Genomic DNA, 72,089 nt, shown 5'->3' with positions numbered 1-72,089 from the left:
ACTTTCTTGCAACACAAAACGTCTTTGGAAAAGAGGTTCCTGCGTGATAGCAACACGTCGCACAATTTCTGCAATTCTCCTTTTTCAATTCATGAGCTGAAGGCAGCCCTAAACCTATATAAGCCTTCAGTTCCAGGTACAGACAAAACCACATACACCATGGTACAACACCTACACTCAGAAAAACTTGAAACACGCCAACATTTAAACAATAAAATATGGTCTTCGGGGCACATTCCACACTCCTGGAGGGACGCCATAGTAGTAGCTTTCCTGAAAGAAGGCAAGCACGTTTCCTTTCCTGCCAGTAACAGGCCCTTTGCTTTGACAAGCTGCCTCTTCAAGCTCCTCGAGAAGATGATAAATAGGAGGCTCGTGGACTCTCTTGAGTACAATTGTCTTCTCGGGAGCTGCCAGGGAGGATTCAGGGCAGGGCGATCCACTAACGACCAAATCGTCGCGCTCGCGTCTTACATAAAGGATGCGTTTATTCATAAACAATTTAGCGCAATGGTGTTTTTTTACTGTGAGAAGGCCTATGACACCGCCTGGCGCTACGGGATCCTCGGTGACCTAAGTCATTTGGTTTCAACCAACATTACGAACACTCTTGCGAGTTATTTGTCCGAAAGAAATTTCATGTGAGAGTTTGTAGCGCGCTCTCAAGGCTTCATATGAGTGCAAGAAAACGGCATTCCGCAAGGTGGAGTTCTACGCTGCACTGTGTTCATAGCTAAGATAAACTCCCATGGGAAGGCATTGCCACCTACAATTTCTTATACAATGCATGTAGACGACGTCCAGGTATCTCATAAATCATGCAATATGTCCATCGGTTTGCGCCAAGTACAACTCGGTGTCAAAAAACTTGCCAGCTGGACAAGAACGGTTTTAAACTTAACCCAGAAAAAGCACTGTGCTGTCTTTTTCAGGAAGTGTGGGATCCATCCGGACTGAGACATTAGCCTTAATGGCGTTTCGATACTCCTGAGGAAGGAACGCAAGTTTTTAGGTGTGGTGTTAGATTAAAAACTTACGTTAATCCCTCACAATAAACAATTGAAACATAAATGTCTAAGGCTCTCAACATTCTGAAAACCTTGTCACCCCAGTCCTATGGAACGAACAAGCAGTTCCTATTACGTTTTTTTACAAGCCTAGAGGGGTATCAATTGGACTATGGAAGCATCGTTTATGGGTCTGCAACGTAAACGGCAATGAAAATGCTCGACCCAGTCCTGCATCTGCGTCTTCACGTAGCATGTGGCTCTTTTAGCACTAGCCCAATCGAGAGCCTGAACGCCGAGTGTGATAAAGGGTACCTATAGCACTAGAGGTACCTATATCACCATGGATATAGGTACCATGGATATAGGAAAAATCATGGCCCTGACTAACCAGACTTTTAATTCCACCACTAATAGTACATCCTCACAACAACTGATTTTAAGTCGTCCTTCCATCTCTCTGCCCTTTTCACTTAGCATAAGAGAGAAAGCCTCTGAGCACGTGATCCCCTTTTTAAGCATTCCCAAGCCACTCATTACTGATTTATACCACCATAGAATCTTCGCCCTGTGTTCTGTGACCTGTCTTTTACGCAGCGTGATAAGAACAGAGCAAGGGCACCAAGAATTGCGATTCTGCGGAATTTCATGTATCTGCAGGATAAATACAAAGCTGGAGAGTTTTTATGGAGGCTTCCTAAAAGTTCACTGCGGTGTCTAGTGCTGCTCATGGAGCCAATTTTGAATTAGGTAGAACCATGAATGCAAAGACAAGTAGTTTTTTTGGCAGAAGCATGTGGCATTTTTCTGGTTGTAATTCACATAGTTGAGCATCATATTCCTAAATGCGTCATCTATGCACATTCGCTGAGCTTCGTCCGTGCATTGTCATGCGGAAAGTCACCGAAAAACCATGTCAGTAATCTTGTCTTCAAATCAGTTATGCTAGTTTATTTTTCAAACCTTGGGGTGACAGTGTATTGGGTTCCAGGCCACTTTGGCATTGGCGGAAATAAACTGGCGGATGAAATGGCCGCCAATGCTGCACTCCGAAACACAGTAAACATAACAACACTACCTTAGACAGACCTCAAGCCACACATAATACAGCCACGGCGAAAACCTTCGCAAGCAGACTGGAGCGAGCACACATACAAAAAACTACATGGAATAAACCACACTTGGGACAATACACTACTGACTAACACAACAAGCACATTGAAGTTACCTTAGTTAGGTTACGGAAGGGCCATACACATATAACAGACTTGCACCTTCTCTTGGGATCTCCAAGACCCCTGTGTAGCAGGTGTGGGGAGGGCCTACCCGTGATACACATCCTCATTCAATGCAAGGCATTGACATTACATGACGCGAACACTTCAGAGAACTCTACAGACAACTTATTTGATTATATCCCTCATACTTTTTTAGGAGATGATGCCATGTTTTCTGTTCAGCGCACCTTTAAGTTTCTCTCAAAAGCTCAGTTCTTACAGCTTATCCCATACCACCAATAGTTTTACCCCTAGTCCTATACACCAGCCACCTTATTTATCTTTTAACAACTCTTGGTCTTCATCCTCTTCCTGTAAACCAGTCCTGCTAATGGCCTTTAATTAATATTTTCGTGTTCCCACTAATTTTAGTTGTCACCTGTCCATCAAAACACTTGCGTGGCGCTCTTTCCCCTAGCTGGTCTTGCGCCATTAACATTCAAACATCATCATCATCATCATCATCATCATCATCAAATTTTGAGCCTGTTGACAAAATTACCAGCTAAACCAAGTATGTAGTGACGGCACAAGTCAAACATCACGCAGTTTGAACATATTTCACTTCATGCTGATGTCTGATCTAAGCCACTTACAAGGTATCTATTATCTGAAAGGGGTGTGTGATCACAAAATAATCCTCTTGTCTGTTATTTCTAGCAGCCGAGCTGATGTAACTCGTCGTAATGTGTGGCGCCTAAAGCGTAACGCGTTAAAATGAGTTAAAACATTTCACCATCTCCCCGAAGTGATGCAAAGCATGGGGGTTCCGTATAGGTTCCACACCAGAGCAGAGCCAACACAGGCGGTGTCTCCGAGCAGACTGAACGCCGCGCAGCGCGCGCACTTGCTTTTATACAGCTGGAAGAAAGAAGAATAGAGGAGAGACGCGCATGCGCACTGGGGCTGTGAATGGCGCAACAACAAGGGAGCAACATAGCCCCGACAATGAGATGGCTCCTCGAGCGACAGTGTCGCCGGTGTCTTTTTGGGCCGGAACGATACGAGCACGCTTCTGCTTTAAGGGCTCCTGGAGTGACGGTGTTGTGGTGTCTTCCTGAGCCGGCTCGAGACGAGCCAAGCGGCGAGGAGGAGAGCGCGTTATCAGAGCTGGCTAGGGCTTCTGGAGCGACAGTGTTGCCGGTGTCTTGCTGAGCCAGCACGAGACGAGCCTAGCGTGAGGAGGAGCGGCGAGGAGGAGAGCGGCTTTGTCACAGCTGGTTAGAGCTCCTGGAGCGACAGTCTTGCCAGTGCCTTCCTGAGCCGGCACAAAACGAGCCGAGCGGCGAGGAGGAGAGCGGCGTTAAAGCAGCTGGCGTGAAGAGGTGGATATAGAGGAGAGGGACGGACGCCGGACGCCGAGGGACGACGCAGCATCGACTAAGAGATGCTTTGCATCTAAAATGCGTTAAAAAATGCGTTAAAAAGCCACACGTGCTATGCCTTCAGGAAAACCACCACTGGCCAAAATCCAGCAGAGCCTGAAAATGCCGTGCGGTTGTGAGAGTAAGTCGGGTGGCCTGGTTTAAGCAAAAAAAGCAAAAAAGTTTAGCAAAAAAAAAGAAAACCCGGAGAAAGTCTTGAGGAGCTTCTTGCTTTGCCTAGCAGCAAACCCAGCCATAAATGGGAACACACCTCCGCGGAACGTAGAAACGACTCTAAGAATGGCGGGCGTGAGTCGTGCACGCACGCTCTATGCCTGCGCCCACTGTGTCGTAAAACGATTTACCACTGCTTTAAGGCAGGTTTAAAACGTTTTTCGTAAGGTTTTAAAGCAAAGCTTTTTACCTCTACCCCCCAAGGGTTCTTTCGCGACCGTTGGTGTCACCAGAAAACGCCAGCGAACAAATAAAAAAATTTACTGCGACCGCCGGGAATCGAACCTGGAACAAATAGACTAACAAAGCGAGAGCCCGTTGTCTTACCGATTTAGCTACGAGCCCACGCGAAGACGGGAAAGACAGGTGGTGTACTCACCAAGCACATCTACGGGTTTACCCCCTGCGTTCTCGCTGAATGCCACGTGAAAGCGTCACGCGACCACTCACGCCGGTCTAGTCGCCCTGTGCGCACCTTGCTCATGTGCTAAGAGTTACAAAAATTAACGGAAGCTCACGCCAATGCATGGCATCTCACTTCTAGTGCGCCAATGTGCTAAAGCCTGTGGCCTCCAGTGTTCCCGTAAAAAATCACAGCTCCTTGTCGTCCGCCCTCACGCCAAATCAAGGAATACATTCAAATACTCCTTGATGAGTGAGAGGGTAGTCACCGATTTCCAGCAAGCCTACTGGAATTACCAGTCAGGTTGGGTGTCCTGACCTGCACTGCGCGTGCTAAAAATCCGCTCCCCAAACGGTTCCATTCAGCTCATCGGGACACCCTCTCACGCTTCAATGGAGGGCAACAAATACGCCCACCCAACAAGTCTGTGCTTTTACCTCCCGTGCTATGGAGCTGCACGAGGACAGTCACCCGCTTGTCACGTTCAGGGAGATAACCCAGCATTGTCGCCTTCTGAGACAGACCGTACCTTCGCCTTACTCTGACCTTTCCAGAGAACAACAAACTACCCTACGGCTCATACAATCCGGGCTCCTTCCCACAGCCTACGCGTCTTCACTTAATGTATCCGAATCGCTACGACGCTAAATGTAAACTTTGCTCAGAAGTATGAACACTCCGCCCCGTAATCGGGGTGTGCGACTTTAGCCCTGAGCACCCTCCTCTCTTTCCGTCAACTACCCAACAACAGGAATGGGAGATGCTGCTGTCCAGGCCCTCTCTACCTACCCAGCTTCAGCGGGTGGACGAAACACAGGCCGCGCGGACCGCATATGGGCCCCACAGAAGAAGGAATCACTCCCCAGGGCTGCACTCTGGGCCGTTCAGAAATCTGAACAGAAGTATTTCTTCACACTGCTCCTCCTTCTCTGCCGCGAATCTCGTCGCCTCCGTCCGCGGCGCAGAGACGGAGAAGTAAGATCGTCTAACACCGGGTTGGAGCTTACTTTAATTTTATAAAACAAATGTCCACTCTTGTGGTACACCAATACAACTCAACCAAACACGGTACATGCATCATGCCTTCGTTTAACTTTACCAAGAATATCTCTTGGAAGTAATAAATGATGTCGTTAGTGCATTTCACTTCTCTCTGGTTTTACTATTTGTAGAGCGATGTGAGTGAATTAAAGTGACGTCGCATGGGTAATCGTTATGGGTGATATTTACAGCTTTGCTTTTTAACCACATTCACGGAGTCGATTGGTGCGATTTACAGAAGCTATCACTTTATGACAGCTGGGGCGCCACGGGGCGCGTGAGGAACAGGACTTCATTATTGCGTATCAGTATAAACACAGCTACAACAATACAAACCGACGGCGCAACGTGCGTATAAACAATCTTGAACTTGTACAAAGCTGCTGACGTAGAACAAAATCCGGCAGCTTCCCTATTGTTCAAGTCCTGCGCAACTTAGCGCAAACTTTCGCCAGTTTTTTTTTCAACCAGATAAGCCTGTTTTTACAAAAGAATTAGCATCTTCCAGCTCGAAAATACAAAATTGAACATGAAGGAGCATACTAAAGCTGCTGTGTAGTCACAAACCAAAAATTCTTAGTGGGTAAACAAACCATAAAAAAAGACATGCACCAAGTATAACCTTCAACACAGAGTAGTGGCCCCATGGCTAATAAACCAGAAAACAGAATAAAACCCTAGCAAACCACAAAAAGCGCCTGTTTTTTTCTCCAAAATCTAGAACACAGCCTTCTATGCTCATGGTACAGTCTGACGCTGTTAACTCTCTTTGGGATACAATTAAGAACGCCAACTGAGAATTTTTGTGACAACACTTCTGCCCATGCTCAAATGTAACTCTCAGAAATTCTAGAAAGCAAGAAACCCATGTACCGTTTCGCCAATAGCCTTAGAAGGTCCCCACAATACATTTGCCAGCTACGTAGAAGTGGCTGATACCTTAGACACCGTTTTTGTGGCGTTTTTACAATCGCGCACGCACTCAACGCAGCCTGTAGTCCAGAACCTGCCTAACGGGTGACGCACGTCATCAACCGTTACTTCCACCAACACAGTGCTTTATATAATTACAGCATAAAAGTGTTATCAGCAACTGGTAGTGACAAAATAAAATGACAAATTTCCGAAAATACGAAGCTTCAAAAATGTTCCACGCTAGCATCCCTCTCCTCCCTGTTACTTGCATTGGGTGGCACACCGTGTGATTGGAAACTGGGTAAATTCAAGCAATTATGGAAGAATACCAACAAACCATCCTCGTAAAACTAATGACCTTTATGCTAATAAGCGTCCAATCAAAAAGTAACCACCATATCGCATTTCCCCACATTATCAATCAACTGCAACCAACAACTTCATTTACACACCAAAACATGTTTTCCAGAAAGGTGTGTCCTGTGACAGGCAATTGGCCACCGGATGCATGATTCGCATTCACATGCAGACAGACGCCTTTTCGTCAACTTTGAAAAAGCCTTTGGCGAAGCTCGCTGTCACCGCCTAATGACCAAATTTTTATTCCTTAACTACACCAGTCTGTCTTATCCTGAATTAGTGACTTAGTCTATAATAGAAATCAGCTCCACCCTGTAAATAGTGCCCGATTTAAAAATTGTTAGGTTCTTTCGGGTGTACATGGGCGGCTAGTATCCTTAACATACATCAAGGACCTTCAGATATGCATCAATAAATAAATTTGATAATTTGCAGACAACTGCGTTATTTAGGCTGACATCACCAGCCCAGATAAATAACTTTCATTATAGAGAGTTCTCAGAGCCGTCGAACACTGGCCCGTGATGTGGCAAATGTCTTTAAATGGGCGTAAAAGTAAATTACTTTCCTTTCGGAGACGTACGAGCCAATTTTGATAACGATGATCTATGTTTGTTGTTCTTTCCTTCAAACCAATATTTGCTACAAATACCTCGGCGTACACATTAGAAGCGACGTATCTTGGCTAGTGCATAACATGCATGCGAGTTGTGCACCTAATAAATGTCTTAGAGTGTTGCAGCATACGTTGAAGTTTGCTCGTATCACCTAGAACATACAGGCCTTTACCACGTTCACCAGCGACTTTCAAGAGGGCGGGGAAGCAGTGGTCAACCCCACGCCAGTATTACCTAATAGAAAATCTTAAAACCATTAAAAACCACGCTGCCAAATTTGGTTTCTGAGATTGCTCATCATTCAGCAGTGTGAGAGAAATACAAAAACGTGCCGCCATCCCTCCCCTCAGCCACCGTCAGAGAGCCTCTAAATTTGCCCTGTTACAAAAACTTATTACACATCTCCACCGAAGAAACTAGTTCAGATCATGCATTCAGATCATGCATACCCCACACCTTCACCAAAATGTTACGTGGCGGCAGCAGAGACGACATGAACGATGAGACAGTCGAACGATGTATTTACAGCTTATTTACATGGCGGCAAAGCCTGAGCCCGCGCAGGCAGCGCGCACCCACAGACATTCGTCGTCGTAGGATGGGATCACAAACCACGCTGCCTTGACCTCTTCGTCGTCTTTTCGTAACAATATATTCTTCTGATCGTAGAAGTAACTACAAGAATGTTCTATACTATTGCCATTAAACTACGCTTTGCTCAGTCGTTCTTTATTCCAACTGCTAGAGACTGGAACCTTTTTACAGGTCAGCACTTTTAATTCTGCAGGAACAGAAACATTCACAAAAAGCCCCCTCTGGACTCGTTATCGCGCATTAGGCGCTACTAGATGTTCGTGGCAGCGGATTTTGTAAAAAGTTGGCCCCGTATCTGCTCCTACCGTTGCAAATGTTGTCATTAAGACGATATTGTTTAAAACATTTGCCAAGGAAACGCCGCCTTTTGCTTTCCCGCTCACCTCTCATGCTGTTGCTGTACCGTTGCGCTCATCCCAAGGTAAACACACCACGGGTTTGCTCAAGGCGAATTGAATTTATCCCGTTCCACTGCTACAGGTCGGGTTCCTCTATGCCAGCCCTGCAGTACAGAGGTGATGCGCGTGAATCGAGGCGGCCGACTTGAAGGTTTATAGAACCGCGTGACCATGCTCCACGTGCGTTCCGAGCAGAACGTATAACCTAGCTAGTGGAACAACCGATTTAGCCCTGGCCAATCGCCCCATGTATCTGCGTGCCAAAATTTTGAGGACATCATCGTCATCATCTTTCGTTGCTGTTGCGCGTGATTTTCCATATGCTGCCTGGAAGTGGCGCGGGCAACAGCAGGCTGTGGTTTTCTGCAGTAGATGTAGAATATCATTTGCTATCGAAAAGCAAGCACCCAGAAATTTTTTAATAAAGGAATACTGTAAATACCCCTTGTGGAGAAATTTCATGTCTTATATTTGTGTATTGTCTTGTTCTTGTTCAACATAGTTGATCAGTATGAACCTATAACACTATTGCGCAATATCTACTTTGCTTTGGCCAGGAGGCCGCATCGAAATAATGTAGGTGGCACGTGAGACAAGGACTGAAATTGTGAAGAAGGCCAAAGAGTCTGTACACAAAGCAGCCGCGTCGGCGGATTGCCTCGAAAGCTCGTCATCCCTATTTCATATTTGCCGCGCTTTCGAGAAGCTTTCTCAAAGAAAGTGCTATGAGTTGTGCCGCGCCTCCGCCAGATGGCGCCACGGGTCCCGCGACCGAGAGAAGACGCAGTGAAACATCCCCCTCGCGAGGGGCACGATCAAATGCAAAGCATTTTCGGGGGCGCACGACTTTAAGTAGTTTGCGTTACGTTAATGTTGTTGCACTTGTGGCAACTGCTGACGAGAGAGCGCTCGTCAGCAGCAATTTGAATGAGTCAACGATATAAGGAGCGTACGTAGCGTCCCATTCTGTGTCGGCTTTGTGGCGCAGTGGGTAGAGCACTATGTACATTGCGTTCCGCCCGCAGGGTCGAGGGATCGAAACCGGGCGCCGGATAGTATTTTTTTTATATATTAGGGAGGGGTGCGGAGCGGACTACGGACATCAACGCGCGTGACATCGTGAGTTACTGAAATGCTCTGCATTAAAAAGTCATTAAAGCACTTTCTGAGCCTGAATGACTCGTTGTTTTTAACGGCGAAGCTGTTTTGGAAATCGTAGTTGTTGGTGTGCGCAGTAAAAGATCCGAATAAAATGATGAAGGCACGCACGTGAGCACAGACCTCGGTTCTACCTCTCGGCAGCTAACAAAACCAAGAAAATGGCGAGCGCTCGTGTGTGCATGCCCCGCTACGACGGCCCAGCGTCGCCGGAGCATTTTTCTCAAGCCAAGCATACCCACCTAGGGACATTGGATAAGGTTTGATGAGCACGGGCAGTTAAAAACCAAGAAAATCTCAAGCGCTGGTGTCTGCTTACTTTAATGGTCCAGCTGCCCCTGCGCGCCTTCGCAAACCAAGAATCCGACTTAGGGGGATTGGTCGTGATTGGCCAAATAAACTGCAGCGTTCGTCATAATTGTAGCAACGCTTACTCGGAACGACGAAGCCTCCAGCGTTCACCGTAATAGTGACAACACTTGCTCGAAACGCGAAAGGCACTTCATAGCATACGGCCCTCCAACACGATGTCCAATGGTTTTCACTTCAAAATAAACCGAGGAAGCTCACACTGTAGCAACAATGATAGAGTAAAGGTAGTTGCGGCAGCGAAGAACAAGCAATTCGACCAGTTGTGCATTTGAACGTTTGTGATTGTCGTCGTGAGATTGCGTACATCTTCTGTACGTTCATGTCTTACCCGTTGGTGTGAGCTTCCTTCAGTCTTTTCAACTGCGGCGCTTTTTAGTAAATCGTAATGTTTTGTCTCCGCAGTTAATAAACCCTATAAATCACCGAGGGCATACACATAGCATAGGCCTCGCGGCGACTGCTTACCACTTACCCAAACCAAACAAAATGTCGACCTCTCGTATGCCTGCCTTGTGACGACCGCCAATTGTCCTCCGCGAGTGTTTGTCTAGCCATGGTTAACAACTTACAGAGATTGACCAAGATTGTGGTGAGCTCCTTGCATTAGAAAATCCAAGAAAATTCTGTGCGCTCGTGTGTGCCGGCCTCCAAGCGACCGCCCAGCGTCCGCGACGGTCATTGCCAAGCTCAGGATACCAATAAAGAAGATTTCAAACACTGGCGAAAACAAAAGCTCCAGCGTTCGCCATAATCGTGAACAACTCACTCCAAACGAGGGAGACTCAAACGTTTACCTTAATCCTGGCCCCATTTGCTCAGGACTACAAAGCCACGTCATCGCGTACGTCCCTCCCAAATGAGGACTATCACTTAAAAAAAATGAAGGAAGCTCACACTTATAGCAACAATGAAGGCGTGAAGGTCGTTGCCGCAGCGAAGGAGAAGCAAAGCGGCTGCAATCATGCACTTAAACTATCGTGATGGCGCTGAAGTTTGCGTACAGCTTGGCTACCCTCATGTCTTATGCGTTACTGTGAGCTTCCTTCATTTTTTTCGTCAAACCGTATTTTATTCTATGTAAAGAATAAAATGGCCTCTGTATCTGCTCGTCGCTTGTGCTTGATAATGATTTGGTGCCCAAGCTTTTGTTTTCCCCAACCGTGCTAACTATGTGGTCTGTCCCCTGTAACATTCTAGAAGTATTTACCCACTTCTTGTCTGAATTATTGCCGACATTTGTTTATCTGTTTTCAATGCTTTTTTGCACATCGCCCCTTGTATTTCCCCAACAGTTGTTTCCTCGGCTGTCTTGTAGTATCCCTTCCCAGCAGCTCCTAAGGAAAATAAAATAATAATAAAGAAAGATACAAAACTTTGCAAAATGTTCTAAAGTTTGCGTGTTTTTGAGCACGTCAAGTATGCTGTCGTACCAGATCCACGGAATCAGCTTTGAGGCGGATTATGAGGGTGCTTTGAGATTGAATTTTCGGTGTGCACATAAGCATTAATAAAGCCTCAAGACTTTTATGGAGAGAGTTTAGTCTCTCCTCCACACCACATTGCAAATGTTAATATTCTTCTTTCACCTTGTAATATTTAAAACAAAATTGTGCAGCGTTTGGCTCTATACTTCATACCGCAAGCTGCTTGCAGTATTTTAGTCTACATAGCTGCCAGTGAAGCGCCCACGGAGGGCGCCGAAGTCACCATGAAGGAGGTTTTGAAACGACCTTTCAGTCTCCCCTCTCCGCAGGTGGAACGGCAACGCACCGCCACTTATTCTGGCTTTCCTTTGCAGTGAATGACGGGCCCTCAGTTGGTGCTCTACTGACAGCAATGTAGCCTCCACAGTGCTTCACGCAGCTTCCGGTATAAACTATAGGTAGTACGCGGCAACTAAAAATCTCTAGGAATGCGTGACACTATAGGGCTGGTGTCAGAGCGTATGTGTTTGGATATCTGGTTCTGCATCGGTGGCACACGTTCCAGGCTCCACGACGCGTGGTGTTCTGCCGCAAGTCGTTGAGACTCCTCAGGTTGTCAATTTTTTCCCACAGACTTCTCCAGCGTTCACTAGAATGTCAGACTAAGTCCAGATGTCCTGAGAAATGGCCAGGTAGGAAGTCTCCGGTAGGGTGAAAAAAATGTGCTGCAGCTCACAATTAAACTTGTTTTGGGTCAAGACACCTAAACGTATCGCTTCTCTCCTCATTTGCCAGCTGCTCTTCCTAGGAGGCTCACCACGATTGTACCACTGCGCATGCACGGCGCAACACAGCATCTCGCAAATGGAGCAACGTCACGGTAAATGCTCGGGTCAAGGAGCTTGTATTTACCTTGTAGCTTCGACGGTGTTTGCTAAATCGCGATATTTTCTTGTCCTCAGGTAATCGTACGGTGGTGGGAAAGATTCGGCCAACTAGAGGATGCTATTAGACACTGGGATGTACACGCATTGCCCTTTGTGGGTATGCTACAGCCAATGGTCATGAGCTTCTAATGGGTATGCAGCCAACGAGGAATATGCAGCCGACGAGAACAAAGCTCCGGGCTCGAGAAAAACGGAGTACTATCTTTAAAAGATCGCTGCGCCTTGTCCATAGCCCCGGCTACTCCTCTCAGCGACAACATAATCCAGTGTTAACAATCCCCTTCTGAATTGCCCCCGCAATGTGTCCCCAGCCCAAGAGATCCCAATGAAGAGTTGTCAAGATGTGTCCGCCCGCCCTTCCGTCCGACGTAGATCCAGGACCTTCGGCGCTTTGGCCAGTGCGTTAGTTTTGGGGCGATTGGCCCTTCCTCCGCCGTTACCGGACGACGGGTGTAAATTGCGAGGTAGGTGATGGGTGTGGAGTTAGGGCTGAATATTCCTGCGACAGCGTACGCGTCGTGATGTCTGTAGTCTGCTGCGTCTACTTAAAGGCTTAATGGGTTATGTCTCAGTCAAGGCCTGTGCTCTCTGTTCTCTGCCTGTTTTGTTGTGCACTGGATGCATATTGTGTGGGAGAGGGCGGATGCAGAGGTGGGCATGAATGCTTCGAGGAATGGGGACTTTGCAATAAGTGATTAGCGGAGCTCGCAGATGTAATCTATGCATACGTGGTAGACCAGTGGGTGTTTGCGATAGCCGCTTATGTTGATTGAGTTGATGGGCCTCGACTATTTTTTCTGTACTTTTGTAAATGCCCACCCGCTCCAATCTGGCAGTGCGAGTGCTGTGGGGTAACTGTGATGCCGTCTTGTATATCCGACGAATGAGACAATTTTTGCCAACGCTGCCTATGGCAGATAATACGTAATGCGGCTTATTACAAATGCCTGTGTGAGATGGATTCCCTTTGATTCTTTAGGGCCTTTGTTGCGAGCTGCAATCCTGCATAATGTTCCCATGGTTTGAGTTACGTGCGATTTCAATTGCGTTATAAAGCAGGTGTTCCCGCGATAGCGCTGGAGAGTAGGACTCAGAAGTTTAAAGCTACGCATCTCCAACGCTTCTACGTTCCCAACGTGGACTGTTGTACTGGGAGGCGTTTTTTAACCACATTTTGCTGGAAGACAAGTAGTTGTGATTTATGTGGGGAGCAATTTTATCCGACCTTGCGCGCTTGGTCAGCGCGATTCGGGCACCCGTTCTGTATGGCGTCTTCAATTAGGATGTCACTGCCCCCTGACTACAGGGTAAAATCGTTGGTGTAGATGAAGTGTCTTAAATTGGCAACCTGTGCAGGTTGCAGAGGGGTGTTTAGCAGAGCAAGTTTGAAAAGAAGTGGTGACAGAACTGAGCCTTGTAGGGTGCCTATAGAGGGAAGAGGTATGCCGTCCGAGGTTATGTCACCAATCTGGGATATTGATGATAATGGTTGGTTTTTTTATGGCGCAAGGCCGAATAAGGGCAAAGAGCGCCGGAGGAAAGTTTATTTAATGAAGTGAAGTGGTTACCACAAAAAGGTAGGTAAAAAAAACATGTCAACCGAACATAATAAAATCAGTTACAGATAATGGTGATGGCTGGTGTATAGGGCCAGATTTGATTATGCGTGATAGGTAATGAGGTTTAGAAACTTAACGTCTGACAAATACTCAAACACACGTTTAACAGAAACAATGGCTTCGTCACCTAGAAACAGCGATGGCTGTAGTGAGATATGTTGTCTGTAGAGTTCTTTGAAGTGTTTGTGTCGTGTTGTGTAAAGTGCCTTGCATGTGATTAGTATGTGCAAGACAGATAAGGCCTCTCCGCACCTGCTGCACAGAGGTCTTGGAGATGCAGGTGGAGTGCGTTGCATGAGTGTGCCCTATCCGTAATGTGGCCAAGGCGACTTCAGTGTATCTATTGCGTGTGTCGGTGGTGTATGGTCCCAAGTGAGGTTTTATTACATGTAACTTGTTGTCTGTTTGTTCACTCCAGTGTGTTTGCCATGTTTTGCGAAGTTGTTGTCTGATGTGTGGTTTCACGTCGGTGTAGGGTAATGTGGTTATGTCTACTGTATTCGAGAGTGTAGCAGCAGCAGCCATTCGGTCCGCTGCTTCGTTCCCGGCTATACCACAATGGCCAGGGACCCAGCAAAGAACCAGTTCAAATTTGCGTACATACACAGACATAATACCCTTGACTATTAAATTTATAACGCGATTTTTTGAAGACTTTGTTGACGACAACGCCCGCACAACACTGAGAGAATCTGTATATATAATGAATTGCAGGATGTGGCTTTGAAGGATATGATTAACAACCAGAAGTACACCATAAGCCTCTGCCGTAAAGATACTTGTATTACTGTTAAGAGTTCTCGTGACACTAAGGCCGGGCCCATGCGCCGCGCAGGACACCGAGGTGGAAGTTTTAGAGGCGTCCGTATAAAATTCAGAACATTGGTACTTCTGCTGCAAATACAAGTGCTGCAGAACTGCACACGTGGGAGCTCGGTTTTTATCTACCTGTGCGAAAGATGTGTCGCATGATACAGGACGGAGATGCCATGGTGGTATTAAATCTGTTTGAGAACTTTGTATGGTGTCTAAAAAGGAGACAGAAAGCTCTGACGCTTCCTCTCTAACTCTGCAAGAGAAGGGCGCAGAGAACGATGGTCGGTTTAGGAGTAGTGCAGTCATAGACGTATCATAAAAAGCTGATTTAAAAGGATGGTGTGGCATAGATGAAATTTTAAAAGCAAACAGGAGATCTGTGTATGCTCGCTGACGTTGTAGGTTCCAATTATTACACTACACATAGAGGCTTTCGACCGGGCTAGTCCGGAAAGCGCCACATGCCAGCTGGAGCCCCAGATGAAGCACTGGGTCCAACATTTTGAGGGATGTCTTACTTGCTGACCCATAAACAACACTTCCATAGTCTAATCGTGAACCTATCAGGCTAGTAAAAACACGTAAAAGGAGTTGCTTGTCAGCACCATATGAACAGTGGGAGAGAACCTTGAGTATATTCATAGCCTTTAAGCATTTATGTTTAAGTTGTTTTATATGTGGAATGAACGAGAGCTTTTCGTCAAGGACTACACCTAAAAACTTGTGTTCATTTCTGACTGGAATTCAGACACAATTGAGTTTGATGTCTGGATCCCGCCGAATGCCACGCCTTTTCGAAAACAGAACACAAGTACACTTCACTGGATTAAATTTAAAACCGTTGCTATCTGCCCAGCCAGCTAGCTTGTTAACACCAAGCTGGACTTGGGGCTCGCAGATAGACAGGTTACAAGACTTAAAGGATAATTGCACGTCGTCTACATAGATTGAGCAGGAAATGGTTGGTGGCAGAGCCTTCCGAAGAGAGTTCATTTTTACAATAAACCAAGTTGAACTCAAAACTCCACCTTGCGGAACACCGTTTTCCTGCGCATGAACTCTAGAGAGTGCAGTTCCAACACGCACGCGAAACGTTCTTTCAGAGAGGTAACTGGCAAGCGTGTTCCACATGTTACCCGACATACCAAAAAACTTCAAATCGCTGAGGATGCCGTACCGCCAAGCAGTGTCGTACGCCTTTTCAAGATGAAAGAATAGTGTCATACAGTACTGCTTATGAATGAAAGCATCTTTAATATATGACTCTAACGCAACCAGTTGATCGTTCGTACATCGCCCCACCCTAAAGCCCGCCAGGCAGCTCTCGAGAAGACCGTTGTACTCTAAGAAGTACACGAGTTTCCTGTTTACCATCTTCTCGGAGAGCTTACACAGGCAGCTTGTCAGGGCAATGGGGCGATAACTGGCGGGAGAGGAAGGGTCCTTCCCTTCCTTTAGGAAAGCCACTACTATGGCCTCCCTCCAAGAGCGTGGGAAGTGCCCCGAAAGAAATATTTTATTGTAGAGGTGAAGAAGTGTTTCAAGCGTGTCTGCATGTAAGTGTTGATCATTGTGTATGAAATCCTGTCTGCACCTGGAGCTGAAGGTTTACAAGTGCCAAGTGCGACCTTCAGCTCATGAAGTGAAAAGGGGGTGTTATAGGTTGAGTTCGACTTATTAGTGTCTCGCAAGGACTTCTTCTCACATGATGCTTTGTGTTTAATGAAAGTGTTGGTGTAGTCTGCTGAACTGGACACGTGTTCGAAGTGTTGTGCAAGCGTGTTAGCCTGGTTTTCCACTGTGTCCCCTGTTGTACTAACCAGGGGCAGGCTGTGTGTCTGTTGTCGTTTTAGTTTTCGTATTCGTGTCCAGACTTTGTGTGTGTCAGTGTATGAGTTGATGGAAGTGAGAAAGGTGCGCCAACTCTCCCTTTTTGCCTCACGACACACTCGCTTCCCAAAAGCCTTTGCCCGTTTAAAAGAAATTAGGTTATCTGACGGGGGGTACCGGCGAAGGACACCCCACACGTTGTTCTGGTCCTCTCGCGCCCGCCTGCAGTCCTCGCCCCACCAGGGCCTCCTTGGGTTGCGGGACGCACTGGAGGCCTGGGGCATGGACTTTTCGGCGGCGTCGACTATGTGCGCCGTGACGAGTTGGGCTGCTTCCTCAACGTGTAGGTGTTTTATGGTTGTGATTTATAGTTTAGATGTTTCTGTGAATGTACTCCAGTTTGCTTTTGATTCATTAAACCTGTTATAGGAAGATGGACTGCATGGGCCTTTACCTATGTATGTTAGGGATGTGGGGAAGTGGTCACTACCATATGGGTCCGTGCCCACGCCCCACTCAAGACATGGAAAGAGAACTGCAGAACCAATCGCCAAGTCAAGATGAGAGTATGTATTGTGTCCTAAGTTATGGTATGTAGGCTGTTTTTTGTTGAAGAGGCATGCTCCGGAGGATGTAATGAACTTCTCTATCAGGCAACCTCGGGCATCCGTTCTGGAGGAGCCCCAAAGAAAATTGTGCGCATTAAGGTCGCCTGTTAGTATGTATGGTTCGGGCAGCTGGTCGACCAGCGCCTCGAAATCAGAGCTTGAAAGTGCATGATCAGGAGGAATATATATTGAGCATACCGTTATCAAACTATTAAATAATATTGTTCGAACTGCTACAGCCTCAAGGACAGTGTTCAGAGTGACAGGGTGGCAAGCTGAGGATTTCCGGGCAATTAGGGCCACACCGCCAGAAGAGTGTGTGCAGCCATCCCTGTCCTTTCTGAAGACCATGTAACTATTCAAGAAATTTGTGTGCTTGGAATTCAAATGTGTTTCCTGAACACACATTACACTTGGCTGATTAGCATGCAGAATTTCGTATACATCGTCAACATTTTTAAGAAGGCCTCTACAGTTTCATTGAATAATGTTTTATCTTCCCATTATTTAGTGTGAGAGCTACTGGAGTGTGCGTGTTTGTATATGTGTCGTCTTTCGAGGCTGTGACTCTCGCCTTTTTTTTGGCTTGTCGGGAGGCTTTGGCGTCGGGACGCGTTCCTTGCGCTGCGTTGCAGGCAGGAACGGCCCGACATCCATCTCGTCGTCGGATGTCCGAGGGGTGCCCGACGGACCGGGCCCCCCAGACTTGGCCCCCCCTCGGGAGCCCTTCGTTTGAGCCGCCACCGTCGAGGGCGTCCGGGGCGCCAAAGGTGGCACGGGCGGTGCGGTGGGAACCGGTGCGGGGCCAGTGGTGTCCATCACCTCGGTACCCTCCAATGCACTGGAGGACGGGGAGACAGAGGCGGGAGCGGCACCGGTCCCGACAGAAGTGGTTTGCGCCACAACCGCTGCTACCTCAGCAAGTGGCGTGGTGCCGGGTTGGGCTGCGTGAGGCAACCCAGCGGGGGGAGGGGGCGGGACCAGGTCAGACTCGCTGAACTGGGTCCCTGTGGACACCAGACGCCGCTCCGCCCCCCGGTGAGCCGCGTCAGCGTACCTCCCTAAAGGGAAAGAGGCGAACCTCTTTCTCGCCTCTGGAAATGTGATGTTCTCGGTTACCTTAATGTTTATTATCTTTTTTTCAAGTTGGAATTTTTCGCACTTGCGGGAGTATGCCGCATGCGGCCCCCCCCCAGTTTACACAAGTGAGGGTTTCAGATTGGCAGTTGTCACTAGGATGATCGTGCGCCGCGCATTTTGCACACGTCGTTCGGCCACGGCAAGAGTTCGTAGCGTGCCCGAACCGCTGGCACTTAACACAGCGCCGCGGGTTCGGGATGTACGGATGTATTGAGCACCGGATAAAACCTGCATATATATGCTGTGGGAGAACTCGCGGTCAAAGGTCAAGATGATGTGCTTGGTGGGAATCTCCTTGTCGTCTCTACGGATAGTGATGCGTCTCACGGCAGTGACGCCCTGATCCTTAAAGCCGGCAAGGAGATCCGCATTCATTTCGTTCAGGAGGTCTGTCTCGGATATCACACCCTGCGAGCTGTTGAGGCTCCGATGGGGTGTGACCCTGATGTCGAGATCAGCCAGTCTAGTCTGAGCTAGAAGCTTTGCAGACTGCTGCTTGTCATTTATTTCAATTAAGAGTTCACCAGACCTTTGTTTTTTGCACTTATACGATTTTCCTACTATTGCTTCAAGATACTTGGCGATCAAAAAGACTGACTGAGATGCAAGAGGGTGGGTTGGATTGAAAGATTCCATGACAAGAAATTGAGAAAAATGATCCGGTTCCGGAAAGTGTAACGACGGCAATGGCGGAAAGGATACTTCGGTGCGGCCCCTTTTCAGGGACCGATCACAGTGGGGGGGGGGGGGGGGGGTTTAGACAATATCATAAAGCAGTGTATAAAAGCAGGGAGTCCGGGGTACTTTCTCTTTTGACCTTACCCTGGTAGTCAAAGAGGTCCCGGAGCTCCCTGCCTGGTAGACGGGCAGGGAGCCCATCGGCCGGAGCTTGACCAAGGCTCCGACGGCCACCGTTTAAGGCTTCCACCCTTCACCTTTAAACACCTCGCCACGGTTGGACACGGCTTATGTTGGGAGCTCGGGGTCTGCGGTGTCGCTGCTCACCATCACCATGAATACTCAAGGTGCCCCGTGCGGGGCAATCTGGGATATTGCCGTTCGAGCCGTTAAGTTGTTTTTGACATAATTGTACGTGCGATCTTCCTGAGCTAGTGATTCCAAGTTGCTTAGTATGGCTAAGTGGGATAATTTATCAAATGGTTTAGTGAGGTCTAGTGCGAGTATGGCAGCGGCATCTACCTTTGAAGGGGGATGATTATGTTATGGAGCAAATTGGAGATGCGCATCTTGCGTGGACAGTCCTGCCTTAAAGCCAATCATGGGGTTGGGAAGTGCACCTGTTTGATCCATGTGTTTGATTTATCGTGCGTGGATAATGTGTTCCAGCACTTTGCCCATACACGAAGCTAGAGAAATTGGCCGTAGTTGGTCTAGGCTGAGGGGCTTTCCTGGTTTCAGCGTACGGGATATTTGAGCATGTTTCCACGTGGGGGGTAGGCTTCCTGAGGACCAGTAATAATTATAGTATCGCGTTCACCTGGTAATTCAGTTGCCATAGAGGTTTCGTAACATTTTATTGGTCACGCCATCCATACCTGGCGCAGCCCCTGGACGGAGAGGAGTCAGGGCTGCTCTGACTTCAGCTGCAGTTATTTCAAGATTGAACGAGGTATTGTCTGGTCCCCGAAAAGGGGATAAGGGCACAGATGAACCCTGCGCTATGTACAGGGTTTGGATTTGTTCTATTAGTTCTTGATTGGTGCCTGGGTAGTTTTGGAATATTTGTGTTAGGCGATGGTGATGTGCCGCTTTTGACTGCTAAGGATCGAGCATGTATTGGAGTATGGCCTATGGGCGACGCATGCCAAGATTACCCCGCATTTGGTCACAGAATTCACCAGTGAAGAGCAGCCAAGAGCAGCCAAGATGTGCTCGCCTACCCTTCCATCCGACATCGATCCAGGACCCTCAGCGCTTCGCCGGGACTAAAGCCATCGTTGTTAAGGGCCCAAGAATCGACATCATCAGCATCATCTGTGGCAGCAAGCAGTTGGTCAATGCATTTTCATCCCAGAACGCATTCAGAACCAATCGTCAGCTTACGTCGTCCTCGGCCGGGATGGTCGCCTTCGACCGGGGGGGGGGGGCAGAAGGTGATGTCACGGGGCATGGTGGACAATCAAGGTGGCATCATGGTCCAGCACGAAAGACGAAGACGCTGAAGAGGCTGTGTGTGGGGGCAGGCCGCCCAAGCTCAGTTTCTACTGTATGTAACTGATAATGACAATGGTTCGAGGTTAATGGCGCAGGGCCAACTGGGGCCAAGAATCCCAACTAAGTGGTTATGTGTGAGAGAATAAATTGTAAACACTACGACCGCTCAATAAGAACGAAAGTAAATTTAGTAATATCCAATGAGGATGGCTGGTGTACAAGGCCAGTTTCTGATTATACACGGTATAAATTTGGGTCTAAAAGTTTTACTTCTGTATATACATAAACACACGCTTGCCAAAAAAACATGGGATCGTCGGACAGGAAGAACAGAGGGTATAGTGTGATGTGCAGTATGTATAGTTGAGGGAAGTGTTTGTATCATGTTGTGTCAAGTGCGTCCCATTGAATGAGTGTGTAGACTGCGGATGTGGCCTTTCCGCAACTGCTACTCAGAGGTCTTGAATACCCCGTGAGCAAATAGGAGAGCGTTGCACGTGCGTGCCCCATTTGTACCTTACCAAAGCTACTTCTGTGTATCTGTTGCGTGTGTCAGTGGTGTATGGTCCCAAGTGTCGTTTTTTACATGTATTTGTTGTGTGTCTGTTCACTTCACTCCTCTTGCCATGTCTTCCGAAGGTGTTGTCTTATGTGTTGCTTGAAATCGGTGTACGGTACTGTTTAGGGTACTTTATTCTGCAGTGTAGCATCAGCGCTTATTTGTTGACGGGTCTCTTTTCCGGCTATTCCACAGTGTCCTGGGACCCACAACAAAGACGTTTCAAGGTTTGATGCATATGCAGACATGATAGCCTTGGAAACCTGATTAATGACGAAAATCTTATAAGGCTTTCCGGATGCAAGTGCGCGAACAACGCTAAGAGACTCCGTTTACTTCATGAATTTTAAGGTTCGCAGTTTGACTACGCGATTTAAGACAATATACAGTGTGGTTCTGCTCGGAATATAATGTTACATAGGTTCATTGTATTAGTGACCTTAAAGTTTGGACCATACGCAACACAAGACACACCAGTTGCAGCCTTGGAGGCGTCGCTGTAAAACTCAGCACATTGGTTTTTTTTGTGTAAAAAGAATTGCTGAAGAATCCCAATTTTTGGTGTGTTATTTTGGTCTAGTTAGGTGGAAACCAGGTCACTCTACACAGGGTGGAGACGCTATGGTGAAATAAAATCAATGATTGGTATTTTGTGGATGTCTCAAAATGGCAGTGCTAGCTCAAAAGCTGCTTCTCTCACCTTGAGAAGAAATGGCATGGAAATAAAACAACGATTTAAAAAGATTTTCTTTGTGGATGTATCATTATTTTTCCAAGTAAAAGGATAAATGGTAACAGACGTGATTTTTGAGGCATTCAGCATGTCCGTGTGTACCCTCTGGTGAAGTTGAGACCATTTATCGCTTTCTACAAGGGGACTTTGGAGAGGGCTACTTCTACACCCGCCAAATGCAAGGCGTAGCCCCCAATGCAACACTGGTTCGGTTTTTAGTGTGGGTTTTGTGGCCCTCCCCTACACAATACTGCCGACGTCTTAGCAACGTGCTGTTAGGGCACTAACAACACGCAAGAGGTGTTGCTTGTCTGTGCTATAGGACTGGTGAGGCAGAACTTTGGGAATGTTCATAGTTTTTAGGCATGATTTGCTTAAGATGTTTCAAGTGTGGAACTAATGTTAGTTTGTTATACAGTATTACGCTTAAAAGCTTGTGCTCCTTTCTAAAAGGAATGAAAACGCCATTACGAGTAATATCTGGGTGCGGATGGATCGCGCGCTTCCTGGAGGACACAACGGAAAAACTTGTTTCTGGGTTGAATTTAAAACTATTTTTGTTTGCCGAGGCGGGAAGTTTTTGTGCACTAAGCTGGACCCGACGTTCACGGATTGACATACTACAAGGCTTAAAAGATGCCTGAACGTCGTCTACATACATAGAGTACGAAATTGCAGGTGGCGATGCGTTGCCAAGAGCGTTCATTTTAATTATAAACAGAGTGCAGCTTAGAACTCCACCTTGCACCACGCCGTTTTCGTGCACGTAATCTCTTTACAGTGAATCCTTTTTCCAACATGTAACAAGCAAGGGTGTTTAACAATGCCCGAAATACCGCTTGACTTCAAGTTACTGGAGATTCTGTAACGCCAAGCGGTGCCATAGGACTTCTTAAGTTCAAAAAACCCCGTTGAGAAAAACTGTGAATCAAAGAAAGCGTCCATTATTGTACGATTCGAAGGCGACAAGTTTGTAGTTCGTGGGTGGCCCCACACTCAAGCCAGCCTGACCACTCTCGAGAAGATCATTGTACTCAAGAAAGGACGGAAGCTTCAAGTTTATATCTCGAACAGCTTGCACGGGCAGCTTATGAGGGCGATGGGTCAATAACTGGCAGAAGAGGATCAATCCTTCCCATCGTTCAGGAAAGCCAATATTATGGCTTCCCTCCAATAATTTTGAATGTGCCCCGAACGCCATATCTCGTTGTGAAGGTGTAGTGTAGTAGTGTTTCAAGTATGTCTCCGTGTAGCCGTTATAACAGTGTGCATGTAATGTCTGCGCCTAGAGCTGAAGGCTTACAAGTACCAAGAGTCATCTTCAGCTCATGAAGTGAAAAGGGAAGTTATACGAGGTTTTTGACTGATTATAATTATTGAAGGACTTTTTTTTACAGGATATAATGTGTTGCATGAAAGTGTTTGTGTAGCGTGCTGAACTCGACACGTGTTGCAAGTTTTGTGGGAGTGTGTTAGCCTGGTCTTCCAGTGTGTTCCCTGTTGTACTAACAAGGGGTTAGGCGGTGTGTCTGATGTCTTAGAATTTCGTATATGAGTTCGGACTTTGTGTGTATCGGCGTATGAGTTTATAGACCACATGTAGGCGTTCGTTTTGAAGGTTCTCCCTAGTTTGAAGGTACTCTCTCGTTTTTCCCTGCGGCGCCCACGTTCTCTAAAGGTCTTTCCCCGTTTTAACAAAATGAGGTTATCAGACGTCGCATTCCGCCGAAGAATACTTCACGCCTTGTTTATTTATTTATTTATTATTTATTTATTATACCCTCAGGGCCAGAGGCATTACAGAGGGGAGTGGGTTAGAAAAACAAAGCAATAACACATGAGAATACAGCAACTATGGTAACAAAACAAATTATCCTGGTTATACAACATTAACTAACGCATTGTGAAATAAACGGTTATCATTAATGGACACGACACTTGGGGGAAGGCGGTTCCAATCACGTGATGTTCTGAGGATGAACGGTTCGGAAAAATGTCGCGTGCTGCTATGTTCGATGCCAACTTTGTGAGCGTGATCGATTCGGCGAGAAATGTATTGCGGCTGATTAATGAGTTGGTTGTGTAGGGTGGGATGATAGTATAGTTTGTGAAACAATGTAAGACGAAAAGTGGTCCGACGGGAAGCTAAAGACGGAAGCCCGATGATGGATTTCATGGACGAGATGCTTGCAGTACGGTTGTAGTTGGAGTGAATGAAGCGAACAGAGTTATTTTGTACCATTTCAAGAGCAGTAATTAGGTTATCGCGGCAGGTGTCCCAGACTGGCGTAGCATACTCGAGTTTTGACCTGATTAGTGTTTTATAAAGCAAAAGTTTCAATGAGGATGGGGATTTTGAGAAGTTACGGCGCAGATAACCCAACATGCGGTTAGCTTTGCTAATGATATGTTCTATGTGGAGCGTCCAATTTAGGTTAGCTGAAATGTGGACACCTAGGTATTTATAAGAATTGACGGGCTCTAACGAAACGTTGTTCAAATAGTACACAGGGGGGCTGTTAGTACTCCGTGATATGCGCATGACTTTACATTTACACACGTTTAGTTCCATAAGCCATTCATTACACCAGTTAGTTACCTTGTCGAGATCGGACTGAAGTAGGTTAGTGTCCCTGTCAGTGTTAATTTTGCGAAAGATAACACAATCATCTGCAAATAAATGGATGTTTGAAGATACAAGAGACGGAAGGTCGTTAATGTAAATAAGAAAGAGGAGAGGACCTAAAACTGATCCCTGGGGAACACCAGAAGAAACGGGGCACAGAGGAGAATTGCAGTTATTAGCAGCAACGAATTGTGATCGGTTAAGAAGAAAATACTCGATCCACTTAAGCACGGTAAGGTCAAGTTTAAGTCGGTTTAGCTTAAAAAGTAAAAGTCGGTGACATACCTTATCAAATGCTTTGGAAAAATAAAAAAAATGCAATCAGCTTGAGCAGATATATCTAAAATACGATGTAACTGGTGAGTAAACGATATAAGTTGAGTCTCACACGAAAAAGATTTTCGAAAGCCATGTTGCGCCGATGAAAAAAATAGGTTAGATTCAAGAAAATTTACAAGGTTGGGGAAAATGATGTGTTCAAGCAATTTGCAACATGTACTTGTTAAAGAAATGGGGCGGTAATTCAATGGAGAAGATTTAGTTCCCGATTTGTGCAATGGAGCCACCTTCCCTATTTTCCATTGAGCAGGAAGAGTAGATCTATCTAATGATTGCTGAAAAATCTTGGTTAGTATAATTGAACTAAATGAAATGGTATTTTTTAGAAACTTTGCATCGATAAGGTCGTTGCCAGGAGATGAATGGTATTTTAATTTATCAATCAATGAAGCGACACCCGGTGCTTCGACTAGCACCGGAGTCATTGTAATGTAATCAAAGGAAGCTGCAGTGGGGAACACAATTTGAGAAGTTGTAGAGAAGTTTGTAACAAATGAGTGATCCAACACAGATAAACATTGGTGGGATGGAATGATATTGCCTGATGAATCTTCTAAGACTATGTTATCGTCACGGGGCGGGTTAACTAATTTCCAGAATTTCCTCACGTTAGTGTCCAGTGTGGATGGGAGGGTTGTCGACAAAAAGTAATGTTTGGCAGTTTTAAGCGCTGACACGTAAACGTCGGAAGCGGTCTTATAGGCAGCCCAACCAGACTCACTAGGAGACCGCCGTGCTGATCGAAAAAGGCGTTTTTTCTTATTAGACAGACGTTTCAAATGAGAGTTATACCATGGTGCTAACGGATTACCACTGATGGTATGTTGCGGAATATATTTAGCTGTTAGTTCATGCACTTTAAAGGCAAACAGATCCCAGTTTGTTTGAACAGAGCGTTCGTCAAAACCTGCCAAGTAAACGTCAACGAAGGATGATAGTTCTCGGTTAATTGCATCAAAATTCGCTTTTTTTTGTAGTCGCGTATGGTTTTTACTTGTTTTGTATTTTTCCGCAATGACATCTTAATTGAAAAGCTGAGTAGGGAGTGATCACTGATTCCTGGCAAGAACGTGATAGGCGAAGCAAAATCGGGATGTGTTGTCCAAATTAAATCAAGAGTGTTGGCAGAACTGGGTGATATTCTGGTTGCGTTAGTTACTAATTGAGAGAAGGAAAAGGTAGAACAAAAATTCAAAAATTCTTCAGCTTGTCCAGAAAAGGGGGACAACGAGACCGGTTGAGGATTCCAAAGTATGTTGGGAAAATTGAAATCACCCAGCAAAAATAATGGATAGGAAGGAAAACGTGTGGCAACAGTGTTAACAGCGTCGTGTAGTTCACTTACAAATGAGGTGGATGAAGACGGTTGGCGATAGCATGCTCCTAAAACCAGTCATCATATCATATTTTATTTCCTTAAAGACCCCACAAGGGGGTATTACATAAGGGGTGGATATACAGAGTATCAAAAAAACATTTGCCACGTAAGGGGTTGGTGTACAGGATATAACAAACTTTTGCTACACAAGGGGCGTATACAAGGTATAAAACATTGTTACATAGGGGTGGATATATACATTGCCATAAGGACTTACTGGCAGAGATGAGTCGTTACATTTTTAGTGAAAGTTGAAGGGCAGGTGTTTGTGACGACGTGGTTTGGGAGGTCGTTCCAGTCCTTCACAGCACGCGGAAAGAAGGACACGGAGAAGGTAGCAGTCCTAGTGCGGTAACGGGAAACTTGGAGGGGGTGGCTGGTGCGGTGCGAAATGTACGTCGGGGGGATGACCTATGGAGGATGGTTGAGGGGCGAATGAAACAGCTTGTGAAACAGGGAAAGAGTGGCTATGCGGCGTCGAAGGGAAAGTGGTTGTAATCCAGATTGGGCTTTTAAGGATGAAACACTAATGTCATAAGAATATGACGAATGTATGAATCGGGCTGAGCGATTTTGAATTGATTCAAGGTCATTGATTAGGTAATTTTGAGGCGGACTCCATATACGCCTCGAGCGCGGCCTGTAGGGGCGCCACTGAAATCCCCCTAGCGGCCCGTTTCGAAAGCAGGCGCGGGAGTCCGCACCCCGCTCCCCAGTGCCGCCGCTGCTTTTGCGGCACGTTCACGACTGAGATTTACCGTTTGTGGGCGTTTGAAATTCGTGTTTGTGTGGAGCAGTCACTCTGTTCGCAAATGGGGTGTGTTTACGAGAGTGTAAATGTTTCCGACGCGCTCTTAGTGTGGTATTTTCGGTCTGTATAAGCGCCAGGTGTGTGTTACAGGCCAGCGTCGCGGAACCGGCGTATGATGGAGCCGATTGTAGTTACACTGACCTGAATTTACTAGCCATGTCTCCGTAACCACCGGTTCCTCAGACGTTCATGCTACGGCTATACACGACGATTTAAATCGGTGTTGTGCGCTGACATAATCGGCGGAGCACTCATACCTGACAGCACACCAGTTACGTTCGCCAATATTATACCTCAGATATTGATCACCACCATTTACAAGCCAGTCTGTGTTAAATTCGGGAATATTCAACAAAAGTACCATGGACAATGCATAATTATACTCGGGGATCAGCACACGACAGAGTCGTCTTGTCGTGAGGTGCGTGCCCGCAGACCTTCATCTGCTACATATATCCTCTGCGAGCAGCGCGGAGATGGGCTTACAATTCCGCGTCCGCGACTAAATGCTTCTTCGAAATATCGTCATATGGCACAGGGAGCCTCCAGAATAAACCAGAAACTGAAATCAGAGGGCCTTATCACATACCACACTCTTCCAACGACACATTTCATCGCTTATTGAACAGCCTACCCTGTATACTTCCAAAAATGCGTCCGCCGTACGATCAGCTCTTCGTTGAAGTAGAGAAACAAAAGGAAAGTGAACGTGAGATTTATGTGTGTGATTACTGAAACGTTCATTGCTTGATTCCGCTCCGCATTTGTACACGGCGTCCCCCTCCCCTCCCCCCCCCCCCCCCCCCCCTCCCACCGATTTCTCGCGAAATAGCATTTCGCGTATAGTTGGTCTAGTGGAACCTACCTGGATTAAGTTTAGACAAACGTCTTTAGCATGCCAGAAGCTGCACTGTTTTTTTTTTCGTTTCCATTAGAGCTATTATGTTTCTAAATTCCGCATTGGCACAGCATTTATTTTTCTGTGGTTTCATTTCCTTGGTTCTTGCTATATGGCGTGTGTGGGCACATATTTAACGGCGCACAGGCTTGGAATATACTTTACATTTTCGCATGGTTTATATTCTTATAAAAGGCACAAGTTATTGTCCGGGGTTGGGTAATCACATCCCCGAAACATATTTTTCTGCGGCGTATATATGCGAAACGAAGCCGCATTCGTTGTCCACGCTGCAAAATAAAGCCAACCTCTCATTGTGCCAGTATCAGGTCTAAACGAGGCGTCAGTAGAATTAATTTGTGCCTGATGTTTTGGAAGTGACATGGGTGATATGTTGCTGCCGCCGCCGACGCCCGGAAGAGCGGCGACGAAGCGCGCAGAACCGCGTCCCCGGGTAGCTCTTGCAGGCGATCGCGTAATCTGCGAAGACGCAGCTGCTTTTTAAGTGACCTAAACGTACTCTTTGCCTATAGTCGTCACCATAACAAGTTTTTTTAGGGCGCGGAAAGGCGAAAAGAAGCGAAATAGAACCAAAACACTGCACGAGCCCCTATCAGTCACGCAGCGCCAATCCCGTCAACGCCGCGGAGAAGCGGCGGCAGGCGGCGCAGCGATCACGAAGCTCGAGGCGTATAGCTGAGGCGTATTCCAGTTTCGGCCTGATGAGGGATGTGTATGCGAGCAGTTTTACGTGCTGAGGTGCGCAACGCAGATGACGTTTCACGAATCCCAATATTTTGTTTGTAGATGCGATAATGTTTGTGACATGCGCATTCCAAGTTAGATCGGCGGACAGTGTGACACCTAGATATTTGAAACTCTGCACTATTTCTAGAGGGGCGTTAGTGATTTGGTATGGGAATAGAAATGGGTTTTTGCGGCGAGTGAATGAGACGACCTTACACTTGCTGGGGTTAAGTTTGAGAAGACAATTGTCACACCATTCTTGAATGTTGTTCAGATCGTGTTGTAGGGTTAGTTGATCGGAAGCATTAGTTATCGTATGGTAAATCACGCAATCGTCGGCGAACATTCGCATTTTGCAAGACACAGTTAGGGGTAGGTCGTTTATGTAGATGAGAAATAGCAGGGGGCCAAGGACGCACCCTTGCGGTACTCCTGACGTTACTTCGAGAGGTTCAGAGGATTCACTATTTATATGCACGAATTGAGAACGATTAGCTAAAAAAGATTAAATCCATCTTAACACGTTAGGGTCGAGATTTAGCCCGGATAACTTCTGTATTAGTTTGTTGTGTGGAACTGTATCAAATGCTTTTGCGTAGTCAAGGAAAATGGCGTCAGTCTGAAAGTTTGTGTCAAGATTTGTATGTATGTCGTGAAGAAAGAGTGCTAATTGTGTTTCACAGGAAAAGCCTTTGCGGAAGCCATGCTGACAGGGGTGAAAGAAACTATTGGAATCGAGGAAGTTGATAACATGAGAATATATGACGTGTTCCATGATTTTGCATGGGATGCTTGTTAGTGAAATGGGACGATAATTGAGTGGGGAGTTACTGTCACCTGCTTTGTAGACTGGAACGACCTTACCAAATTTCCAGTCATCCGGAAGGTTGCCTGTGGTGAGCGACTGTGAGAATATGAGGTACAAGTATGGTACAATTGTGTTGGTGATGTTCTTTAAAAGTTTTGAATTAATTTCGTCAATGCCACATGACGAGGAAAGTTTAATGTTTTTTATTAGAGAAGAAATGCCGTCTGCGGAAAATGCTAGCGCAGGCATGCTGGAAGCTATCAGAGTGGTTGTGGGAACGCAAGGCATACTAAGCTCTTTGGTGAACACCGACGAAAATGCAATGTTAAAAATATTAGCACACTCGGCATTTGTGGTAACTTCACCCGATTCGTTAGTGAGGGTGATAGTGCGGGATGGTTTTGGATTGACGATCTGCCTAAATTTTTTACGTTATCACTCAGCATTTTGGGTAGGTCTGTGTTAAAAAACGCGTGCTTGGCGTTGCGAATTGCTGTAAGATAGTCATTTTCGGCGGAGTAGTATTTATCCCATGCGCATGGCGTTCCTTTAGATTTTGCCTGGCGGAAAAGGCGTTTTTTCTTGTGGCTTAGTCGGTTTAACGTTTTAGTATACCAGGGCTTTTGCTGCGTGGCACGAAGTGTGGTCTTCGGAATAAACTTTTTTTTCAGTTCACTAAGCTTTTGTTTAAAAACTACCCAATTTTCATTAACGGATCGGTTACGGAAGTTGGCTTCAAAATCTGGGAGGAAGCTACTGAGTTGGTTATTAATTTCTTCATAGTTACCTTTATCATATAAACATATTGTTTTGTTTAGCATTTCGCGTCGTTCTGGGGAAAATAAGAAATCTGCATGAATAACTTTGTGGTCGCTAATTTCTTCGAGATAGGTAATCGACGATAAGCTAGAAGGATGGGTGGTTAGAATGAGATCAAGGATGTTTGCGGAATTGGCGGCAACACGTGTTGGCTCTGATACAAGTTGTGATAAGTTAAAGTTGAAACAGGCATCTATAAATTCTCTCGAGTCTTTCTGGTTTCCTTGTGTGGTTGTTCCGGTTTTCCAGTTAATATTAGGAAGGTTAAAGTCACCAAACAGCAAAATATGGGCATTCGGGTGGGCTGTGGTGAGCGCATTTAGCATGTCATTAGGTTTTTTTGCGAAGTCTGGATTTGCATTTGGTGGTCTGTAGCAGACACCAAGCAGTATCGTTTGGGGTGAAGCCCGGCAATGAAGCCATAGGATTTCTATGTCAGATGCTATGTTGATGGCGGAACATGATAATTCCGGGCCGACTGCGATTAGTACGCCTCCTCCGCGAGTGCATTCGCGATCTTTTCGGTATATGCGGAAGTTAGGTAGATCTGCAAGAATTTCAGTGTCCGTCACGTCATCGGTAAGCCACGTTTCTGTTAGTACAACAAGATTGGCATTGGATGACGTCACAAGGCTAGATATTTTTTCTCGTTTCGGTAAGAAGCTGCGTATGTTAGTAAAGACTACAGATAACGAAAGATTGTTTTGTGCTGGATTTGGGGGGCGGTTTGTTACTTTCTTCGTTCGAGGGGTTTGCTATGTGATTTCTTTAACAGTTTGTGAAGCATTGTCAAAAATGTAACGTTTTGAGCCCGTATGAAGGGTTTTATAACGTATCTGAAACTTTGTTGATTTTGTTTTCGCGAAATTAACTAAGGGTCTGCGGGCGGTTCGGACAGACTGGGAGAAGTCTTCGCCGATGCTGAAGTCTGTCTCTTTCAGCTTGGGTGCATTTGTAAGTACGGTCTCTTTGGTTTTATGAAAGGTGAACTTTGCTATTATAGGGCGGTTGCGATTAGCGGCATGGCGTCCGAGGCGATGTGCGCGATCTATTTATTTTGGGTCGATGGCTACTTGGAGGTGTTCAAGGCAGTGCCTGATAATTAGCCCTTCTGCTTCTGCATTTGTTTCAGCTGGGTTAGGATCTGGAAGGTTGTAGAATATTAAGTTATTACGCCGTGAGCGGTTTTCTGTCGTCTAATTTAGCCTCAAGCTCGGAGACCAAACGGTTCGTTTCGGTTGTGTCCGTACGGATCACTTCAAGATCTGCTTGTAGAGGCGACAGGTTCTGGTAGTGGTTTTCTACTTCAGTCATGCGTTTACTTAGGTCAGTTATGGTTTGGTTGGCTGTTGATAGCTGGTTTTTAGGTTCTTGCACCTCAGTGAGAAGTGTAGCTTGCCCAGCGGACATTTTTTGTAGTTCGGTGAGGATTTCTTGCATTTCTGGGCCAGGGTTTGTCTCGACATCACCGGACAATAATAACAGGTGCAATAATAACAGGTGCAATAATAACAGTTTTTGGTGACCGAGGTTGATGGTAGCCCAAATTATTTCAAGAGCGCAGTTAATTTGAACACATGATGAAGGGATTTCTTTTGATATGGCTAGCAGCACCCCCCCTCCCCTCCGTGCAGTTCTGTCACACCGATATAAAGCATACCGATGGGCGTCTTGAAAAATTTCGAAATCGTGCACGTGTGCGTGAAGCCAAGTTTCAGTTAGGACAATAATATGGGCGGTACATGTGTCTATTGCGGATGACAAAGAGCCATGTTTGTTAAGTACGCTTCTGACGTTGGTGAAAATGACTGATACGTCTTCTATTAATGATGGTCCTCTGGCCCTCACGTGTCCCTATGAAGTGTTTTGTGGCGGAACATCGGTATTGCTGGCCACTTCATGTGATCGTTCTACTTCTTCAACTCTGTCGGAGTGAGTGTTGTACATGTAGCATTTGTTATTAAAAAGCAGCTTATTGTACCGGAGTTGGAAGCGTGGCGAGTCTTGCTGGCTGTTTGCAAAATCGAAAAGTTTTTGCCGAAGCATGCGCGTCGCGGGAGAAAAGTCTTCGCTGATGACAACATCTTTAAGTTTGAATTCACTGCGCAAAGACAGAAGTTTATCTCTTATTTTCGAGTTCGTGAATTTGGCAATGATAGGACGACATTTGTTTTGAGTGAAGAATCCTAATCTGTGCGCGCGATGGATGGAATCTGGCGTGAAGGTATTAAGAACAGAAGTAACAAAAGTGGTTAGTTTTGTTTCTGTTTGTTCCCACGTCTCTTTCGAGTCCGGAATGCCTCGAATGATAAGATTGTCTCTGCGGGATCTGTCCTCAAGTTCATCCACGCGGGACTGTAACGTGCTGTTTTGTGTAGTTAATTCCTCGATAGCTTCCTGAGTTTTTGTTAATTCGTTGTCATGTCGGTCTAAGACCTTAGTTTTTTCTTCCAAATCATCTAGTCTTTTTAGGATTCCGGTGACTTTCGATTCTATATTTTTTTGGCCATTTTTTATGGCCTTAATGTCGGCAGCTAGGTCAGAGTGATTTTTTGATGCTTGAAGTGAACGAGCATGAACGTCTTTTAGTAGATGAAACAAAACGGTCATTTGTTCAGCAGGGTTCTCTGGCAATGAATCAAGTTATAGCAAGGCCTCAGAACGAGTTGTAGGCCCTGGATTCGACTCAATATCGCCAGCGCGTAACAAAAGAAGGGCAGTAGAAATACATTCACCAATACTTTCACACACTACCCGTGGGCACGGGAACAGCAAAAGGCACCGATCGCTAGAGCGCTTCGCATAGAGCGAAAACTTTGTACACACCTGCACAGGGAAAAGACGAAGATCAGGCGCCATGCCGTAATCGCTGCTCCCGTGCCCACTGAAGGTGTAGGCGGTCGGGCGGCTTGTTAAATCAGGGCTTGGGTAGGATGTCTCTCTCGATGGGTATGGTTGTTGACTGCAGCGCCCCGTAGGAACAGTCGCATTGGTGATAGGGGTGTTTTCCGGGTTGTTGCCGTTGAATCTTGCTATCGGAAACAGCACGGGGTGGCAAGGTGACGAGGGCGATAGCCACGTGGCGACGAGCGCAAGCATAGCCTGCACAGGGAAAAGACGAAGATCAGGCGCCATGCCGTAATCGCTGCTCCCGTGCCCAATGAAGGTGTAGGCGGTCGGGCGGCTTGTTAAATCAGGGCTTGGGTAGGATGTCTCTGTCGATGGGTATGGTTGTTGACTGCAGCGCCCCGTAGGAACAGTCGCATTGGTGATGGGGGTGTTTTCCGGGTTGTTGCCGTTGAATCTTGCTATCGGAAACAGCACGGGGTGGCAAGGTGACGAGGGCGATAGCCACGTGGCGACGAGCGCAAGCATAGCCTGCACAGGGAAAAGACGAAGATCAGGCGCCATGCCGTAATCGCTGCTCCCGTGCCCAATGAAGGTGTAGGCGGTCGGGCGGCTTGTTAAATCAGGGCTTGGGTAGGATGTCTCTGTCGATGGGTATGGTTGTTGACTGCAGCGCCCCGTAGGAACAGTCGCATTGGTGATGGGGGTGTTTTCCGGGTTGTTGCCGTTGAATCTTGCTATCGGAAACAGCACGGGGTGGCAAGGTGACGAGGGCGATAGCCACGTGGCGACGAGCGCAAGCATAGCCTGCACAGGGAAAAGACGAAGATCAGGCGCCATGCCGTAATCGCTGCTCCCGTGCCCAATGAAGGTGTAGGCGGTCGGGCGGCTTGTTAAATCAGGGCTTGGGTAGGATGTCTCTGTCGATGGGTATGGTTGTTGACTGCAGCGCCCCGTAGGAACAGTCGCATTGGTGATGGGGGTGTTTTCCGGGTTGTTGCCGTTGAATCTTGCTATCGGAAACAGCACGGGGTGGCAAGGTGACGAGGGCGATAGCCACGTGGCGACGAGCGCAAGCATGGCCTGCACAGGGAAAAGACGAAGATCAGGCGCCATGCCGTAATCGCTGCTCCCGTGCCCAATGAAGGTGTAGGCGGTCGGGCGGCTTGTTAAATCAGGGCTTGGGTAGGATGTCTCTGTCGATGGGTATGGTTGTTGACTGCAGCGCCCCGTAGGAACAGTCGCATTGGTGATGGGGGTGTTTTCCGGGTGTTGCCGTTGAATCTTGCTATCGGAAACAGCACGGGGTGGCAAGGTGACGAGGGCGATAGCCACGTGGCGACGAGCGCAAGCATAGCCTGCACAGGGAAAAGACGAAGATCAGGCGCCATGCCGTAATCGCTGCTCCCGTGCCTCTGGCCTCTGTGGGCCTCTGGCGCCTGGCTAGTCTTTTCTCCACCACGACCTCTTTTTGTTGCGTGGGGAACAACAGGCGTGGTGGAGGGACTTATCGGTGCCGTCAAGGATGCACGCCGCGAGGGGTTCGGCTGGACCTTCAAAGTGTAGGTGTAGGTAACTACCCAAATGGCGCCAGTAACTACTTCCAGCTTTCCCTTGGATTGGCGTGCGGTAACGTTTTTTTTAATTAAACGTGGCACACAGGCTGCGACGGACGAGCTTTTATCCTCTACGCCCGCCGTCGACAAGGAAAGCCACCTTGGGCTACGCGCGCCGCGTTGCGGCGAAAGACGCAGCCGCGCCCTCTTTTCAACTTATGCTCTGTTCATCGGAATAATACGGCCTGAGCAACGACGCGCCGCCGGCAGAAGATTGCGGAGTCCATGGTTGAGCTCTGACATTGAGTAGGAAATCTTTATTGGTAGTGTTGGGCACCATAGCGTCGATGTAACCATTACCATGGGCGCCTGTCCATCGTGTTTGCTTCTTTCCGCCCCCTTTCCTCCGTTTGGTTCTGTTACGGTTTTTATGTTTGGCTGATTGTTTATAGTATCAAACCATATATAAGCTCTACGGCCAATGCCAAAACTTTTAAGCTGGCGAATGGTGGTACACCTGCCGAAACTGAAATAAAAACGCTGCTTCCTATCTCTGTCAACAGTGTCGAATATCTTCTGTTCTTATATATATATATATTGTCAAGAAGACAGCCGACATGCCGGTAGCCGGTTGAGGCTGTTTAATTACAGGAGAGAAGCCGATGGATAACGCAGGTCTGAGCGTTGCGATCACCAAGCGCGTTTTCTGGCGCATGCACGTCCTGGGGTTCATCGTCTTCCCTGACACCTCTTTGGAGCATATCCCCGTGTGGGGATTCGGCATAACCCTACATGGGCTCTGCTGGTGAGGCACATACCCCGATGTCTGGATGACATGTTGCGTCTATTGCATTTGTGCATTACCCTCGTTACAATATATATATATATATATATATATATATATATATATATATATATATATTAATATTGTAACGAAGAAGAGAGGTCTGGGTCAAGGGATTAAAGCTCAGGCCGAAATTCAAGCTGAAGCAGGGCAATCCCCACGGACGATCCCCACGCATCAAGTGCGCAGCATACGCAGCGTGATCGAGTTCAGTTCTGGCTGCCCCTGCTTCTTCGGCTCCTCGAGCTCCTTCGGTCTCCGTCGCTTGAGCCCCTCGGTTCCTTGGCTGTCTAAATAAACCCCACTACATTTTCGGGGTGATGTAACGGGACGTGGCGGACAATCCCCGTGGCGCCATGGCCCACACTCAAGGATGGTGACGACGAAGAAGAGCTGTGTGCACCGCACTGCCAGGCCGGGCTTCGTTTTGGCATTATGTAAATAGTTCTTTAACCATTATGTAAATACATCGCTTCATCGCTACATGGTCCGTGTCATCTGCCGCCACGTAACATTTTGGTGGAGCGTGCGGGTTCGTCATCCCCATCCTGGTCCCAGCATCGCATCGCATCGGTATGGACGTTGCTGCCAGGGATATCGAAGCCGCACCGGGCAGCCCCAGCCCAGCAGAGACCACCACACGACGATGTCCCCCGCCTCGTGTCCCCAGCCCGAAAGACCCAAGTGACGACAAGCCGAGATGAGCCGTGCCCATACAAGCCGATGATGGATTCCCCCGCCCTTCCGTCCGACGTGGCCTTGGAACCTTTGGCGCTTCGTTGTGGTTGAAGCCATTGCTGTTGCTGGGCCAGGCATCAATCAACACCATCATCGTCATTCGTGGCGGCAAGAGATTCGTCTGCATTTCTCATCGCACACTCATCCGCATTCATTCGCCAACTGGCGGCGGCGTCGACCGGGACGGTCGTCTTCGACCGGCGGGGTGATGTAACGCGACGTGGCGGACAATCCCCGTGGCGCCATGGCCCACACTCAAGTATGGTGACGACGAAGAAGAGCTGTGTGCACCGCACTGCCAGGCCGGGCTTCGTTTTGGCATTATGTAAATAGTTCTTTAACCATTATGTAAATACATCGCTTCATCGCTACATGGTCCGTGTCATCTGCCGCCACGTAACAATATACATATATATAATATATATATATATGCACATCAGAAAAGAAAACTTTGAACAAGGTAACAGCACGATGGTTGCGGCGAATGTTTCAGCAAAGAGACTTGCTGACGAAAGCACGTCTCTTTGCTGAAACGTTGGCAACCTTCGTGCTTTTACCTTGTTCAAAGTTTTCTTTTCTTGTGTTCTCTACCAGCTTCAAAAGTTCAACTGCTCCCTTTACATATATACATATTATATATGTAGAAATAATACTTTGGAGAAGGTAGCGGCCTCAGACCTCTGCCAACGTTTCGACAAGGAGACTTGTCTTTTTTAAGGCCTTGAAAAACACAAGTCTCCTTGTCGAAACGTTTGCAGAGGTCTGAGGCCGCTGCCTTCTGCAAAGTATTATTTCTATCTCGTGACCATCTTCAAAGCCCTCTCGTTCCCTTATTATATATATATATATATATATATATATATATATATATAGAGAGAGAGAGAGAGAGAGAGAGAGAGAGAGAGAGAAAGAAAGAAAAACAGACGCCCAGAGTGGGGACCGCACCCACACCTTTCGATTAGAACTCGAATGCATTACCAATTCGGCTATCTGGGCGACTGTGTTCTCCTTCACTTTCTGGGGTATTTATAATTACTACAACGGTATTTGATGTTTTGAGGGTGTTAGCCAGCGCCACGCAGACTATACGGGGAGAAGGGGACCTTTTTTTCGAACCCCAGGGCGTGAATCGAACGTATACAGCCGGTCATGAGCGGTTAACTGGCGGGAAACCCTCTTATGCTACCTTGGCATCAAGGCTGCCAGATGCCAAGGTACCTCCTACGCTCGTGTTCTCACGGCGTAATCCTCGGCTGGGATTTATCACGTAACTGTGGCTGTCATCTATTGCTTCCGTGCAGAAGTAAACTGTTTTCACCTAATGATTGTGCAACGCAAACTAGAAGCGTGAAATTCGTTGCTGCCGAAGATGCTTTCATTCCGCCATTCTCTTCCCTTGTTGTACCTGTGTCGTCATTTGATGTTCCGGATGCCACCGTTCTCTTCACGCCATTCAGTCTGGTTTCGTCACGCACAAACCAAGTCCTGCCGTTCACCGTCCTGGACATAAAATGTGGTTCGAGCATGATGTCAATTTCTTACCCGTCTCCTTTTCCGTCTCGAGTGCTTCGCGCCGAATGTCTTGGGTGCACCGAAGTTGTTGCGCCACATCTCGTTGTCGACATTCCGAACGTGTCAGCCCCAGGCCATCTCGACGCGCTAAGCGCCGACACCACTTTCGATCCGGCAGTTTTTCTGCCTACATAGATGCTGGCCTCACCGCGGAGCAAACAGTCCAGCTCCTGGCTCTTCTACAACAATTCTGCACATCCTTCGACTCCCACCAAACATCCCTAGGGCGCACGTCAACTGTCTGTCATCAGCTTGACACCGGGAACCACGCACCACTCCGCCAGCGACCATACCATATGTCGCCCAAGGAACGCCGCGTTCTCGAGGAGCCTGTAGGTGATATGCTGTACCGGGACTTTATTCTGGCCGGTACTATGGGGTCGTAGCGCAGCGCCAGAGAGAAAGTACCAGCGTGGCAGGCTTACGGAATCGAACTGCCTGTGCCATGCTGGCGCACCAAGCATGCGCCGCTCGTTTCTTTCTTCTCGTCTTTCATAGCCGGCGCCAAGGCGCCAGCTAAGAGCGCCAACCAGAGGGCACTACAGTGCCCCCCGCCCAGACGGAATGTCGAACGTCACGCGACGGCGAGGCAGGTGGGCGTTGGTTTTGGTGGCGAGCGGTGGATTGTTTAGGCCTGCGATGTCTGCGCGGAGTTCGTTGGGTGGCGTCTCGTGGTAGGCCGGTTCGAGGCACTCCAACGAGACGACTTCTTCGTAGCCATTCAAGAGGATGGTGGCGGACTTCTGGATCTTGTTAAGGACACGGTACGGCCCATCGTAGAAGGGGTAAGAGGCACATTTACAGCGTCCCGCATGAGGAAATCTTGTGTCGAAGACGCCAGGTCGGGATGCACAAAGATGCGGTGGTCAGAAGACCGAGGTGGGACTGGTCGCAGGTGCTGCATTAAGTCCTGCAGGCATTGGAGGTACTCAAGCGGCTGGGGCGAGGAGGCCGTAGGGTCGAACAAATCACCAGGAAGCCGCGGGGGTGCGCCGTACACAAGTTCAGCTGTTGAACAGCCGAGGTCGTGACGAAGGACGGCACGCCGGCCAAGAAGCCCTACAGCAAGGTGATCGACCCACTGCTCTCTATCCAGGCGTGCAGTGAGAGCACTTTTTAGCTGGTGATGGAGCCGCTCAACGATGCCGATGGCACAGGGATGGTATGCCATGGTGCGGATGTGTTTATTGCCAAGCAAGCGGCTGAGAGAAGTGAACAGAGTAAATTCAAACTGCCTGCCTCGATCCGTGGTAACAATGCCGGGACAGCCGAAACGGCAAACCCATGTCGAAACGACGGCTTTTGCGACCGTTTCTGCCATGATATCCAGAATTGGTACGGCTTCAGGCCAACGGGTGAAGTGGTCAATCATTGCGACAATGTACCGGCAGTCACGGGAGGGAGGAAATGGTCCGAGCAAGTCAAGATGCACGTGGTCGAAGCGACAGCTAGGTGGCAAAAAAGGCTGCGTTGGGGTCTTCAGGTGGCGGGTCACCTTGGCTTTCTGACAAGCACGGCACGAACGGGCCCACTGGCGGACATCAGTGTTGATGCTCGGCCAGACGTACCGCTGTGTAATGAGGCGCTGCGTGGCTCGGATGCTGGGGTGGCAGATGTCGTGGTGCGAGTGAAACACAGCACGACGAAAGGCAGCCCGAACGAAGGGTCGAGGTGCCGCCGCTGACATGTCACACCACAGTCAGCCAGGCTTGAACGGATAAGGTATAAGGTGTAGACGAAGGGAACCCGGGTGGTCCCGCAGTGCCTGCAGCTCAGGGTCTTCAATCTGCGCCTGAGGTAGTCGTTCGCAGTCCACAGCAGATGCAACACTGCCGATGAAGGTAATGCGTGAAAGCGCGTCAGCAGCCTCGTTGTCGGTACCTTTGATGTGCCGAATGTCCGTCGTGAATTCCGTAATATAGGTGAGCTGACGGAGTTCCCGTGCGACGTACTTGGAGGAGTTTGTACGGAAAACGTACGCCAGAGGTAAGAACGTGAAAGCACTGGTCCTCCGAAAAGTGCCGGAAGTCCCGGATCGTGGCGTAAATGGTGAGCAGCTCACCACCAAAAACGCTGTAGCGCGTCTCGGCAGGTTGGAGCTTTCGAGAGAAGAAAGCCAGCGGGCGCTACTCGGAATGGATTCTCTGCTGGTGAACAGCGCCGATTGCAACGCTCGATGCATCCACCATGATGCGAGTGGGGACGTCGGTTCTCGGGTGGATGAGAAGCACCGAATCGGCTACGGCGTGTGTAGCAGCGTTGAAAGCGGCTTGAGTTTCGGGATACCAGGAAATCGCGGATGAGGAGCTCTTGTTTGTGAGAAGAAGCTCAGTCAGTGGTTGCATAAGCTTGGCGCAGTGGGGTTTAAAGCGTCGTAAGAAATTCACCAGGCCCAGAAACTCAGGAAGCTGGCGGAGGCTGGTAGGTTCGGGAATATCCTTCACGGCTTGGACGTGAAAGGGTAAAGGGCGAATTCGCTGCGCCGAGATGTGATGGCCTAAAAACTCGAGCGCGGACGTCCCCAAGACGCATTTCTGGGCGTTGAAAACCAGGCCAAATTGTTGAAGGCGTTCAAAAAGTTCTCGGAGGTGACGCTCGTGATCTTGTGGAGTGGGACTCGCGACGAAGATGCCGTCAATGTACGTGAATACAGCCGGAAGGCTACCCGCACCTCGGCAATGAACCTTTGAAATGTTTGAGCTGCGTTGCGTAACCCAAAGGGCATGCGCACCTACTCAAACAAGCCGAAGGTTGCAGTGATGGCCGTCTTCGGAATATCGGCAGACTCGACGGGGATTTGGTGATTTGCCTTGACAAGGTCAACTTTGCTAAAGATAGAGCGCCCTTCCAAGTGGCTTGTGAAATCCTGGATGTGGGGTAGGGGATAGCTGTCGTGGACACTCTGAGCGTTCACCGCCCGGAAATCGCCCCAGGGACGCCAGTCTCCACTTTTCTTTCGAACCATTTGCAGTGGAGACGCGTGGTTACTGGACGATGGACGGATAATTCCGAGTTCCAGCATGTGCTCGAATTCACGTTTAGGAGTCACCAGGCGCTCACTGAAAAGGCGGCGAGGTCGAGCTGCGACTGGTGGGCCACGCGTGACGACGTGGTGAGTAACGCTAGGCTTGGGCGGCTCCTTTAAGTTGCAGGGTGTCGTAACATCAGGGAACTCTTCGAGGATTCTTGCGTACGGTGCCGAGGGAAGCAGTGTGCAGATGCCAGTTGGAGCGACAGTAGACAATACGCCCAGGATGGAAAAGCACGTCTTGCTGTCAATCAGGCGATGGTGACGCATGCGGACGTCTAGGTCAAAATGGGTCAGGAAATCGGAGCCGAGGATGAGCTGATTGACGCCGGCTACTACGAAGACCCACCGGAAGGCACGCCGCAAACCAAGGTCGAGGGTGAGGGACCGCAGACCATACGTGGAGATAGAGGTAGAATTGGCTGCACGAAGCGTAGGCCCAGGTGACTTAGAAGTACGGTCATCATTGGTGGCTGGTAATACACTGACCTCCGCACCCGTGTCTACAAGGAAGCGCAAACCAGAAATGCGATCCGTGACCAGGAAAAGGCGGCCGGGTTGTAAGGCGAGGTCACATGCCGCCATCATTGATCTCGCGTCGCGTTTCCCGACTAGCTGCATAGGGAAGTGCAGTGACGGGCGCAGTGCTGGAAAGTGCGATGGTACCAGCAGATAGACGAGCTTCAAGGGCTGCGCGAGCAAGAACCTCCCGGGGAAGACGAACGACGGCTAGGACTTGGGAGGAGCCGCATCGGAAGCGCTTCAATGGAAGCGGCAAGTTGATCGATCCGAGCCTCTAAGCGGGACACGGCCGATGACTCTGCTGTCGAAGCGAGGGTAGCGACTGAGGGAGAAGTCGCGTCGTGAACTCTATCGGGAAGTTTGGCGGCGCGGTCGAGGGTCAAATCCCCTGCAACCGCTAAAACGATGCGAGTGGACTGTGGCAAGCGCTGAGGAAAGAGCTCCTTTAAAAGTGCTTCGTTCGAGTCCAGGTTGCTCGCGCCCACGAGCTCTCGCATGGTGTTGAGCAGCTCGGAAGGGCGGCGATGTCCAAGCTCTTCATGGGTGAGCAGGTGCCGGAGGCGCGCACTCTCAGACGCCATGGTTCGATCCAAAATACCCTGCTTGAGCAGCTGGTACGGAGCATCGTTCAAAGGTGCACCGATGACGTCTGCCACGTCATGAGCCATCTCACGAGACAGGTTGCAAAGCAAGTGGCGAAACCGAGTAGTCTCCGAGGTGACTAGGTGCAGATCGAAGACGGCTTCGACCTGGGCGAACCAAACGTGTGGATTCTTGTGCATGAAGGTGGGCATTCGGAGCTCATGACTGCGACGTCCGGCGGCCGCGACGAAGCGTCAGGAAAAAGAGGGCCCGATGGCGCGAGGTTGCGGGGGTCGGTCATGTCTCAGTCCGGGGTCACCACTGTCGGGTACCGCGCGGTCGTAGTGCAGCGCACGAGAGAAAGTACCAGCGTGGCAGGCTTACGGAATCGAACTGTCCGTGCCGTGCTGGCGCACCAAGGACGCGCCGCTTGTTTCTCTATTCTCGTCTTTCATAGCCGGCGCCAATGCGCCGGATAAGAGTGTTAACCAGAGGGTGCTACAATTCGACCCTTCACTAGTAGCTGGGCTTCTCCAGTTGTGCTTGTCACCAAGAAGGATGGGTCTACTACATTTTGCGTGGACTATAGACGTTTAGACAAATTTGCACAAAAGGACGTCTACCCGCTACCTCAAGGTGCCAAGGTGCCAAGTTCTTTTCTTCATTACGTCTGCGCTCGGGTTACTGGCAAGTACACATTTTGAGGCTGACCGACCAAAAACATCGTTCGTGACACCGAGTGGACTCTACGAATTTAACGTGACACCCTTCGGTTTATGTAATGCACCGGCAACATTTGAACGAATGATGGACACTGTGTTACATGGGATGAAATGGCATATCTGTTTATGCTACTTAGACAACATCGTCGTGTTTTTGCCGGACTTTAGTACCCACCTTCAGCGACTTCACCAAGTCCTTAAGTGCCTTACTTCGGCTGGGTTGCAAATGAACCTAAAGAAATTCCGGTTTTATCTGCAAGCCGACTTACTATATTACGTCACGTCGTATCTAAAGACGGCGTCCTGCCAGACCCAGCCAAGCTGCGTGTGGTGAGCGAATTTCCTAAGCCGAGCACCATGAAGGAGCTTCCAAGTTTTATTGGGCTTTGCTCATACTTTCGGCGATTTGTCATAAAATTCGCATCTATCATTGCACCGTTGACGCAGCTGATTGGTCAGGGCAAGAGTTTTCGATTGGTCGACTGCTTCTGAAAGAGCGTTGGAGACCTTACGCCGGCTTCTGACGTCACCGCCGATATTGCACCATTTTGAACCTAGCGCACCCACTGAACATCACACGGACGCCAGTGGTACCGGTCTGGGCGCGGTCCTTGCTCAATGCAAGACTGGTTTTGACGAATATGTTGTGGCGTACGGCAGTCGCACTGAGACAATACCGGAGCACAACTACTCTGCAGCGGGAAAAGAGTGCCTGGCCTTTGTTTGGGCGATTGGCAAATTTCGACCGTACCTCTATCGCCGCCCATTAGAGGGAGTCACAAAACACCCTGGTCTTTGTTGGTTGTCATCATTGAAAGTTCCGTCCGGGCGTCTGGCCGACTGGTGAATTCGCCTCCGGAAGTGCGACGTTCGTGTTGTTTACCGGTCAGGACGAGACAAAAACACACAAACGCAGACGCCCTTTCTCGTTCGCCATTACCAGCGGAAACTACAACGTCAGCTCTGATGGCAAATTGCGACGTGTCATCTCTACAAATTGACGACATGGCAAAGGAGCAGCGGAAGGACCCTTTTGTTGCCTCAGTACTGGCATTCCTTAGAAACCCTACGACGTATTTCGCATCTCGGACGCTACAGCGCCAAACAGCGCAATTCGCCATCAGAGACGAGATGATATACCGGCGTAATTATTCTGCAGAAGGCCGCAAATGGTTGCTAGTGATATCACGTCACCTACGCTTGCAGGTATGCGGAGCGTTTCATTCTGACGCCCAGTGTGGCCATGCTGGAACACTCAAAACATCAACGTCTACGAATACGATTCTACTGGCGGGAGATGCGCATGTTCGTCGCAAAGTACATACGGTCGTGCACTGCCTGCCAGCGTCGTAAGACCCCTTCAAGGCATCCTGCTGGAGAGTTGCCGCCGCTACCATGCCCAGAACGGCATATGGATCGGGTTGGAATTGACCTCTACGGGCCTCTTCCAAGCACTCCTTCAGGCAACCGTTGGATTTTCGTCGCGGTTGATAATATACCTCGGTACGCTGAGACAGCCGCCTTGGTCACCGCAACGGCTCACGACTTTGCTCATTTTCTTTTCCGGTATTTCGTCCTGCGCCACGGCACTTCTAGAAAGCTGCTTAGTGACAGAGGGCGCGTGTTCCTCTCTGATGTTGTGGAGGCGCTCCTCATGGAATATCAGGTGGTCCACAGAACTACCACTTCGTACTACCCACAGACCAATGGGCTAACAGAAAGGTTCAACCGCACCCTTCCCCATATGCCCTCCATGTATATATCGTCGGACCACTCAAACTGCGACATGGTGTTACCTTTCGTTACGTACGCCTATAACATCGCCAAGCAAGCGGCCTCAAGCTTTTCACCGCTTTTTCTTCTATATGGGCGTAAGCCATCTTGCCCCATTGAAACCATTCTACCCTATCGGCCCGATGCCTCTGAATGTACCCCAGTTTTCGAGATAGGGAGATATGCCGAGCAGTGTCGTCAGCTGACTCCCGCCTTGACATCCGAAGACCAAAGACGTCAGAATTCACGCCATGACAGCTCCACTGCGGCACCCGCGTTTGAACCTGGATCCTTCGCATGGCTTCGGGTTCAATGCCCCACTCCTGGTCTTTCGGCGAAATTGTTTGTGAAATACCGCGACCCACATGGAATTATCGAACAAATATCCCCCGTGAGCTACCTCGTCGAGCCGGTGACACCCACCTGAGACCTTCGTCGACGAGGTCGCGAAATTGTGCACATCAACCGTTGAAGATGTATTACTATCCCCTTGTCGTTTCAACCCCTCAAGTCACCGGGATGGCTCCTTTTCTCGCCGGGGGGTGATTGTACTGGAAATAGTAGTCCCCGACAAGATGACATCCCATGTGGTTCGTATGCGCCAATCTCTCTTGTGCCGCGGACGGTGTAGGCGCCGGGAGGAGGACTTTTATGCGCCGGACGGACGATGATGGTAGGCGCACAGTGCTGGGTGCGAGAAGAAGCACGACCAGTATCGCGTGGCTCGGAACGAGAGCGCGCTTGAGGAGAACGTGCTGAGACATAGGCCTTCGCTGCGTTGCTCATCTTTGGTCTGGGTCTCTTTTGAAACGTTGAAATGTCTTGCTAGCCTCCGGCATAAACCCCGTCATAATATATATATATAAATATACAGAAAGAAATGCCGGCAGTCTACAACGCCAAAGGAGGCATAGGGGAATGGTTAGACTATTTTTTGACAGCTAGTATATATATATATAAATATATATATATATATATATATATATATATATATATATATATATATATATATTATTTACGTAGAAAGAGAGGAAGAAAGAAAAACACGCGCCCAGAGTGGAGACCGAACCCACGCCTTTCGACTGCCGGCATTGAGCCGCTCATTTCCAAATCATATATATATATATATACAAGAGAAGAAAAACTTCGAACAAGGTAAAAGCACGATTGTGGCCTACGTTTCAGCACAGAGAACTTGCTTTCCTCAGGGCAATCTCTCGCGTGGCAGGCAGGGTTTATATAGGGGTAGGACCCCAGGTGAAAGGAGAGGGAAAGATGGAAGGGAAATTGAGCAAGCTGATTGGTTTCGGAGTGTGGGGGGGAGAGATTGAGAGGCCAAGAAGGTTGTCTAGTTTAAGCCGCGAAGTAGGTCACACGGAAGTCAGCTGGTGGTTGATATTCGTGGAATTTTTGGACAGACAGGATGAGAGGGTGCTTATTGACCCGCCGCGGGGTATAGGGAAAGGATCTCAGAACCGCCGGAAGCAGACCAGGCGGTGAGGGTGGGGTCCTTATCAGAAACTATCTGCAAGCCTCAGGTCAAAAGAAAAGATAGAGACGGGGGGAAAAACTAACTAGGTCAAGAAAAAAAGAAAAAAAAGAAAAAAAAAACAGGGAGGGAAACCACATAAACCCACACACAAAAGAAAAAGCAATGACCCGGCAACTGAAATGGCACGTGACACCCACGGCAACATTCCTGGAACAGGCCTGTCCTGAAACTCAAAAACGAAAAGATAAAGTTAGAGTGACGTACGGGGCACAAGACCACGCGGAGTAAAAAAAAAAGGAGAAATTAAAAAAATAAAATTGAATTCCAAAAGCAAAGGTTGGAGGGATGAGGGCGAGAATTAAGCTGGACGCTAAGGAATGAAAAAAAAAAAAGGAAAAGAAATTAGGTGACCAGGTACGGAGCAGAGTGAACGGTCATAGTCTTTGGATGAGGTATATGCACGAAAATGCCTAATGCTGCATTCCCGGTGAATATCGCAAGGATTCCAAGTTGCCCTTAGACGCATTAATTCCAGCAGGTTCCATGGAGTTGAATTTGTGAATTAAGTAGGATTCTCGGTATTTCCTGTCCCTAGGAGACTTAAAATTTGACTGAAGTATATATAACTTAAGGTCATCAAAATTGTGGCCTGGTTGGTTGAAATGCTGCGCTACAGCTATGGAGGATTTGCTAAGAGTATCTGCCCGGTGACCATTAAGCCGTAGGCTCATAGGTTGGCTCGTTTCGCCTATATACTGTTTGTGGCACATTGAGCATTCCAACATATACACAATGTTGGATGAAGTGCACGTAAAACTTGAATTAATCTTGTGGACATAATTACTGGCTGTGCTTTTTACAACGCAGTCTGTTTGCAGGTGCCTACAAGTCTTGCATCTGGGGCGGGAGCAGCTGGCTATGACTGGTTGCTTTGAAGGCCCTGTTTTAGCATGCACTAAAATATCTTTTAGATTCCTGTTTCTCCGGTAGGCAACCCTTGGTGCTTCCGGGAAAGTCTTTTTAAGTCGGTCGTTACTGGCTAAAATGGGGTAGTACTTCCGCAGTATATTGTTTACGTTTGGGAGGGCGTTTGAAAATTTAGTTATTAGGGCAGGTGGCCTGGAGCTTTCGTTTTGCCGCTGTTTGTTGAGAACGTCATCCCTTCTGAGATTTGACGCAAGTTGGTACGCCTGATTCTGACCGTTCACTCTGCTCCGTACCTGGTCACCTAATTTCTTTTCCTTTTTTTTTTTTCATTCCTTAGCGTCCAGCTTAATTCTCGCCCTCATACCTCCAACCTTTGCTTTCGGAATTCAATTTTATTTTTTTAATTTCTCCCTTTTTTTTTTACTCCGCGTGGTCTTGTGCCCCGTACGTCACTCTAACTTTATCTTTTCGTTTTTGAGTTTCAGGACAGGCCTGTTCCAGGAATGTTGCCGTGGGTGTCACGTGCCATTTCAGTTGCCGGGTCATTGCTTTTTCTTTTGTGTGTGGGTTTATGTGGTTTCCCTCCCTGTTTTTTTTTTCTTTTTTTTCTTTTTTTCTTGACCTAGTTAGTTTTTCCCCCCGTCTCTATCTTTTCTTTTGACCTGAGGCTTGCAGATAGTTTCTGATAAGGACCCCACCCTCACCGCCTGGTCTGCTTCCGGCGGTTCTGAGATCCTTTCCCTATACCCCGCGGCGGGTCAATAAGCACCCTCTCATCCTGTCTGTCCAAAAATTCCACGAATATCAACCACCAGCTGACTTCCGTGTGACCTACTTCGCGGCTTAAACTAGACAACCTTCTTGGCCCCTCAATCTCTCCCCCCACACTCCGAAACCAATCAGCTTGCTCAATTTCCCTTCCATCTTACCCTCTCCTTTCACCTGGGGTCCTACCCCTATATAAACCCTGCCTGCCACGCGAGAGATTGCCCTGAGGAAAGCAAGTTCTCTTTGCTGAAACGTAGGCCACAATCGTGCTTTTACCTTGTTCGAAGTTTTTCTTCTCTTGTGTTCTCTACCATCTTCAAAGTTCTACTGCTCCCTATATATATATATATATATATATATATATATATATATATATATATATATATATATAGATGTTTTTATCTCTATATATATTTATATATATATATATATATATATAGTTTCAATAAATATTCGAATACACGGAAAGAACACTACCAAAGAAGGTTTACTCACGAATGGGCATTGGGACTTTCCTTCATCAGAGTACAGTTACATGATTTTGCTGCCACAAACATTTCGAACCCATTTCTTATATAGCTTTATAGAACAGCACCCCTGATACAGCAACCTACACTTCGGGAACTGTTGGGAATTAAATATAAGAAAAGGGACAACTTGCTATTCCCAGCCAGCACAGGCCTGGTCGGCCTAACGCAAGCGGGTGTACTTTGGCCGGAGATTTTCTGTCCGGCCATTTTCCGGCAGGCGTGTTGGGCCCATGTCCAAATGTGGGCCTTTTGGCCTATACGGCCGTACTCCCATGGCTATCCAACAGCAAGTGTCTATCGGCTAGTCGACCGCCTTACATTCATATGGCCAGATTCCAGCCGTAGGGCTCGGGAGATTCCAAAGGCACCCGTGTGCGGCCAAAGTACGGCGACCGGAGGACAGCCAAGACGCGGTCGTCGGACTCCAGCTGTACTAAAGCTGCCAGATGTTCGGCCGTGCTACGGGCATTGGAGTTCAGATACAGTACGTTAACTGTACTGAGGCTGGTGGGCGACTACTGCTTACAGCGCAAGCAGATGACTCAGTCGCGCTGTGCAGCAGCACAAACCCACCATTTTGGGTCCACTGCGCCCACATCAAATTGAGCCCGCACGCCACCACCAGTCGTCCAGCCTTCAGCGCAGCCTTGTCTAATTATCATATTCAGTTGAGAGCAAAGGCTTTTTTTAAACAGTGCTCACGAGTGGTCGTTCCTTTAATTGCTGTGCCTCTTTTACTGTCGGATGCAGGAAATATTCATTTCGATGCAAAGTTGTATTGTCTAGGTCGTGATATGTTCTGTGGGGCGGCTAACCTGTAATAAACGGTGAAGGAGGGGGGGAAGCGACGCCGCATATATTAGTGGTGTGAATTTCACAAAGCTGAAAGTGCCGCTTTTAGGCAATTTGTTTAAGCGCCATCTTCATGAACACTTTCATGCGCTGACTAAATCAACTATTTTTACAGCAGTTGCTTGAACAGTTTAGTTGTATATAAAACCAGAGCGAATGCCTTTACGAAGAGTTTTTGTACTACACCAAATACTCAGGAGCATTCAACATAATTTCGTTCGCCCAAAAATATGTCTAATTTTTAACATTTTTTTGCAAAGAAATTTTCTACTCGATCAACTTTTCAGATGATCTTTCACAGGGCTGATCTAAGGAGAGATCGAACAAGTACTTTATTTTCAATCTGTTTTTGATGTTGGTTTATTGAGTTACGGTAATACACCGAAAGAATCTAATTTTCCTCTAATGTCGCACTTCGTTAAAAAGTTTTGGACAGGTTGCGAATAACGCCCTGTTTCTGGTGGCTGCAATTGTATCCCTGTGTTCACACAAGGAAAGGCGTAAGACTGGAGTTTTATAATTTGTTTCAAAGCAATAACATAGCAATGATTGTATGCATAAAGTAAACCTTGCATACTGCAATCGATAAAACAATAAATATTTCATTGGTCGAGTGTAAATGCGTAAGGCTGTCAACCCGTCGTAGGCGAACTTGCGGCTCCGCAAGTTTATTTTATATTTATTTATTTATATTTATTTTTTAGTTGTTTATTCATTTGTTTTTATTTATTTGTTTATTTATTCTTTTAATAATTTATTTATTATTTTTATTTGATACCTGCTTCGACTTTATATGCATTACAGCACGGAGATGCATACCACTAAGCATCAAATTTCAGACCAAATAACAAAATATTTCCACAAAGCGTGGTGAAAATCGTCATTATAAACAGTGGATACAATCTTGCGTAGAAGATAATTACATTTGTGTATTGATCTAAAAGACAAAATGGATCGCACAAGGCGTCACGTTTAAAGGAAAGTTAATGATTTGCTTTAAGATTGCGGTCCCACTTTGGAATATGTAAAATGGCGCTTGGATAAACTTCGCCCCATCGATTCCAGTTTTCTAGTGATAGATATTGCGAAAAATCTTCAACCTGAGGTTTCGTCTGTGATCTTTCACGTCTTACCACTTAAGTGTACTTTTACTTTCCCTCATGCTAAGTGGACAGTGCCAATTACCTAATACAAATCGCACTGCCGTAATCTGTACGTTTTCGAGCGTATCAACCAGCTCTTTGGTGTAGGGATCCCAGCAAACACATGCGTAGTCCAACTTTGAGCGCACGTGAGTGAAATATGGTTGTTCTTTTAAGTTAAATGGAAGTTCGCTGAAATTTTGTTTCAGAAAGCCAAAAACACGTGTAGCCGTAACTTCTATGTTGTGAACGTGTCTATTTAACCTCTTACCAACGGTTAAATAGACTCCTAGTTATTTATATTCCCCGGGCGTTCTTAAAGCAGCGTGATTGAAGGTATACCTATTCAATTGCAGTGAAGGTTTTCTTGTGAAGGGGACGTTAACACCCATTGTAACATTCAACGACTTCTGAATGAGCACACAAGGATGTTCTGAAATTCGAATCATGCTGCAGGTATTCGAAATCACGTTCATTCGCTATAGTCAGGCTATTCTTGAACATTTTTAACAAAGTTTTCAGGCCAATAGTAATATCATTTATATATAACACAAACAAAAGAGGGCCGCAACTGAGCCGTGGGAAATTCCAGAGGTCACGTGAACATAACCGGAAGAATAATAATTGAGAACATCCGACAGTTGTCTTAGAGAGAGATACTGGGCTATCCATGGAATAACGGATTCATTCAGTTTATAGCCCGCAATGTACTAACAAGAGGGTCATATGGAACACCGCCACACCACCCGGGGCGCCTTGAGTAATCTTGGTTACGGCGTTGGCGACACCGCGGACCCCGAGCCACCAAACATATGCTGGATCCAACAAATGGCGATGTGTTGTATGGTGAAGGGCAGAAACCACAAACTGTTGCCGTCAGAGCCCAGGTCAAGCTCCGGCGGATGTGCTCCCTGCTTGTTTACCAGGCAGGGAGCTCCGGGACCTCTTCAGCTACCAGGGTAAGGCTGATGAAGAACGTACCCCCATTCCCTGCTTTTTCCACTGCCATATGAATACTTCAACACTTCCCCCCCCCAAAAAAAAGTGATCTGCCCCCGAAAAGGGGCCGCACCAAAGTTTCCACCCCTTCCAACAATCCACATTCCGAAACCTGACAACTATCCTCAATTCTTGGTTATCGAGGTAGTTGACAAAACAAACCCTGTTTCTTCCAAGTCCGTATTCCTGATCAGTAAGTTCCTGGAAGGCATCCTCGGAAAATCCTTCGAGGCGCAGCAACAAGCCGCTAACCTCCTGATCCAAACCCGAATGGCAGATCTGGCCATCAGAGTCACTCCCCATCATAGCCGCAACAGCTCTCAGGGTGTGATTTCTGAGACCGATTTATTGAATAAGACCCAAGCTGATCTTTTGGAAGGCCTGAAAGATCAGGGTGTTACTGCCGTGAGGCGTATCACCATCAGACGAGATCAACAGGAAATCCCCACAAAGCATATAATCTTGACTTTCAACCGCTCCACACTTCCTGAATCCATTAAAGCAGGCTTCATCTCTTGCTCCGTACGAGCGTACATCCCGAATTCGCGTCGCTGCTACAAGTGCCAGCGGTTCGGGCATGGTACTAACTCGTGTCGGGGCCAGCCAACCTGCGCCAAATGTGGCAAACACCATCTCACGGATGGCTGTACATCTGATAAATTGCTCTGGGCCAATTGCCAAGGACCTCACGCTGCAGATTCGCGGACCTTGGAGCAGTTCAAACTTTAGAAAAAAATCAAGGTCACGGATAAGGTCACGGATCAAGGTCACGGATAACATAACCTTCCCAGAGGAGCGAAAAAGGTTCGCCTGTTTCCCCCTGGGGAAGTATGCCGACGCGGCTCGCCAGGGGGCGGAGCGGCGTCTCGTTTCGGCGGGGCCCTAGTACCGTGAGTCGAACCTGGTCCCGCGCCCGCCACCCCCCCCCCCCCCCACCACCCCGGGGGGTCCTCTTGCAGCCCAACCCGCCTCCGCACCGCTCGCTGAGCAAGCAGCTGCTGTGTGGCAACCCCATCCGGTGGGGATTCTGCTGCACCCACTGTTTCCTCGTCTCCACCGGCCCGAAGCACACCCCAGGGCCTGGAGGAGATGGAGACCGAGGCCCACGCAGCAGTTCCCACGCCCGCCGCATCGCCTCTGCCACCCGGGGCGCTCCTGAGGCCCTCGGCAGTCGCGGCTCCAATAAAGGGCACCACGAAGGGTGCCAAGTCCTAGTCTAGGGGGCCCTGTCCGCTGGGCACCCCGTTGCCTTCAGACGACGACATGGACATCGATCCGTTCCGGCATGCACCACAGTGGAATGAACGGGCTCCAGCGTCCACGTCAGTAGAGAAAGTCAAATACCCTTTTCAAGAGTTCAAGCCCCGAAAACCGACACATAAACACGAACATACTCCAGTAGCTGTAAACTTTATTAATGGGAAGAGAAAATATCATGCAATGAAACAGGAGAGGCCTTCTTAAAAACCTTGACGATGGCTGTGAGTTGCTGGATTCCAATCAGCCAAGTGTGATGTGTCTCGAAGAAACCCGTTTAAACTCCACGCACACAGATTTCTTGAATAGTTACATGGTATTTAGGAGGAACAAAGATGGTGGTGGCACATCCTCAGGCGGTGTGGACATCCTTGCCCGGAAATCCTTGGCGTGCCACACTGTCCAACTACAGACCATCCGAGAGGCTGTTGCCATTCGAACGATAATTTTCAATAGGCTTATAACACTATGTTCTCTTTACATCCCTCCTGACTTCCAGCTCTCGAGCTCAGATTTCGAGGGTCTGGTAGATCAGTTACCCGAAGATTTCATTATGATAGGCGACCTGATTGCATGTAACTCTCTCTGAAGCTGTGCTCGCACGGATGCCTTAGGTCGCCTAATTGAGAAATTCTTAACATCGTCGGGAGCATGTCTTTTCAACCACAAACAGCCAACATATTATAATATAGGACACAACACTTATTCACACCTTGACTTGGCTATTGGATCTGCAGTTCTCTTTCCATGTCTTGAGTGGGGTGTGGGCATTGACTCATATGAAAGTGACCACTCCCCCACCTCACTAACATATGTAGGTAAGGGCCCAAGCAGTCAATCTTCCCAGAACAGATTTAATGAAGCAAGAGAAAAGTGGAATACATTTACAGATTCATATAAACTACACTAAACATCCGTAACACACCTACACGTCGAGCAGGAAAACCCAACGGCGCACATCCTCGACGCCGCCGAAAGGTCAATTCCCCACGCCTCTGGTGCCCCGCGCAACCAGCGGAGGCCGGGGTGGAATGAGGACTGTAGGCGGGTGAGAGAGGCCCAGAACAAGGCGTGGGGTATCCTTCGTCGGTACACCACATCGAGTAATCTCCTTTTCTTCAAATGGGCAAAGGCGTTCGGAAAACGTGTGCGCGGGGAGGCAAAACGCGATAGTAGGCGTTCATTAACAACATCAATTAACTCCTACACAGGCACGAAAAGTATGGACAAGAATACGCAAACTAAGGGCCAACAAACACACAGCCTGCCTCTGGTCAGCACAACACGGGACACACTCGCACAACACTTCAAAAACGTTTCCAGTTCAACACGCTACGCAAATACTTGCATTAAACACAAACTAGTGGCCGAAAAGAAGCATTTACATGACAATTACAGATCAGCCACTTCCTAAAACTCTAAGTTAACACTTCATGAGCTGAGGGGTGCTCTGAGCACGTGTACACCCTCAGCTGTAGGCCCAGACAACATTACACATACAATGATACAGAACTTACACACAGACACTCTTGCAACACTCCTTCACCTTTTCAACAACATTTGGCTTTCGGGGCACATTCCAAAGTCTTGGAGGGTTCCCACATAGTAGCATTCTTGAAAGAAGGGAAGGACCCTTCTTGTCCCGTTAGCTATCGACCCATTGCCCTGAGCAGCTGCCTGTGCATGCTTCTCTAGAAGATGATAAACCGGAGGCTCGTGTACTTTTTGGAGTACAACGGCCTTCTCGAGAGCGGCCTGGCAGGCTTCGGGGCGGGGAGATCCACCAACGATCAACTGGTTGCTTTGGAATCGTATATAAAGAATGCCTTCGCTCACAAACAGTTCTGTCTTACGGTGTTTTTTGACATAGAGAAGGCCTATTACACCGCATGGCGCTATGACATACTTAGTGACCTCAAGTCGTTCGGTGTCTTGGGTAACATGTTAAATACTCTTATTAGTTACCTCTCGGAGAGAACCTTTCGCATAAGAGTCAGTAGTGCCCTGTCAAAGGCTCACGTGCAAGAACATGGCGTGCCGCAAGGTGGAGTTTTAAGCTGCACTCAGTTTATAGTAAAGATGAACTCCCTTGGGAAGGCATTGCCACCTACAATTTCTTACTCCATATATTTAGACGACGTGCAGATAATTTTAAATCACGTAATATGTCAACATGCGAACGTCAAGTCCAGCTCGGCGTCAAGAAACTTGTCAGCTGGGCAAACACGAATGGTTTTAAATTGAATCCTGCAAAAAGCTTCTGCGTTGTGTTCTCGAGGAAGCGCGGGGCTCATATGGACCCAGACATTACTCTTAATGGCGTGTGGCTTCCTGTGAAAAAGGAGCACAAGATTTAGGTGTGGTGTTTGGCCACAAAATCACATTCATCCCAGATACAAAAAAACTTAAGCATAAATGTCTGAAAGCAATGAATATCCTTAAGGTTCTCTCCCACTAATCCGATGGGGCTGACAAAGAACTCCTGCTATGGCTCTATACTGCTTTGGTTGGGTCGCGTTCAGACTATGGCAGTGTGGTATGTGGGTGGGCGACTAAAACAGTGCTGCGAATGCTGGACCCAGTGCTACACTTGAGGCTACGTCTTGCGTCGGGTGCTTTTCGCACTAGCCCATTCGAGAGTTTTATGTCTAGTGTAACAAGTGGTCTCTTGAGAACCAACGGACGTACATGGACTTAATGTATGCTTTCAAAATTTCATCGCTGAACAACCATCCTATTAATCCGGACTTCAACAATACATCCACATCTGTGCTCTTTGTAAATCGCCCATTCGTTCCTCTGCCCTTTTCGCTTCGGGTGAGAGAGCGAGCCTCGGATCTAAGCGCTTCGTTTTTAGATGTGTACAGGTCATCCTTTTGAAACATATTACTGCCTTGGCAAGTTAGTCCGGCGTCGTGCTACCTTTCTTTCATGAAACTTGACATTACGCGGGTACGAGGACTGCAATACTGCAGCACTTTCTGTCTCTGCAGTTTAAATTCCCATGTGCAGAATTCTACAGTGGCGCATCTAAGACCTACACTATGATGTCCTGCGCTGCTCATGGTCCGAATTTTAATACAGCCCGAACCATGAGCGCACACACAACCATTTCTTTCAGCAGAAGCATATGAAGTTTTACTCATCGTACAGCACATCCTTGGAAATCAAATTCCCAATGTCATCATTTATACAGATTCCGTGAGTGTTGTTCGCGCACTATCATCGCACAAGACTCCAAAAAACCACACAGTTAACCTTGTCTTCAACACCATTATGTCTGTGTATGCGCAAAAGCATGAGCTGCTCCTCTGCTGGGTCCCTGAGCACGCTGGGATTGTTGGGAACGAAATAGCAGACGAGAGGGCCGCTGCTGCTGCACTCAGGAACACTGTAGACATTACAACGGTACCCCATACAGACCTCAAGCCATATATAAGACAACACTTGCGCAGAACAGTGCAGCCACACTGGAATGAACAGACAGACAACAAACTACATGTAAAAGAGCCACACTTGGAACGGTACACTGCTGACGCACACAACAGGCACACGGAAGTCGCCTTGGGTAGGCTGCGGATAGGGCACACCCATGCAACGCACTCGTATCTGCTGACGGGATCTTCTAGACCACAGTGCAGCAGGTGCGGAGAGGCCCTATCCGTAGTACACATACTAATAGTACACATGCTAATACTAATAGTACACATACTAATAGTACACATACTAATACTAATAGTACACATACTAATACTAATAGTACACATACTAATAGTACACATACAAGCAAGGCACTTCCCACAACACGACACAAACACTTCAGAGAACTGTACAGACAACATATTCCCCTACATCTATCGTTGTTTCTGGGTGACGCTGCCATGGTTTCCGTAAAACGTTTTTGAGTATTTGTCAGACGTCATGTTTTTTAAACCCCATTTCCTATAACGCATAATCAACTCTGGCCCTATACAATTATACCATTATCTTTAATTGACTTTACTATATTCGATTTACTCCTTTTTATAGCTAACTATTTGTGGTAATCACTTCTCTTCATTAAATACCGTCTTCTCTAGCGCTCTTTGCCCTCCTTGGCCTTGCGCCAATCAACACCAATCATCATCATCAAAGAACACCGCCAAATGCAGTTTGGCACACCAAGAAAATTCAGTCAACTACTTAATTCATATCTATTGCTAGAGCAAAATTGTGCGTGAACTTAAGAAGATGGGTTGAGTAAGAAAAACCCGACGAAATCCGTGATTGCTAGGATGCTGGCCATTATGTTTAACCAAATCAGTCATATCCCAAGTGTAGCAAAGCTCACCTTCAAACACCGCAACTAAATTAACACCCAGGTTTCGCAATTGACAACGCTCTGCTGTTTTCGCAAATTTAAAAAACCAATTGTTTCAAAATAGGCAGTTGTTATATCTGATGAAGTAACACAGTTCAGGGCGCGACGTTGAGCCTAAAAATGCACGAGCTTAGCCTCTTCTACGTTTATCACCAACAAAATAGTGCAACATTGGTTTTCGCTGTAATATTGTAAGAAGAATAGCCGAAAACTTGCGCTTTTGCTCGCCCTTGCCTTTCTTTGCTGGGGTGCCCTTGACTTGGCGCCTGTTGAGCTCGTGCGTCGTGGCCGCGTGCTCCACGCCCTTTAAGGCCAGTTATTTTCGGTGAAACACCGCCATCTCGGGACGGACATCTCTGCCGGTTCGATGTCTGCAATGCTCAGCATCTCTACAGGGTGCGAATAGCCTCGAGCTGATGCGTCTACAAAGCCGGCGGGCGAGGCATGGTAGCGGCTATGACTGGCGAGGCTTAGCTCTCCCGTCGGTGTGGCACAGTCTTCTTTTGGCACTAAATTGCATTCCGATGGCCTAAAAGGTTACCTGGTAAAGTCCAGTGAGTCTTTGCACCTTCCCGGTTCGTCTAGTACCACTCATTACTGCTTGACAACCAAAGTTCATTCATTTAAAGCGTATAAACACGGAGCAGGTGAAAAACGCGTCTCCATCGCTCGGGCCAAAGTCAATGTGAAAGTCGAAATCAAATTTATATCGGTGTAACGGTATAAAAAAAATATTAATATACAGATGAGGGTCCCAGAGTCAGCCTACTGTAACGGCACCTCTATACAAACGCAAAAAGTGAGTTCGTTGGAGGAGTGATTAAGAAACAAACATGAGCAAACCTACTAAAGAGAGAAGAGAAATACCAATAACTGCATAGTTCTATAATTAGCGAACATTGGTTTAAAATAAGTTACATATAAATGCCCAATATTCGAAGCAACAGTCACACAGTGCAGTACAAAGCAGTAAATGGACAGGTATAGAGAGTAAATGGCGATACTAACTAAAAAACAATGGAAGTCGATACTTGAAGTTAATTGCAACAAAAAAAATCTTTAAGGAAGATTTAAAGCTTGTTATAGACGATAACGATTGTACAGCAAAAGGGAGGCTATTCTAAAAAGGTATTGCAGCAAAGCAAGAAGTTTTCTTGCAATAATTAGTGAGCATAGTCGGTAATAAGAAGTTGCTATTGGCGCGAACCTTGTGAAATTTTTAGTACTTAAGCGATTGAGATCAATGGAATCGTATGAAATATAACTGTGAAGTAACTCTTAAAAAAAGAGGCCTACATTCTAGTAAAATAAATTGTTTACAGATAGAATTTTATTCTCACGAAGCAAAGCGGAAGCTGAGGAACGACGTGAACTACGAGTGACAATACGAATACATTGATTTTGAATGTGTTGAACTGATGAAACGTGGGAAGAGTAGGCGTTGCCCCAAGAGGCAATGCCATAATTAATATGACTGTGAACGAAAGGAAAATGCAGTGATGATAGTGCTTGATGTGGGATAAAGGGTCTGGCTTTTAATAATGTGCGGATGCCAAGTGCGGTTTTTTGTTTAAACAAAAGGTGAGGCTAGGGTCGAGCACTATGCAAAGAAATGTTGTATGATACTTTGAGCAATGGGGTGAGGTCCGAGCATTAGGTCGAAGACGATGATAATCTGTTTCTTGGGAGTCCTGAAAATCATACATTTTGTTTTTACCAGAATAATAAGTAATTGTCATGGCACCACCTAACCACGTTATTGAGTGCAGTAATTAATTTCGAGCTGACAGAAAAAATATTGATTTATCAGATAAAGATATCCTGGTGTCATCTGCATACAAGACGCAATGAAAAGATTGAAGTTAGGAAGGTCAATAATTTATACATTGAAGAGCAGTGGGCCTAAAATCAATCGCTGGGGTACACCTTGGTTAAATGTTTTAGTTTCAGAAAAAGTATCCGCCACATACACTATAAACTGTCTGTTGAATAGATAGCTTTTTAGGGACGTTACTGCTGGCCCTATTACCCCGTAGGCTTCTAATTTCTGGAACAAAATGTCGTAATTCATCGTGTCTAAAGCTATGCTTCTCCTAAAAAAACTGAACTCACAAAATTAACAGTGTCAATAGATTTTTTTATGTAGTCAGTTAAGGAAAGCAAGGCAAGGTTAGTAGAACGCCCTGATCTGAAACCAAACTGGCAATAATTCAAGAGATTAAATTTAGATAAATAGCTGTTAAGACATCGAGCGAATAAGTGCTCAATTATTTTACTAATAGTGGGAAGAATTGAGATTGGACGATAATTGGAGATTAATAGTCGGTCACCTTTTTTGAAGACAGGTATGACCTTTGCTTTTTGAGAAAGGATGAAAAAATACCGGACTTAAAGATAAGGTTGATTATGTTACTGACAGTGTTAGAGATGACATGCGCCACCAATTTTAAATGATGTATGGAAATGTTATCCAGGCTAGCACTTGTATTACTGGGCGAAGAAATCTTGGCGAGCACTTAGTTCACTGTAACAGGGAAAAGAAAAAATGACTGGCTACCACGCCGGATGTTGTGACGCACGTTTATATTCTGGCAGGTTTGTGTGTAGCTGCAGGCAAAATAATCTCTAAAAGCATTGGCAATGTGAATGGGTTGATTCAGATTTATGCCATTATGAGTAATTTTGGATACAGCAACGTTATTTTTGGTTGTACTAAGGAAGGCATTTAGTATATTCTATTGTTGTTGTGGGTTGTTTTTATTTTAAGCAAATTTATTTTCATAGCAACGTTTCTTCGCCTGATTTAGTAGAAGGTTTAAAAGAGAACTGTACCTTTTCTAACGCCGAGCGAGGTTAGAAATAAAACCGTGCCTTTTAATTTTCCTGTGAAGATTATCTTTCATATACAGCTCGGATGCGACTATTTATTAGGCGCATCCGACTAATAAATTCTCCTGCCAGTATTCTGAAAAAGAAGTGGACTTCCTTGATACTACCGTCATTCTAGACAACGGTAAACTTAAAACCACGCTTTATAGAAAACCAACAGATAGGCAGCAGTATATAGATTACAAAAGCCATCACACGAGGCACTGCAACCAAGGGATCTTTACAGGACAAGCCACCAGGCTTAGAAGAGTATGCAGTGATGACAGTGACTACGTAGAGCCCCTAGACGAACTCAAGTCCACTCTTATGAACAGGAACCACCCCAGAAGCTCGCTCTATCAGGCGTACCAACTTGCGTCAAATCTCAGAAGGGATGACGTGCTCAACAAACAGCGACAAAACGAAAGCGCCATGCCGCCTGCCCTAATAACTAAAGTTTCAAACGCCCTTCCAAGCGTAAACAATATACTGCGGAAATACTACCCCATTTTAGACAATACCGACCGACTTAAAAAGACTTTCCCGGAAGCACCAAAGGTCACCTACCCTAGAAACAGGAATCTAAAAGATATTTTAGTGCATGCTAAAACAGGGCCTTCAAAGCAACCAGCCATAGCCAGCTGCTCCCGCCCCAGATGCAAGACTTGCAGGCACCTGCAGACCGACTCATTGTAAAAAGCACCGCCAGTAATTATGTCCACAAGAATAATTCAAGTTTTACGTGCACTTCATCTAATATTATGTATATGTTGGAATGCTCAATGTGCCACAAACAATATATAGACGAAACGAGTCAACCTATGAGCCTACGTCCTAATGGTCACGGGGCAGATACTCTTAGCCAATCCTCCATAGCTGTAGCGCAGCATTTGAGCCAACCAGGCCACAATTTTGATGACCTTAAGTTGTATATACTTCAGTCAAACTCTAAGACTCCTACGGACAGGAAATACCGAGAATCCTATTTATTTCACAAATTCAACTCCATTGAACCTGCTGGAATTAATGCATAATGGAAACATGGAATCCTTGCGATATTAACCGGGAATACAGCATTAGGCACTGTCTTGCATATACCTTATTCAAAGATGATCACTTTCTCTCTGCTTTTTATCAGATCACCTAATTCCTTTTGTTTTCATTCCTTAGCTTCCAGTTAACCTTCCTGCAACCTTTGCTTTTGAAATTCCATTTGATATTTTCTATTTCTTTTTTTTTGCTCCGCTTTGTCTTGTCAGCCGTATGTCACTGTAACTTTATCTTTTGGTTTTTCGAGTTTCAGGACAGGCCTCTTCTAGGAATGTTGCCGTGGGGGACACGTGCCATTTCAGTTGTCGGGTTATTGGTTTTTTTTTGTGTGTAGGTTTGTGTGATTCCGCTCGCTGTTTTTTTTTTTCTTTTTTCCTTGACCTAGTTATTTCCCCCCTTCTCTACCTTCTCTTTTGAACTGGGGCTTGGAGATAGTTTCCGATAAGGACCCCACTCGCACCGCCTCTTCTACTTCCGGCGGTTCTGGGAACCTTTCGGTATGCGGTGGGGCGGGTAAACAAATACCCTCTCATCCTTCCTCTCCAAAAAAATCCCGGAATATCAACCCCAGGCTGACTTCCCTGTGACCTACTGCGCGGCTCAAACTATACAACATTCTTTACCCCTCAATATCCCCCCCGCCATACTCCCAAAACAATCCGCTTTCTCAATTACACTTCTTTCGTTCCTTCTCTCCTCTCATCTGGGTCCTACCCCTATTTAAAGCATGCCAGCTAGGCGACAGGTTGACCTGACGAAGGCAAGTCTCTTTTGCTGAAACATTGGAACAATCATGCTTCTACCGTGCTCGACGTTTTCTTTTGTTGTATATATATATATATGTGTGTGTGGGTGTATTATGAGGCGTGGACTGCACTGGTCATTAGCCATGAGTAGGTATGTGCCACAGAGGCCACACAAGGAAGAGGCAGCAACTCGTCCAAGTCGCACCGACATCGCTGGGACAAAAAAAAAAGTCTCTCAACTCGTTGGCTCTCCCTCTCGATTGACAGGATAGCGCGATCTGGCGCTTCGCTGCTAGTTGCGCAATTAATGAGCGGGAGCCTCCCTCACTCAACGGCACCGACGTGCAAGACGCAGACGACTGGCTTGATACTTTTGAAAGACTGAGAACTCTTAACCACTGGGACGACCACCTCAAGCTGAATAATGTCGAATTTTCCTTGACTGGGCTCGCAGAGCAATGGTTCTGGGACAACGTGGCAGGTCTTAAAACATGGCCTGAGTTTAAAGACGACTTCAAAAAAGCATTCTGCCGCTCCGCTGCTCGCAAAATCCTGTCGGAACAGCGTTTGCGTTTGCGTGCAAAGCAAAGGGGCGAAAACTTCACATCTTACATTGAGGATGTCGTCGCTCTGTGAAGAAAGGTTGACAGTGCAATGCTCGAGCCAAAAAGAATAAAACACGTCCTCAAAGGCATAGAAGACAATGCCTTCTATATGCTGCTGGCGAACCCCCCCCCCCCCAAAAAAAAAAACTGTGCCGAGGTCGTTACCATTTGCCAGAATTATGACGATCTGCGGAAGCAGAGGGCTCTCACGTGGCGAAACCTCGCAGAAAATCATTTTGTGTGCAGCTTGGCCGCTGATGACGGCGACGGTACCTTGTTACAACGGATCCAGCAGTTTGTGCGCGAAGAAGTGGCTCGGCAGCGCGGAAATTTTCTATCAGCCCTCAACTCAGGACCGTTGTCCAACATCAAGTCGCCGACTTTCTCCCAGCTGCACTGCCGTCAAGCCTCGTTGTTAACCCTGTGCCCTATGCCGTCACCATACCAGAAGTTCCAGCGACTGCAACCCTGTCTTATGCAGACTCTATGCACTCCGTGACGATGGCCGCTCCAACAACCTTTCTGGACTCTATCCCTCAACAAACTCAGGCTTAAGCCGCTGCCAGGTACATGAAATGGAAGTCCCATTGTTTTTTCCACCAACCTGACTTTACGTCCGCCGGTGTTGTCTGGTTCCCCGCTCAACAACCTTTCGAGGATGCTGGACAATCGCCCAAATTGCTTTGCCTGTAAGGCTCATGGACATGTGGCCCGCTATTGCCGCCGCGTCACGGCGCCAGGACGCAACTTTGCCGAAGCTTCTTACTACGCCCATTCGCCAGTCATTCAGGAAGGCACCGCTTGTTCGCCGATGACATCTATGCCGCCCGGGAGTCGTGAACTCGGAAGCGGTCGGTCTTCATTTCCGCGACGCCGCCCTCTATCGCCCACGCGTCGTCATCCTGTACTAACGGAAGCGGAAAACTAGGCGGTGCAGTTCAGGACGCAAAACCTTCGTCGTCGTCAATCTGCCCAAGGCCCCCTGTCTCATGCGCAAACGTCACTCCTATTACTGTAGATGGCGCTGAAATCCTAGCCCTTGTCGAAACTCCAGCCGCCGTTTCTGTCATGGACGCCAAACTCTACCGCCGCTTGCAGAATGTAGAACTCTGCAACTTGGGTTCTCATTACTAACTTCTACGGCTCACCCCATTTATCCAACTGGCGTGTGCACTGCCGTAGTCGTTATTCGGGACGCCATTAATGTTGTTCAGTTCGTTGTCCTGCATTCCTGCTGCCGCGATGTCATACTGGGGAGGGACTGCCTTTCGTAACATGGAGGTGTCATTGACAGTGGCCCTGCCGAAGTAGAACTCTTCCCGTTCATGGATCTTACCGTTGATGCACCGCCCGCTACTTCTGCTGTAAAACTGGTCCTCACAGACGAAGTAAGCATTCCGCCGTGCTTGCTTCTATATCCTGCCCATCTCGGTCCAATGAGACAGTACTCTTTACGCCTTGTGACCTGTTTCACCAGCGACGTAGTCTTCGGCTTCCTTTCTCCCTGCTTCCCATCCGTAGCTGCTAAACTTCACTTCTCCTTTCTAACTACGGCTCATATCCTGCACTTTGCAACGTGGAGAGTACGTCGGCCACGTCGAGACTATACATTCTGTTGTCGCTATGAATGTGCGCGACAATTCAACACCCCCTGAAATCAGTGAACTGTGTGCTCGTGAAGCAGCAAAGTCCCCCCCGTCTGGAGACGTCTTCCTTCGCGCCATTGATAGCGACGTTGCACAGTCCGAACGAAATGAACTTCTCGCACATGCAGAACCGATTTTGGACGTCATTTGATACTGACCGGACTGGTCTGGGTCGTACCACTACCGTCGAACGTGCCATTGAAACCAGGGTCACGCACACTTACGACAACCTCCCCACCGTGTTTCCCCCACTGAACGCCGCATAATCGATTAGCAAGTCGAGGACATGCTTCAACGCAGTGTGATTCGACCATCTACCAGCTTATGGGCGTCACCGGTAGTTCTTGTCAAGAAGAACGACCGCTCTATTCGGTTTTGCATCTATTAGCGATGGCTCAACAAGATAACTTTTAAGGACGTATATACTTTTCCGCGAATTGATGACGACTTAGATTGCTTACAAGGCGTAGTGTCTTTTTCATCAATTGACTTACGCTCGGGTGTTTGGCAGGTTCTCATGGCAGAGGCTGATCGTGCAAAAAAGGCCTTTGTTACCCCTCATGGCCTCTACGACTTTAACGTTATGCCGTTTGGCCTCTGCAATGTGCCTGCAACCTTCGAGCGGATGATGGGCAACATTCTCCGTGGACTTAAATGGCAGACGTGCCTTTCTTCCTTCGATGATATTATGATCTTCTCTCCCAATTTTTTTGACGCATCTTATCTGACTTGAGCAAATGTTTACGTGCTGGACGACCAAAGGCGTTCAGCTCAATCTTACGAAGCGCCGTTTTGCTGCCCGAGAGCTTACCATCCTTGGCCACGTTTTCTCCAAAGCTGGTGCCCTGCCGGAGCCTGCCATGTTGCGTGCTGTGGCGGAATTTTCCAACCACAACTGTGAAGGCCCTTCGCAACTTCTTTTGGCTGTGTACCTAATTTCACCGATTCGTTCGCAACATTGCATCTCTCATCGCACATTTGGCATAGCTCCTCAGCAAGGAAGGCGGCATCTGTGATTGTTCCACGGCCTGCGACGATGCATTTACTAAACTGTGCCATCTCCTCGCATTTCCGCCAAACCTGCGCCATTTCGATCCTGATGCCCCTACCGAGATTCACACGGGCCGAGCGGATTGGTTTGGCGGCAGTTCTCGCTCAGCACAGGGCAGCGTATGAAGAGTTTGTGGCCTCTTATGCGAGTCGTACGCTGACCAAGGCCGAGACAAACAATCCCGTCACTGAGAGAGAATGCTTGGCTGTTGTTTGGGTACTTGCGAAGTTCCGCCCGTACCTCTGCGGGCGCCCTTTCCACGTTGTCACGAACGATCACGCGCTTTGTTGGTTGTCCTCGCTCAAAGATCCTTCTGGTCGGCTAGCGCGCTGGCCTTTGCGGCTGTAGGAGTATGAAATTCGCGTTACCTATCGCTCAGGCCGACAGCGCAATGATGGTGACGCCCTTTCGCCCTCCCCGTTGCCTCATGACAGCGACCGGCTCTCGAGCACCCATTGGTTCATGTCGCCATTGAAGATTCACTCAATGCCATTCGAGCAAAAGAAAGACACTTAGATTTTCTCCATGTTGAACTTTCTGTCTGTCTCATCGGCTAACGGAGCATCGTGGACACTACGCCGGCAAGCGTACACTCTAAGAACTGGAGGAGTGCTGGGCACTCCGTCTTGGAGTAAAAACTTTTGTCCCATATTTCACTCCCTTTGGAAGCATTGGGCGACTCTTCCGAGGAGTAGCGCGTGGCGACCGAACGAGAGGCGAAACACTCCCCGTGGGATTTACTTGCTGCTTTCGAAGCGGAGTACTAGAACCCTGTGTGGGAATTACAATGCCATCTCCAAGGCAGCGTTCCGTCACTCCCTTTAGGCGTAAATAAGCTCTATTGGCGGCGTTCCCGCATACTGCAGACGAGTACTACTACTCTCTCTTGGAAACCATCTCGTTACGCCTCAAGAGCGTTCTGCTATTCCCCGCGAGGCAGCGTGCTTTCGCTCCGCCTGCTACTAGACCCCCCCCCCTCCCCACGATGGTACTATAGGCAGTTACAAGCAAACAAAACAGGACAAGCTATTTTGAAACATGGAAAAGAAGAAAAAACAAGCTCAGACTTTATTTTTCAAAATACCACAACAATCGGTTCATTCTGCAATTTAACACAAAATGCAATTTATTGGGAATAAAATATCACGGCATAAAAACGGTTCCTACTCCACATGCACACAGGAGACGTAGCGCCTATTTAGGATACATCCAAGAAAAATTCACAAATAAAAATGCAGCAAAGCAATTGAAAACACTGAAATACAAACATTAAATTATGACGATAAAAATGACATTAACTTCCACAAATAAAAAGGTACTGGCATTACCACGAAAAGCGTCAGTAGAAATACAGCAGTGGGAGAATAGTTAACAGTATTAACATAAAACAAAATGGCCTTAGTACATAAGTGAGTGCTTCACATGGACTGGAAAAGCCAGCTCTTATTTAGCACACATAAAAAATATTTACAAATAAATTTTGCGAAAGAAAAATCTGGGACTAAAACAATTCAGCGTGGATTACTATTAAAGGAGCCATGAAGAGAAAACACAAGTTTGGTTCATTCGAAAGATTGCCTCGTTAGAACCATAGCGACACCACTTATAACGCAAACTTCGCTCAAATAAGCTACATAATTAGGAAAAAAGGAAATGACCATGCGACCCACCAGCTCATTTTCCGCAACAGAACCTATGCCGTCACATGGGCTAAGCTCTGCGATTGGCGGAGGCCGGCAAAAGCAAACGCATGTTAGGCAGGGCTTACAGCTTGCATAGCGAGCTAAATGCCCGTGAAACATACTGCACATTCTTTTTATGACAAAGAACGGTGGAGTAAACGGTTGAAGGTCCGAACGAACTCGCAAGCGTGTGTGCCAATGCGTACGAAACTAGCGCCGCGGCCGAGCTCGACATCTCGCCGTCGCGCAGACGAATTTTCGGGTTCGAGGCTCTTCGGGGCCAACGAACCGTTCCAGCACGCACAGCCGCGACCTTGCTTCGTATCGTAATCCCTTCACAGGAGGTTGGCCGTCATATCGCCAACCAGCAAAGGTAAAAATAGAAACGAGGGGAGTAAGGAACAGCAAGAAGCGACGAGATAGTGCCAGTCGTCGCGTAAGTTTCGAATGGTGTTGGCTTGCTGCTGTCGTTACGAGCTCGTTTCCAGTTTACAACCACTGAAAACTTCAGTTTGTTCAGTTACGACAGGGACCCTTACGTTAGCTCACTCCTGGGACATGCTGGCGCTCGTCGCAGACTTCGTCAAATCACTCTGACCTTGGGGAAAAAAATGCCGTAAACACCGCGCATTGACGTTCGTATCTTTCTGGTCGAAGCAGAGAGCTCGCGCGAACGGCTTTCCATACACGACACCGGCCAACTGGCATAAGTGATACTGCTACTGAAGTTGAACTATTATTAACCGTAATCAAAATACGGCACATACGTACCAGTCTATATTCGTCCGTCGCGACGGGGCTGACGAGGCAGCGGTGGCGACGGCTGGGCGTTCGTCTGTTGTGGCTATCGCGGAATGGTCGCTTTCCCGTCCACCGCGTATCCCACAACTCTTGCCGCTCGTGCACTTAGAAGCATTGAGCGTTTTTGTGGTGTGAGGTTGTTAAATGCAAGCCCGAGCTCCTCGGCGAGAGTTTTGTTCTCCGGATCAGGCGATTCCATGACTAGGGCTGCGGGTGCACTAGGTTTTACTAGTATTTTTAAAATGGCCGCCGTCTCGATCGACTCCCGCGTGTGGGTGCTATATGGAGTCGACATACTAAGTATCTGTTTCATGGACCGGCTCTATGACGCCATTGTACACGTCACGGAATGTTCAATTTTAGCGGGAGATTTAAAATTTTGGCTTAAATTGCCTTATTTCTCAGTGAATAAAGCATCATTTGCTTCCGGGAAAGCGCTTGGGGTACTATGAAACACCTAATCTATCGATAAAACAAACTTTTGTTTTCTCTTCATGGCTCCTTTAACGCATTACAAGGTGCACTCAACACAAAGATACAAAGCCATTGACACGGCAACTTTGCAACAGATATATTTTGGTGGTACAATAGGAAACCGCAGGAAACATTCCCACTGGGTTTTTTAGGCGGGTGGTTCTCAAATGAGGATGCGCTAGTAAGATTTAAAAAGGCATAACTTGGTATTAAAAACAAACACGTTCGAGCTGACTGCTTCATAATGTTGGTGGCGGCCTTCAGAACAGTACCGACCAGGGAACCGTGCTTGAGCCAAAGTAACGTCTACAGAAGCAAGAAGGTGCGCTTCGCCTTTGAAGCGTATTACACAATGAACGGCCAAAACACAGACAGCAGCAATGGGAACCCATCCACGATGTCCAAAGGTGTGAGGAGAAGTGTCTTGAATGCGACGGCCACTCCTGCTGACGCCTCGGGGTTCTCTCTCTTTCTCTCAAAAAAAAAAGAATCTTCGGGCAAATAGCGTCTTCCCGTGGTTTCCTACATAGACAGAAAGAGGGGGACAGCAAAGATAAGTTCTACAATGAAAAAAATATTAACGAGTTTGACAACGTTAAATTAAGTTTATTGGGTGATAGATTAGTTTTTGCGCCGAGAGCACGCACTGAACCCGTATTGGAATGCCATACTGCTTGGCGCAGTAACCAGTCTAGATGCGGATGTGGTGACCTTGGATGCCACCACGCTCATTGTACCACTTGGCCAATGTCATGTCAGACACCGCGCCCTACAGCTGTCTGCCTACGCACTGCGCCCCAAACCCATTAGTGCTTACGTGTCCGTAGCTTCAACTGTTTACCCCGCTATCGTTACCGGTATAAAAACATTGCACAAAATTTAAGGAAACATAACTCTTTTTGTAAGGTTATAATCCCTGAATAATTTGCATTGGATTTTGTCCTCAGCCGACTGCAACGTAGGGCCAATTATACGTTCACAAGACTAGCGTGGAACAGTTGCTAATGGGTCACATAGCTACTGTTTTCTTCATTCTCGAGTACGCTTCGTTGCATGCACGCTGCAGATCGCAACATTTGATGAGAACCAATAGGCTCGTTATTGAACGATCAGAACGCTCGAACGCTCGAGCGACGGCGACAACCGACGCGAAAAGAGTAATGTAATGGGTACAACAAACAGTGTGGGCGACAGAGACAAACGAAAAAAAGTAATGCATTGCTGCCAATGCCCTTCGTCGTCGTTGCTGCCGCTCGCTTGTGGGCTGCTTCTGTCCGGGAATAAACCCGCGACGGCGACGGCCCGTCGCCGCTGCCGCCGCCGTCAGCGGCCTGTGTAAAAAATTTTCGCTTGTCTGTGTCGCACACAATATCTGTTTGCCGTACACACTGAGTGAGGTTTCTCGCGTCGCTCATCGCCTTAGACGCATGTAATTACCCCTTAACAGTGCGGTGAGTACGCCCCGAAAAGTCCCATTTCCGTCCATCCTGCCCTCAAGCAAAACGTAAAAAAACTTGTCTGAACAGCATTTCAGTCTGCTGCTGTACGCGCGGCGGTCACTAAAATTATCGTAATTTAGTGACTACCACGCGCTAGACGCGCTCCTATCACTCAGCCTATTGTACGCAATTCTTTGGAGCCGCGCAGGTAGCCACAGCTACTGCACGGCCGCCACTCTAACCCTAGCCGCCGAGCTAAGAGTACAGCGTAGCGCTGCGACTACTCGCGCGACCATGCTTCCTACCTGCGAAAACATTCCGCAAGGATACCAACACTTCACGAATCAAAGGGATTGAAACGGTGCCAGAATCGACGCTGTTTGCACACGGGTACAAAAGCCGCCCTTCAAAACTAAGCAACGGTCAAAATCAGTCACGAAAACGTTAGGACTAACCGCTTCCGCGGACCGAAGTACCGAGAGTAACTTTGCTTCGTTAAATACACAAGACAAGAATACGAGGTTAACTAATGGCTTACCTCTACTTCCCGCCAGCGTTTCTTCGTCCGGTAGATAAATCCAAGGTCGTAATAGCTGCGAAAGATCACAAGCTCAAGGCGCGAAGCCTGCGACGGCCGCGGATACAGTCCGGCCATACCGCGCGCATCGCTACACAGTGCGCATAGTTCCGAAATCGGCCTCAGCGCTGTCGCCGCTGTGATGTTCGTCCGACGGAAAAACTAGTACCACGCACGCACGCACGCACGAATGAACGAATATACGACTTGCGTGTGCATGATGGCGCGTTGACGCACAAGCGGCCAGCAGTTAGCCAGCACGCGTCGTATACTGTGTCGAAACAAGTATGATGATAAGGGCAGGTCCAACTTCCCATGTTGCACGAAGCGTCTGCTTGAAAGCCCACTTAGTTCGTTGCACATTGACATCACGGTCTGGCGCGGCCTGTAAGTCGCCCGTCCGGCCTTGGCGGGTTCACCGCCTGTGTAGGTTTTTGCAGAACACGCGCACTCCGTGGCTCGCTGAAGGTGCCTTTCTCACGCTTGCTCGGGCGGTTCGCGTTACCTGATCCCCCGGATGTATGACGCGTTACGTATCGTGATCCACGCCTGCGCCGCCGTGGCGGGGGGGGGGGGTCATCATTTCTCTTTGCTTAATAAAGGCGCTTGAGTTCCAGCAACCGATCGGTGTGTACGCTTTTATCGTCGCTCGTCAGCCGACGAGATAGTTTTCACCGTAGAGGGTGTATTTGAGATGCCCTCGCAGTGATATCGCCTGTTCCTCACACTCTGATCTTGCAGATAGGCCCCGTATTGCTGTTAATACCAGTTATGTATACGGATTTCCTTTATTTAACCTAATAAAAGCTATCGTATGTACATGCCTATCTCGGCGACACTAGCCACGGTTGTTGGGTCGGGTTCGTGTTGCGCTTGCAGCTTGAGCTATCAGAAGAGCGCGGACTTCACTTCTTGCAACACCATTTTTATCAATCGATCTCAGATTTACAATCCGTTTTTTTTTAGCTCGACTAGGCGCGGGACAAGCGTACGTCTATCAAACTCTTTCAAAGCGACCGTCTGCAGCGGTCCGTAGATTAGTTCCTTCGGTTTGCCGCCTGCCGCCACTGAACGCTGCGAGCAATCGTTACACGAATTCATATTCTTGCACGTTTAGAATGCGCGGCAGAAGTAATCGGGCGCTTTTTACACAACCGCTTTATATAATCTATTCGTATGCAAATAAAACATCGCTGATGAGTTAATGTGCGCAGATGGCAGGAGTGCATCTCCATGCTTACTCCCGCACTGGACAAGAATGAAATTGCAATTCTACTCTTCGTACTGGAGATGGGAGACGATGCGCAGGTTTACTCTTCACTGGTGCGGGAGCAGAACTGGGGCTGCACTCCGCCGCGCACGAGAAGAGTACGCGGTCAGTTTTGCTCTCCTCCTCATGGGGAGCGAGCATTGCATCCAACTCCCCGCAGCTTTCGAGGGGAGTCCACCAACGCTTGCAAGAGTACAATGACGGTTGGACTCTTCAACTGCTCCCCCGATTTCTTAGAGTGTAGTGTCCGAGTGTCCTTTGATTTCCGAGGTTTTCTTGACTGCGAACCCTTATTTTAGTCTTATTTATTGATTTACAACATACTGCGGTCTTGAAAAGACCAAGCAGGAGAGGCACGAAAATTCAGTGGCAAACGCGCGTAAACGTGATATATGATGATCACAATAAGCGTACACAAAATACAAGAAGATAGTTAAATCATACAGAGATGTATAGAGGACCTTGAACAATGGTAACACGACCTTAAGAAGAACGGAGATGGGTCTAACTCCCTATTACACATTCGCAATGACCATAAACAATAAAGGCACAGCAAAAAACTAAACAAAAGTACACTACAGACAATAAGGCACGCACAAAATGGCGAATGGACTGAGATGTGAAGATCTATTCAGGTAGCGAATTCCATTCCGATACTGAACGTAGAAAAAACGAATTCTTTAACAATTTTGTGTGGGCTCTTTACGGAAGCACACTGTGCTTCCGATGTCTGGAGCAACAGATTCAGGTGAACGATTTTCCGTCTATGTTCCAGGGTTGAAATGTTGTTTTTAAGCATTAGAGAGGTTGGCGAGTCCGTGGACTTATATTTATTAAATGAACCATATATAGCGTCCTTGCACTATTTCAAGCCGGCACTTACCTTTTTAGATGCGACGCTGAGAGCATCTCTTGTCGGTGGCCCTGTCCTTCCTGCGTGCGTCCGTCGTCGTCGGCGTCCGCACTCTCCGCCACTCACCCCCTCTCCTCTCCGATAGCCAACACTCTCTCGCGAGGGGCATTGGATTGAATTCGACTGGATTGGCTTGGCTTGGCTTGGTTTGGATTGACTTGACTAGGCTTGGCTTCGCTTGGATTGAATTGGATTGGATTGGATTGAACTGGATTGGATTTGGATTGGATTAAAGTGGATTGCGTTGGATTGTGTTGCGTCATAGCCGCGGCAGACGCACTGGCGCCGGCGCGTGCCCATGTGAGAGCGAACACTCTCTCTCAACATCTGTGGGTGTGCGGCCCAGGGCGCTCTCACTCCGCCGGTGGGCGGCGCTGCACGCGGTGCTGCGCATGTGCAGTACTCTCTCTCTCCTCGGCCTCCTCTCCTTCGGGCGCGC

The 72,089-nt window shown here is 47.6% G+C and overlaps 1 pseudogene; it reads right to left on the bottom strand.

Moving 5' to 3' along the window:
- Window positions 1-13,411: 13,411 nt before the first annotated feature.
- LOC144167912 (uncharacterized) lies at window positions 13,412-41,792 on the bottom strand (annotated as a pseudogene).
- Window positions 41,793-72,089: the final 30,297 nt, after the last annotated feature.

This window comes from Haemaphysalis longicornis, unplaced genomic scaffold, assembly GCF_048455015.1.
Source record: "Haemaphysalis longicornis isolate Haplotype H1 unplaced genomic scaffold, Haemaphysalis longicornis Haplotype H1 scaffold_2, whole genome shotgun sequence".
NCBI classification, from domain to species: domain Eukaryota; kingdom Metazoa; phylum Arthropoda; class Arachnida; order Ixodida; family Ixodidae; genus Haemaphysalis; species Haemaphysalis longicornis.
Note: the sequence above shows the minus strand (reverse complement) of the source record. Positions and strands in the feature narration are given on the sequence as shown.